The 71,691-nt window shown below is 44.7% G+C and overlaps 2 protein-coding genes and 1 pseudogene across 2 annotated transcripts; all 3 read right to left on the bottom strand.

Annotated features, from left to right (window-relative positions):
* Nucleotides 1–313: 313 nt before the first annotated feature.
* Nucleotides 314–1,814, bottom strand: LOC143410772 (heterogeneous nuclear ribonucleoprotein F-like; annotated as a pseudogene).
* An 8,057-nt stretch (nucleotides 1,815–9,871) lies between these two features.
* Nucleotides 9,872–21,662, bottom strand: LOC143410396 (protein Wnt-10a-like). The gene is made up of 4 exons (XM_076871236.1): nucleotides 21,550–21,662; nucleotides 20,322–20,584; nucleotides 12,653–13,032; nucleotides 9,872–10,369 (listed from the first exon to the last, which is right to left on the bottom strand). The coding sequence occupies exons 1-4, from the start codon at nucleotides 21,660–21,662 to the stop codon at nucleotides 9,872–9,874; spliced, it is 1,254 nt and encodes a 417-aa protein (XP_076727351.1).
* A 7,244-nt stretch (nucleotides 21,663–28,906) lies between these two features.
* Nucleotides 28,907–41,575, bottom strand: LOC143410405 (protein Wnt-6-like). Its single transcript, XM_076871257.1, has 4 exons — nucleotides 41,496–41,575; nucleotides 31,473–31,693; nucleotides 30,928–31,262; nucleotides 28,907–29,368 (listed from the first exon to the last, which is right to left on the bottom strand). The coding sequence occupies exons 1-4, from the start codon at nucleotides 41,573–41,575 to the stop codon at nucleotides 28,907–28,909; spliced, it is 1,098 nt and encodes a 365-aa protein (XP_076727372.1).
* Nucleotides 41,576–71,691: the final 30,116 nt, after the last annotated feature.

The raw sequence follows: 71,691 nt of genomic DNA on the forward strand, positions 1-71,691 counted from the left end.
CACTGTGGTGTTGTGTAAAAGATCCACATTTAACATACTTAAAACTACTTTAACTCAGATAACATCACTCTGAAGTATACTACCAAAATGTTAATCAAGAAAAGCAGAAGAAAATAGTTTTAGTTTACTCAGTATCACATGCTAGAAGAAAAGTTTGCATGAGAAAACACTGAAGAGGTAATTTTTTAATCCAGATTTCACAAACTCATGATGTAAAATGGGTCCCACAGCTTTCTCTAATTATAAACTGCTTTCACTGCTTGTTGGCTGCCTATGAAAATTTGATTGAAATAACTCAAATGTTACAACAAAACTAGTAATATCCACCCATGCTGTTCTGACCGCTATAGCCAGCCCCATAACAGCTACTCACTGACTGGCTCTCCAGGCCACTATAGGTGGCCTGGGCAGCTGACACCCCCATGCCCTGCATCACCTGGCTGCTATAAACCCCATTGCTGGCCCCTGTTGTTGAATTCAGGATGAGTTCTATGTATCTGTGCTACATGTTGGCCCTGTCTTTTGACGTAGCTGCCACAGCTTCTTCATGGGTGGCAAACTCAACATCTGCTTCGCCCGTCACTTTACCATCAGGGCCAATCTCAATATGGACTCTCACAGGGTTGAGTGGAGAGAAGAAGTTGTAAATGTCGTTCTCTGTTGCTTTGTAGGGCCGCCCCCTCATGTGGACACAGTGGCCAGTGGTGCTCTGCACTGTGAATTCACCATCTCCATATCTATGGTCATACATTCCTGAGAGACAGTAACTGAGGTCTCTCCCAAACAGGTCGGTGGTAAAGCCGTAGCCATCACTCAGGCCGCTGTACTCCTCATAGCCCCCATAGCCTGCACTGTAGGCACCAGACCTCATCCTCTCCAGGCCCGCCTGCTTCTCGATACCAATGTACCTCCCAGCTGTGCCTGGCCGGTCATAGGTCCCCGGCCGCTGCACAGACATGAACTTCAGATGCGGATCAGAATATGACCTAACTTCCTCCTGACTGCTCTTAAACTAAACACTTCGATATACCTATGCCCTATTCTCTCCTTGTGCTTCCCTAGAGCCTTTTCAGCTAATTCCTGTGAGTCAAACTGCACGAAGCCCTCCCCTGTAATCTTGCCCTCGGGGTCCACAGGCAATGTGATCCCGTTTGGCACAATTTCCAACCCTGAGAAGAACTGAACGATTTCTTCCTTTGTGCATCCAAACGGGAGTCCCCGAAGCTGCACGAAGCCGTCATTGGCAGTGTCGGCGCTGTTTGGATCACTGTGCTTCAACACCCAACCCATCTCAGTTCTGTGCGACTTGAACACCTCCATGTACCGGTGTCCCATGCTTTCCCTGTCTTTTTTCAGGGCCATTTTTACATCATCTTCTGATTCAAGTTCAACAAAAGCCTCACCACTCTGACTGCCTTCTCTAGTGTAAATGAAATGGACACCTGCAACCCCATTGTGAATTGTGCAGTTGGAGAAAAAGTTCTGCACGTCCCCAATTGAGCAGGACCAGGGCAGGCCACAGAGTTTGACCACAAAACCTTCACCTCCCTCAGGGCCCAGCATCATGGACACTTGACAAGGCAGATGTCAGACAAGCTTGGGCACAGGTTTCTGTGGCTCAAGAAAAGATGGATGCCTTCAGTGGGAGACACTTAAAGTAGGTAACAAATTGTCCACTGAGGAAGGCAGGGCTGATTTCTTTCATCAAGTAAGCGCAGCTCGCAGCCAGAGAACCTCAAATTCCACGGACGCTTAGAAACGTAGAAGGCTCTGGGGAAAGTCCAGGTGCATCTTTTTTGTTCTTAACCTCTAGGAGCAGGGGACAAACGCAGAGACCGGTGCTCTGGGAACACGCGCCGCCATGTGGAGGAAGAAAAGGCCCTCCTTTTATTTTTGAAGTTGGGACAGCATCTCATTAAGTTACCCAGGCTGACCTCAAACTTTTGATCCTCCAATTTAGATAACTCTTTTTAATCGTGTGTCTCGCAACTCATCTGAATTGGCTGAAACAGATGGGGACTGTCCAGACATTATTCTCTCTCCAAACAGTCTTTCCATGTGACTTGCTTAAATTTTCTCACAGCATGATGGTCTTAGGTAGATGGAACTCAGACATAGTGACTGGCTTCCCCCAAAGGAACATTCCAAGAGACTAAAGCAGAAACTGCAAGAATTCTTAATACCTCTTCTCAGAAGTCATGCAGGACCATTTCCACAGCCTATATCAATGAAAATGAATCACAGGACCAGCCCAGATCCAAGGGGAGGGGACAATACAGAGGTATGACACATGATTCATTGGGCTCATCTTTGAAGGCTAATTGTTACAGGGGCTAAGGCAGGAAGGGAACTGCATGCAGTCATGCTTCAGTGGAACATGGCATGCAAGGGAGAAAGACAGGGGTGATAATGGCAGATGGTGGAGGTCTCAGTGATGTTCTCAGGAACTTGTATGTGAATATGCACTGGGGTCTTTAGCTGACCAGCATCTGAGCCCCTGACCTATGTTGGTGAATCCTCCTTAGAATAAGTCTTAGTGGGAAGTCAAATATTTGCTCCCCTGATCCTGAGCAGAAAGGGCATAGCCAAATCAGTGTTCCCACTTAGAACTTTGAACCTTCAGTAAGTGAACCAGGAAGGCAGAGGACTATTTATAATTAAGGAGCTACAGCCCCTGGAGCCCATGGGTTGTAGCTCCCAAAGCAGAATGCTCCTGAGACAGGACTTGGCTGAACAGGAACTAAACTGGGAAATTTTAGCTCTAGATCCAATAATAAGGCAATGAGCAAAACACCCAAAATCTGTGATATTGTTGCCAAAGACACATGACCACATCAAATCAGGAAACAACAGATAAACCCAAAGTAAGGGACATCATCCCATATAACTGGTCTGTAATCTTCTAAACTGTCCTGGTCATGAACATAAAGGAAGGCTTAGAAAGTGTGTCAGATGGGAAGAGACAACAAAGACATAATAACCAAATGTAAAAAAATTCTGGACTAGAATTTTATTATAAAGGATATTATTGGGCTAACAGATGAACACGGAATAAGGTCTTAGAGGCATTAGATAGTACTAATGCATCAATGTTAATTTTCTGGTTTTGAGTATTGTATTAGGTTATAAAGGAGAATATCTATTTGTAGGAAACATGTATTAAAGCATTAAAGAGTAATGGGACATTGTGTAGGCAGCTCACTCTTATGTAGTTCAGGGACATGGGAAGTTCTTTGTACCACTGTAACTTTTCTGTACCTTCAAAATTATTTCAAAAGAAAAATACAAAAAATCCTCACACCTAGGCACATTGTGCTTGGTACAAATATTAAAGTCAAAGGTGAAAATATGGAAGGTAGTCAACCTAATTAAATTCATAAGAATACAAACAGTGCTCCATATCAATTATTGTCACCATCAAACTTATCTGTTTGCTTTTTATATTGTGTATTAGAGAAATGTCCATATTTTTAGATCATTGTGCAAATGTAGTTTTTATTTCTCCACATTCAGTTTAATATGTTATGTGGGTTATGAATAAAATTAAATGGAGCTAACCCACACACACAAAAAAAGACAAAGACAAAGAGTGAATGAAGTTTCTGAGGCAGTGGAGAATGAGGAGGACTAGGCAATACATCATTCAAGGTGGTGGATGGATTGCCTACACCCAAGGATAGAGTGGTTACAGATATGCAATGTTGCAAAGACATCGAAAAGGACTGGAACTGAGAAAAAGGTGTTAAAATTTTTATAAATTTTATGTATTATTAATCATGACAACATCTTCGTACATAAGCAGCACAATACAAAATAAATCAGTTATTATAACTACCCACAGTACTGGATGTGCATATGGGTTTGAGGATGCTTCTTGGCTTTCCTGGTGCAGGAATTCAGGACTTCTCACTATAAATCATTGTTATTTTTAAAAGAAAATTCCAATAGCATAATCATAGCTCTTATCAACCAGATCTTCCAAAACCTAGTTTTAAAAATATTCTAATAATTTGATTTTCCATTTTGGGTCAAAATGTTCTGCACATGGAACCATTGCTGTGCCCAAGTAATATGGGTTCGTTATAGACAAAGGAAAATGCAAATAGAGAACACATTTTAAATCACCTACAATCTCTCATCCAAAATAATTTATTAGCATTTGATGCCTATTTTAGACTTCTAAAATGGAAATCGCATCTATACATTTTTGTTGCAGTAAAAGAGGGATCCTGCCCCGTGCTATGTTATGTGCCTAGCATCCTCCTCCCCAATGTAGAGCAAACACTGTCTCAGTCACTAAATATACTTCAACCACCTTTTTTTTTTTTTTTTAAGAACGCTGCGAGGAATTCCATTGAGCAAACGGGCGGTGTCTTATGTAATCATGTTCCTATTTTAGGACTTTTACGTTGGGCGCGGAGCGAAGGTTCGCAGGATGTGCGGTCCGCGCTCCGACGTCTAGGGAAAGAAGCTGGGAGGTCTGGGAACTGTTAGGTCGCTGAACAGGGTTCAGTATGCAGGGACAAAGGAAAGAGGGTCAACAAAGCTGTGACGGGCGGAGAGCACAGGGCCTGGGATTTGGAAGCGAGGCAGAGAGCAGGTAGTTCCCAAGAGCAAAGACACTGAATGGTGGAATCCGAGACCCACCTGACTGGAGCTAGACCTCCAGCCCCCCCGCAGCTGGAGGGTGGTCCAGGCCCTGAAGTTGGTGCGCTGCAGCTCTGCACCAACAGAGGGCGCCGTGTCCTCATCCGTTTGTGGTGGGCGGCTCCCAGCTGTCGGCCAGATGTGGACAGCTGGACTGTGGTAGGCGCGAAGCTCTACCCGAGTCCCTGCAGAATAGCCGGCGGGGGCAGAACGAAGAAGGGACAGCAGTGGGCAAGGATGGTGGTAGAAAAATCCACTGTCGCTGCTCTGTAGACTCCCGGATTGTCTTCTGTAGAAATAGGAAGCTTCTTTCCCAAAGAGGGCGCCGTTTTTTTGATTCCCACAAAAGGCGCTGGCAGCAGCCCTGGGGCTGGCTCAGAAGACCTAATTGGGTCCAATGGGCGGGGCGCGGGACCAGGAGAGACCCACGCGGCAGTCGGCGGCGGGAAAGAAAGCTGGTCTTGAGGGCCTTGAACTTTTTTGAGTATGCAACCTGAGATTCCAGACGCTCCAACATACATGCACGCAGGCGTGAGCGCGCGCACCAGATCTTCCCAGAGCTCTGTCTGCCCTCGGTGCCGTGTGCATTCACGGAGTGAAAAATTGAGGCTCTGCAGGACCGAGCACTGAGAGACCCTTCCTCCCTATCCTCTAGAGTTGAGAAGTGGGGCTAGAGGGCCACAGCTAACAACCCTAGGACCAGTGATAACCCCAGGATCCCCACCCCTTAACTTGCCTGTTGTCCCCACTCCCAGGCACTCCTCAGGCTCCAGGGTAATCAGCTGCTGCGCTCTGCTGTAATTGCTGGTGCAGACCCGGCCTGGCGGAGGACAGGCGGGCGGGCGGTGCAGGGGCGGGCGAGGGGCTTAATTGCAGGGCTTCTGCAAGCAGTCTGGGCCGCAGCCCCACCTGGGGGGAGGGGACAGGCCCAGAAGCTCAGCAGGCCCGGCCTTGGAAGAAACCTTTTGGGTTGGTAGTTGGGGATCCCTTCTCTGAAACGGTGAATTGGGGCGTTGAACCCCAGCAAGGGTGTGGGGTGGGGGGCGGTGAGGGAGGGAGAATGCCTGGCAAGAGCTGCAGGACGGGGACCGATTGCAGACTTCCCACCCCAACCTCAGAAGCCCCATTCGTCTTGTCCGAGACTCCTCCCTTGTTCTGACCACCGCTGCTCCCCTTTCTGCCGCCCCCGTCACCCCCCTTCTCATATCCCCAGGGCGCTCCCACCCTAGGGAAGAATGTGCCCTTCTAGCGCACCCTTGCCATGGTAACGGCACACCCCCACCCCCGCGTACCACAGCGGCGGGGCCTGGCCCAGCGGGCTGCAAAGTGTACGTGTGGTGGGGCGGGGGCGCCTCCCAGAGCGGTGGACACACCTCGGCTGTCCTCGTTGCCACAGCAACCAGTGGCGTTTGGAAGTATGCAGCCGCAAAATGGACAGGGGCTCTCTTCACTACCCCTTACCCTTCTACCACACCAGCAGGGGACCCCAGCTCCAGGGAAAGACACCCCCTCCCCAATTTCAAGGAAAAGGTCCAGAGAGGGATAGTGGAGTGTCCAGGCCTCTAGGACTCCAGAGGCGAATCCAGGAGAAACAGGCAGCCTGAGGGTCCCAGAGAACCTGGAAAGAGAGCCCCTGTCACCAGCTCTGTCCCCCTCCCGCAGCAGAACCCAAGGGGGGCGCTGGCAGCAGGAAGCCAGGGAAGAGCCCGGAGGCACGCTGGCCCCACAGCAGAGCGGTGATTACAGGGACCTGTCCCTCCCGCCCCCGGCTCCCACTCTCATTAAGTCATTTTTTCCCCTGTTGGAAAGTCCCCGTGCAGGAGCTGGGGCGACCGCAGGCAGCTGCCGGCAACCACATGAGAAGGGGGGGTGAGAGGGGATGACTTGGGCCACGAGACTAGGGCCTAGGCACTCTCCAACGTGGAAGGCCCCCTGCGGGGGTGGCTAGTTGGGTATGCATTAATTCGGGGGAAGGAGGGAAGCCTGGATGACCCTGACCTTGCTTCTCATGGGGTATTCCCATGGCCCCCAAGTCTACCTTTGAATGCCTCTTCCCTCTTACCCCAGGTTCCTTGGGTGCCTGAAAAGCCAGAAGCCTAGGTTCTGATCCTACTCAGCCTGACTATCTCCACCTGACCCTTAACCTGGGCACTGCCTGCTGATCTGTCCAGCACACTCATTCCCTATTTGCTCCCTCACTCCTTTGGGGACAATCTAGATCCAGTAGGATCTACTACTACTTCTGCCCACAAGAGCGTGACCTAGTGTCCACCAGGTGAAATGTATTGGGGGTAAAAGAGGTTCTTTTCTCCTCTGAATGATCTCTGCTCACATTCTGTTCCTATTTCTAAGGCTCACCCTGATGTTCCCCAAGCTGTTGGTAAGTTCTCCTCATCTCAACTCTACCTTCCCACTTAATTTCAGCCTATTTCCCCTATTTCCAATATGTACATCAATACCCTTCAGCCAGTATGCATAAGCCCAGTGCCTCTCAGACCCCATTTCCCCATCCCCCATCACTTTCATGTCTCCCTTTAGGACCCTTGCAAAGTCCTACACACCCCTTTTCATTGTGACTCTAGCCTTGGTCCCAGGACTCAACTTCTGGCCCAGGGAGAGGATGGGAGGATGACCAACACCCTATACTGTCCCTTTCCAAACTTTTCCTCCCCTTCTTTATGGCTCAGGCTGACATAGATCACCATGACCTCACCCCTAGAACAGGTCCCCTCCCCTACAGCTCAGTATCCAGCCCCCGTCCCCCTTGCCACCCACCCTTGCCTCCAAGGCAGCATGTTCTACAGTGTTGGGGCTCCTACCTTATTCCCCCAACTTGATCCTAGAGTTCTCACTTCCAGTCCGTCCCCCCCATGCCCCACACCCAGGTCTGTCCTGCATAAGGCTGGGAGGCAGCAGAGGGTGAGGTCAAGGCCAATGCCCTACTGGACACTACTAGGGGTGGGGGTAAAACCCCCAGCCGGGCCCTAGGGACTCCAGTTCCCCCAGCCTGCTTCTCCTTCCTGGGATGGGAGGGAGGAAGGGGGCAGGGAACCCAGCCCCCACAGCCCTCTCCTGAATGAACAAGAGGAAAGGAATGAGGCAGGTGTGTCTGGCTGCTCCTGCCTACCCCTCCTCCCTGGGGACTCTCACAAGCCTGCCTGTCTTTGGGGGGATGGGGAGAGAAACCCTGTTCTCCACCGAGGCAATGGAATTGAGCCCTTGGAAGGGTCTCCTGCCTTGGGCATGCCTGGGAGCTGCTGGGGTGCCAGCAGAGGAAGCACAGGGAGCTGCGGCCAGCTAGGGAAGGCAAATCTCCCAGTTGGAGGGCCCACAATGGGCATCACCCTGATAACCTCCTTTTCTTTTTTACTCCACCCATGGGTAAGGAGACATGGAGCAGAGGTAGGGAAATGTGGGGGATTTTTGCAGGCTAACAATTGGGGAACAAGATTTTGTCCTTGTCTTATTTTATCAAGAGGGATGCCATTTGCGAAAAACAGGCAGCCAGCAGGGTCCTTAACTGTGAGCATAAGGAAGCCTGGCTGAAATAGTTAAATTGTTCTTTCCCTGACATCCTGAGGGTCTGTTCCAGAAAATCATCAGATCTACAACAAGGAGAATACAACCCTGTACCAAACTGCCAGATCAGCAGGTCCTGATGGGGGCATGACCTACTAAGAGGGATTATTGACCTGCCAAGGGGCACCCTGAGCTGGGGCTCTGAGGGCACCAAGGCCCAGGAAAGATGGTCCCCCAGATCCTTATTGACATACCCTGCCTCTCCTCCTGCGCACTCAGGAGCCCAGAGATCCAGACAATGAGTCTGCAGCCCTCCCCCACCACCCTCTTCCCAGCCGCACCTCCTGGCCCCACCTGCTCCCCGGGAGCTGGGCTGGGTTGAGCTGGGTCTTGCCCAGGATTATTCCTCTCAGAGTGCCTCCTGTCTCTGCCGACGGTTGCTGCTGGGCACAGCCACTCGCCCTGGCTTGTGGCAGAGGGCTCAGGCACAAAGTGGGCGGTTAGAACTCTGGCACAAAAGACCCTGCCTGGATCCAGTCCCTTTCCTACATATACACTGCCTCCATCCCGTCCAGGTCTCATCTCTGGTTTGGAAATGGCCTTCTAGCTGTCAGCTTGTCCCCCAGTTCTGCATAGAACAATCCATGTAGGAACCAGACCATGACACCCCCTGCTTAAGACTCTCTGCAGGTTCCCATTCCTCATAAATAAAATTCCAACTCCTTAACTAGGCCTAGAAAGATACATGATGTGACCTTTGCCCACCCTCTGAGCGCCTCTCTTGCCCATCAGTCCCTTGATTTCTTCACTCTAATTGCAGTGGACTCTTTGCTATTCCTCCAATAAGCAGAGGTCTTTTCCTCTTGGAACTTTTTCATTCCCCAGGCCTCTGCCTGGAAAGCCTTTCCCCTCAACCTCCATGAGGCCCTCTTTTCTACCTCACAGATCTCAGCATGAGTACCATGACTTCTGAGGCCTTCCCTGACCCCTGGTTTTATCAGAAGGGGTCCCCCTCTCCACATCCCTGTACACCCAGCACATAGCATTGTCTGAAATGACCTTGTTTGTGTGTTTCCTGGTTTATTGCGCATCTCCCTCAAGAAGAATGTAAACTCCTTTAGGGCAGGTGCTGTGTCTCTCTCTTATGCACACCTGTATCCCGGAACTCCCTCCCCATAGAGAGTGCCACAAAGAGAGTGCAAAATAAATATCTGTTAAATGAATGATGAGGGAAATGGTAAGGGGCAGAGGCCAGTGGGTGAGGATGACTGGGGCCTTTATATAGAATTACTTCAGCTCAGTCATGTCCAGTTTTTCTTTTTAATCTTCCTCCCCCTGCCCATCAGCTTCTATCCATTCCCTCCCACTCCAGGGGAAGGGGAGAAAGGATGGGCACAGACAGGCCTGAGGGGCTGGGCTGCCTGCTTGTGTGTCCTAAGGTATGGGGCAGTCTCCAGCCCAACTGAGCTGTGTGAGCTTAGGACAGGAAGGAGGGAGGCAAATCAATCCTAAAGCCCACAGAATTGAGCAGAGGGGTTGATTTGGAAGCCCTGGACTGTCCCTTGATTGCAGAACTGGGAGTCCGTCTGAGATCCTGTGGTCCAGTCTCTCCCAGGAAGCCAAGGTGCTCTGGGCCAAATCGCAAGCGCAGAGGCCAGGCTCCAGGAGGGGAGCCTTTCTTGGAGCCCAGGGAAACCTGTGCCGCTCACTTGCAAACGCTAACCCACTCGGTGATGCGGCACTCTTCGCACACCACGAAACAGCACCAGTGGAACCGGCAGTGGCAGCGCTCACTGCGAGTCTGGCGCAGGATGTTGTGGCCGCGGCCGCAGCACATGCTGCCGCAGCCATCCGGGCCCGCGCTGCTCTTGTTGCACAGGCGGCCCACGGTGCCTGCCGAGTCCAGGCGCGGCTCGCGCTCGCAGAAGTCGGGCGATTTCTCGAAGTAGACCAGGTCGGCGGGGCTGGCTCGCCGGCGCGGCACAGGAGTGCCCGGGGCGGGCGAGGGTGCTCCCGCGGCGCCTGGCTCCAGCTGGCCGCCGTTGGGGTTGTGCGGCCGGATGAGCGTGGCGCGGTGGAAGCGGTTGCGCAGCAGCGCCCCCACTGCTCTGAACTCGGGCGTCACCTGCCAGCAGGTCTTGAGTTGGCAGCTGCCTGACGTGCCGTGGCACTTGCACTTTCGCCGCATGTTCTCCATCACCGCCTGCGGAAGAAGGCACGGTGAGGAGTGACGCTGGCGGCCGGACCCCTGCCCTCCTCCCACTGCTGAGACTGGCCTTGGAAATCTCAGAGGCTTTTGAAACCAGCTCCCATTGTACAGAAGCAAAGACTGAGGCCCAAAGTAGGGGCCCTACAACTCCCGAGTTAAGCAATCAGAATTCCTCTGCCGGCTTCTCTGCTCTGCTCCCATCCACCTCCAACAGGCTAGGCCATGGGGAAATTTTGTCCTTCCTGCTCCCCACTGTTCCCCTCCTCTCCTGCCAGCCTTTCCTGCAGCTGCAGGGAGCCCTTGGGGGCAGGAGGCTTTTGCTTCCTGAGGAAGGGGATCCCAGATCTTCAGGGAAATTCCCTCTTCTTCCATTCCTGGGGTAGGGGCCAGGAGAAGGGGGGTGCCAGTCCCACTAAATGCCAGCCCCAAAGCCTCTGGGCTCACTCCAGACTGTGAGCTGGGCTGGCAGTGAGTTTGAGAAAGCCCCATTCCACTGCCACCATCCCCAGGTCTTTGGAGGATCCAAAGCAAGGGGACAGGAACCTGGGAGACCACCCCTCCCATTATGCTGACTGGGACTAATTCAGTCTTGTGCTGAGTGCCACTAGGGGTCAAAGTTCTATCTGAATACAGAAGGAACCCCAGAGAGGGCCAGGCTCTCAGTCCTGTGAAAGTGGAGAGAGGTTGCCAGGCCTCCAGGGGAGGTACTTAGAGGAACATACCTGCCCCCTGACTAACTCTTAACCAGTCTAGGATCCCCTCCCAAAGAACTCCTTGGCATTGTCCCCACAGGAAGGTGGCCCCCACTTCATCCCAAGACATATTCTCAGGCAGGGACAGCAAGGATCTGGGGTCCTATGGCTGGGCAGGAGGGCCAAAAGTGAGGGACCCTGCCCCTGGGGCCTTATAGGGCTGTGCAGCTTGCATATGGTGTCAGCACCACATGAGAACCAGCCCCATGCCTCCCCTCCCCAGGCCAACAACTCCAGAACATCTGCTTCCCACAGGCAGCAGCCATTAATTAAATAGTTTAACAAGGACGAGGAGGAGGCACTGTTGGTACAGGCTGGGATGGTATGGAAGCTTGGGGAAAGAGCCTCATGCACAGGGCAGGGTTGGGTGGGAGCTGGACAGGATCTGAGGGTGGGCGTGCCTCAGTTTACCCCACCTCTAAGTGAAGATGGGAACTGCTGGATCAGCTGGGAGTCTTTGTGGAGGAAGAAGATGAACTGGAGCAGGCTAAAAGTTAAAGGGAAAGGGAAGTGAAGTAGAGAATGCTCCCCAACAGAGTTAAGAAGAGGGCAGGAACAAGGATGGAGCAAACTGAGCAGAGTCCAGAGACGGAGTGGGGATAGAATGGCCAGGAGAGGAGTGTGCTGGGTCACCATGAGGGCCAAGGAGGCATCAGAGTGTAGACTTCACACTGAGTGTACAACATGTGCAGAATATAGAGTCCACACTGAGTGTACCATGTGTCCAGAGAGTAGACTCCACTCCACAGAACAAGCAAGCACAGGTTCAGAGCTCAACTGCCTGGGCATGGATCCTGCCTCTACCACTTTCTCACTAGTTACATCAACTCTAGCAAAGCTTCTTTGTCCATCTGTGCCTCAGTTCCCATATCTGAACATGAGGTTCATAATAGTGTTCACATCATAGGTGGTTGTAAAGATTAAATGGGCTAATATGTAATAAGATGCTCAGGACAGGGCCTAACACACAGTAACCACTCAATAAATGTAGGCTCCTATTCCTTTTTTTCCTTCCTTCTCCTTTTTATTTTTTCATGTATTTCTTTAATTTATTTTCAATGAATATTGGAGGGGAGAAAGGATGAAGGCAATCATAATACAGGTCCAAGGGGGCCCCTAGAAACCTCTTATCCCCTTCACTTTCCAGGAATCCCCCATTATGGACTGGGAGAGGAGGTCGGAGTCACATGGAACCATGAAACATTAGAGCTGGGGGACCTGACAATGATCTAGTCCAACCTTCTGACTCTACAGGGGAGTAGAAAGGGTGACAACCCAGGCCTAGATCCCTGAGGCCCTGACTGCCAGCTCAGTCCTGTCAGGTGATACTGGAGAAAATGGAGGAACAGACTGCTCAGCAGGGTGTGCTGATCCCAGGTAGGGGGCAGGGTCATTTCATCCCTGTATTTCCCAGGTCAAGTCCAGTGCCCGGCATAAAGTAGATCCTCAAGTCATGCTTGCTGACTGAATTAGGAGGGGGCAAAGAAAAGGGATTTGGAGCAGGTCTAGGGGTCAGAGCTCTCACCTGCCTCCCAACTCGGTTGTTGTGGAGCCTCATGCGCGCGTGGATGTCTCTGTGAGGTTCCCGGGAGTCCAGAAAGTCCTTAGAGAAGCGCTCCCCGAAGCCCACGTCAGGGCTGCAGCCGCCCCACTCCCAGGAGTCCTGCAGGCCAGGGATGGCAGGGGGCAGGGCGGGGTGTTCCGGGACCCCGTGGCTCAGCCCCTTACCCCTCTGCAGCGCGTCCAGCTGCAGACGATGCAGCTTGCGACGGAAGGCCTCCTCGTCTCCGCGCCGGGATGCGTCGCAGCCGCATGCCCGCAGTTTGCCCAGGGCGCACGCATTGGACACAGCGTGCACCACCCCAGCTGCTGCGATTGCGTAGGCAAAAGCGCTCTCTCTGAAACCTGCGAGAAAACAGATTCTGATGCGGCCTCGACATCCGATCCCCCTGCCCAGCCTGCCCAGCCTTAGCATCAAACAGAGAAACTGAGTCCCAGTTTGGAGGGTCTGATATAAAGACACAGAGGAAGGGAGGGAGGGAGGGAGGGCGAGCAGAAATTATAGCAGAAGCCAGGCCTTCTCCACACAGGATTCAAGGTGAAAGGGATAGTTCTCCTTGATAACACACTTGTTACACTGCCTTTCCCTTTTCATTAACATCACCCAAGCAAGTTCAGAATTCTTGTGCTTAAATCTCTCCTGTAGGGCAGAAAATACCTGGTAAACACATTCTTTTTAAGATCAGGGATTTCATCTATTACCTTTCATGGTGATATCTGCATAAACTACCCTGCAGTTTAACCTAAAGAATACATAACCAGTGATGGAATTCCAGTCCCCAGGGATGCCAGTGGGCAGGAGGATAAGTAAGAGAAGATGGTCTCCTCCTAAAGTGACCTCCCCCAGATTGCCTGCCAGTGTGCACCCCTGGTAGACCCAGCCCAGAATCCTCCCTGATAGTCCCCATCCTTGTCCACAGGACACACAGTCACTCAAGAATGGGTACCTCCCAGCTGCTCTGCCTATGGTAGAGCACTTGCCTAGGGTACATGAAGCCCTTGGGTTCTGTCCCCACTATCAACATAAAAAAACAAAATCCTTTAGATCAGTTAAAGATGTTTGACGGATGATAGAGGCAAGTCCAGCGTCTTAACTGGCGCCTGGCATATGGTACAGGGGAAGACACCTTCTGCTAGGTGCTCGGGAGATATCAAGGCCCTTCCTGACCCATGTATTCTCAGTGGCTCAGATCCAGGCCATTTACTTGTCTGCACTGCTTTCCCTCTCAGTGTTCCAGCCTGAGCCTTCCTCTTGGAGTGCCCGTGGCAGAGGGAGACCTACTAGATCTCCTATCTGCAGGCTACTTCTTGCTTATTCTGCATCTGAGAAAGGAGAAGATGGACCAGTCTCTGGACTTCAGAGAGAGGTTAGGAGTGAGAGAAGCCAAGAACAAGAATAGCCCCGACCCAGGGAGGAAAATGCACCAGTGCTACTATGATCCCCTAAGAACCCCCAACCTGGCAGGAGGCTGATGACCTCAGCAGAGGCCAGAGATTCAAAGGAAACAAAGACCCCGTCTGGGTTCTTCTACTCTGTGCAGCCTCACAGATACTGGAGAACCAATCAGGATGGACCACTCCTCTAACTCTTACCCCCTTATCACAGAGCACTTTCCTCCTCTTTCTACCTAGACAAATGATGATGATAAGATAAGATGGTTAGTAGTTAAGAACTGATTTCTGGAGTCAGATTGCCTGGGTTCAAGCTATGTGACCTTGACCAAGTGATTTAACCTCTTCAGTTTCCTCACTTGTAAAATAGAGTTGCCTCATCCAAGAATTAAGGGAGTTATTAAATTTAAAGGCTTAAAATAGTGCCTTATTCATATTAGGTACTACATAAACATTAGCTATTATTGAGAAGGTCTTCCTACAGTCTGACTTCACTCACTTCTGCATTTTAAGGTCTTTTTTTTTTTTTTTTTTTTTTTTTGGTACCAGGGATTGAAACCAGAGGTGTTTAACCACTGAATCACATCCCCAGTTCTTTTTGTAAATGTAATGCTTTGAGACAGAGCCTTACTAAGTTGCTGAGGCTGCCTTAAGCTTGCAATCCTCTTGTCTCGGCTTCCTGAGCCACTGGGATTTTAGGCATGTGCCACCCTACCCAGCAGGTAACTATTCTTTGTTTCCCCCTGTTCAAGGACAGAGCCCAGCAGTTCATAACCCATTCTAAAATAAATCATTTGGGCTACTAGCAGCTCATGAAGCTCCCTCTCTATAATCTATTTCCAGCTCATGGCATCTCAGTATGTTTTTTCATAAGGAGACTAGCTATGATCAGACAGAAAGGGATGGGGACTGGGTTGGAGACTTCAAAGGGGATGCTGGGAATTGGCAGGGGAGCAGAAACTGCTTTGGGTTGGAGGGACCTGGGGAAGAAGGATGGACCAAAGTCCCTGGGAAGCACACCCTGCATTTATCCCTTGCCTTTTATCTTTGGAACTTTGAGCACTTCTCTTATTACGGAGGAGTCATTGGCCCAGTCTAGGACACATGGCAATATTCAGGCCTCCAGAGCAACTTAGAAATCACCCTCCACACACCACAGCCACCACCAAATGCACATGCACTATGCAAAATGAAAAAGCCCAAGGTCACAGGGGTTATGAAGCTGGATCCAGTTCCAGTAGTGACAACTTTCTGCTGAAGGACACTAGCTCCAAGGAAGTTTTGACGCTTAGAAAGAAACCCAGGTAACCCAGTTTCCAGTTCCTAAGACCCTGTGCACATTTGGCACTAGGAAAGAGCACAAGGCTGATTTGGGATCATGTGCAGGGTCAACCACCATCCCCCAGGCTCTGCCACATTCAAGAGCAGACCCATAGGAATCTGGAGAACTGTAACCCATAGCCCTAAAAGAACATCCCTGTCCCATGCAGTTCAAGATGCCTTCCCCCACATGGCCTCTGACAGCTGTCACAGCCACGTGTAGAAGTGACCAAGCAGGGCCTGTATGGCCACCCTCTGCTGCAGGCATCCAAGCCTCATAGAAATCCATCCTACTTGAGTCTGCCCCCAGCTCCTGTTTAGGGCCCCAGTTTCGGTCCTGGCCCCGACTGTCTGGGGCAGACGCAGGCACTGTGCCATCTGGCCAGCTGAAGGGGGAAAGGGGTGGGGCCATGGCCAGCTGGGCTGCCCGAAGCAGAAGGGGGGGACTTGTTAAGATGCATAATTAGCCGCCCTGCCTTTGATCTGGGACAGGGACTGCCAGCATGTAAGTAGAGTCAGCTGCTGCTACAGGCTGCAGCCAAGGCCTGGGAAGGGGCTGGATGCAGGGAGTCTTAGAGGGCAAGGGGCAGTGAGAACTAGGAGGGGTTAGAGAAGCCCGAGCCCTGAACATCCAAGTCAAAAAAGGAGGAGAGGGGAAAGGTCTGGTTTGCATCCCCTCCATGCAAATAATCTGCGCTTGCTCTTGTGCCTGGGCAGAGTGAGACAGCGATAGAGCAAGAATGAATTGAGTGCATGTGGCAACACTTAGGCATGACACTCAATGGGGCTACACATTTGCACAAACATGGGTAGGTGTGTATGTGTGTGTATGTGCGTGCACATGACATTTTAATTTCTTAGAATACACTCTCATTGGGGTTGGGATTGTGGCTCAGTGGTAAAGTACTTGCCCAGCATGTGTGAGGCACTGGGTTTGATTCTCAGCACCACACATAAATAATAAATAAAGATCCATTGACAATAAAAAACTATTTAAAAATATTTTTTTAAAAAAGAATATACTCTCTTTGCACCAACTCATCTTTGGCCACAAGTGGGAATTCACATTGGCCTTGGAGCTTGGAAGACAGTATGGTAGGAGGCTGGGTGCACACTCTAAAGTCAGCTGGCTACATGGAGTCCTGGCTGTACTGCTTGCTTATAAGCTGTGTGACTAATGACAAGTTATCCAACTTCTCTTAGTTACATTTGTAAAATAAGGCTAATAGGATTTACCTCCTGGGGACTATTTGAGGACTCTTCAGCATGGATAAAGTGCTTTGAACAATGCCCATCACATGGCAAATACTTAGTACATGCTGGCTAATTTACTGGGTGTCATTAGAATAAAAGAATAATAATAGAATTAGAATAATAGTTAATCCTGTTGTGCCTCAGTTTCCCCCATCTGTGTGCCACTGCACACATGCTCCAAGCCCTGGAGGCCTGGATGTAAAACCATGATTCCCTGAGAGGATGAATATTAAAGGTAGGTGGGAAAAGAAAGTCAGACCTTGGAGATGAAAGGTTGGACACTTACATTTCTGGTTTCCCTGGGGCTGGAGCCTGGCTAGCTGCAGGGCCTCATGCCCCCTCTATGCATCCATTCCAAATGGGTATGGGCCTTAGGGAGGGCAGTGCCCAAACTGTGTGGGAGCTCCCAGGATCTTCTCTGTGAATCTACTACATTCTCTTCCATCTAGCCTCTCCCTGACCTCCCATCCTTGCCCATCCCTGTGCCTGAGCTCAGGAGCTCCCACCTCACATTTCCTTCCTCTCCCCATCTCCTGAGTGAGGAATGCCTCATGTAACAGGTATTATACTGGGGCTGGGGATGTGGCTCAAGTGGTAGCGCGCTCGCCTGGCATGTGTGCTGCCAGGGTTCGATCCTCAGCACCACATACAGACAAAGATGTTGTGTCCGCCAAAAACTAAAAAATATTAAAAAAAATTCTCTCTGTCTCTCTCTCTCTCATCTCTCTCTTTAAAAACAAACAAACAAACAAAAAAACAACAACAATAACAAAAAACAGGTATTATACTCAGCACCCCATCCAGGCACCAGCCTGTCTGGGTCCTCAGTACAAAAAGCTGGGGGTACCAGTGCCCTCATTACTTAGATCATTGGTGCCCTTGGGTTGGGCAAAGCTGCCAACATGGGCTTGCATCCTCCATACGTGCAGCTTTTTTCTGACCCTCTCTAGCCCCCTGGAGGCCTCTATTCCTGTCCCATCTTCCCACCAGGCTGCAGCACCTCTCTTTGGCTAGGTAAAGCCTGGGTATGTTCCCAGGCTTGTTGAACCCAGATGTATCTTTTCCCCTCCCTCCTTCATCAGTCCCATCCCACCAGCACAACCCATCTCAGGGAAGATGACAGAACCACAGGACAGTAGCAGCAGTAAAGAAGACCCAAGGAACCACCTACCCCAAGCAGTCTCTGAAACTGAAACTTGTCAAAATTTAAAAAAAAAAATCCACTTTAAAAGAAATCCTTTGGCAGCTTGGGTCAGAAAAGGGGTCAGCTCCCTTATATTCCACCTGGGGGAAACCGAAGTCACCTGACTCTCAATGGACCCTGAAAAGGAGACTCAGATAAGACCACCAGGGGCTGGTTGCCACCACAAGCGGCCTCCTAGGGTTCGAATTTAGCTAGTTCTGGAGGCGACAGATCAAGATGGACCAGGAAATAACGCTAGAGGAGGGTGGATCCAGATGTGAAGTGGAACAGGGGCTAGTGGAGGCCAAATGGAGGTGAGGTGGGGGAGTGGCAGTTTTCTTTCCGGAAGCTCAGATTCATTTCCTCCGGAGAGGGAGAGATAGAAATGAGCAACGACTGAGGGAGAGATAGAAATGAGCAACGACTGTGTGCGGGGCTGGGGGGGGGGACAGGGAGGGGGGACAGTGAGGGGTCAGGGGCGGGGGTGTTGCAGAAGCGACGAAGGTAGGTCTGCACAGGCAAGAAGCCCAGCCCCTCTGGCGGGGCCCAGAAGCCACCGTCCCGCCCCCTCCCCGCGCTGGGCGCCGCCCCGCCCGGCTAGCCCCGGCAAGTCTCCCCCCTCCACTCCTAACCTCTCCCCTCACCCGTCCCCCCAGCTCACCTCCTGCTTATTAAACTGTGGGTGAACCCAGGAGCGCCTGGCCCCGCGCCAACTCAGCGCGGTTCCACCACTCCCAACTCGCCCCCAGTTTCAGAGACCCCCAGTTTCTACATCAGGCCTCACAGGACTGATCGGAAAGCAACCAGGACGCCTGGGTTCACTCAGTCTAGAGGGCACGGGAGGACCAGAGGGGACCCGAGGCCGGGGAGAGGGCTGAAGAGCTTGCCCTGCCTCGCCTCGCCCAAAGCGTCAGGGTGAGAACCTCAGCGCCTGGCCAAGCCCCCAGTGAGCGGAAACCCAAGCATGGGATGCGGACCCTCTCCTCCAGGGCCGAGGGTTGGGGAGTACGCTGCTGCGGGAGCGCGGGGGACCTAGCAACCGGACTGCGGGAGCGGGCATGCCGGGCAGTGAGCGCCGGCCGGGCCTGGACTGGGCCGGGAAGACACTGACGCCCCCCACTCGGGGTCAGCGGCAGGGCCGGGCGGGGCGCGTGGTGGGAGCTGGGCCAGCTGTGGGCTGGGGGTCCCCAGCAGCCGCCCCTGGACGGTGGGAAAGGATCGGGCGCGGGACAGGAGGGAGGGCTTGCGGGGCAGGGGGGCGCCCTCTTGGAGAGCGGCGCGGCTGGGGCCGGGAGCCGTCTGCCGCGGCCCGCGGGGATTAGTTCGCGGCTGCATGCCGCCACACGTGCCGGGCTGGGCTCCGCCGGGGAGAAACAGCGCCCCGGGCGCGCGGGGGAGGGAAGAGGGAGCGCGCAGAGGGGGGGCGGGCAGCCGGGGTTGGGCTGGGGGAGGTTGGGGTGGCCCCTGACTTGGAGGCCCAGGGGACACATGCAGGAGTCCTGGTAAAAACCAAAGGTCCTAAGTTGGAGTACCTAGGGGCCTGACTCCTCCAGAAGCCCCAGGCTCCAGGTATAAGGGTACCCCTTCTCATCCACCATCAGCTAGAATTGGACAAGGCCCAAGGAACTAGGGTCACAGAGACCCCACACTGTCCTATGCAGGCTGCCGAGAGAAGAGACACATACCCAGCTAGGCAAATCCAGGAACCAGGGCCCCCATCTTGCCCCAACGACCTGATTCTGGCTCCAGATGCCAGGCCAGAGGTGAGAGGAATCAGAAATGAGTAATAAAACCACCTGCTGTCTTCAACCCAAGCTGAAGTGGTCTCTGAGCCACTCAGAAGTCAGGAGAGGACAGGGAATGGGCTGCCACTCGCCTGGGCTGTGAGGGGAACAGGGGTTGGCAGAGCTGTCAGGCTTGCTGGTCTGGAGCCACCGCGCGCACAAGTAAGCACACACCCAGAGCTCTGATTCAGAGAGGGTTTTTGGGGGTGGTGAGGATGACACAGAGGCTGGTGGTGTATCCGGCCAGCAGAGCTTCTGCATAAGTACAGACCATTGATTTACCTGCCCAGGCTCCCCGACTTGCACTATTTGGCAGAATGTCATCCTTCTTCATGCCACTGCTGAGAACCTTCTCACAGGCTCTCCATTCTAAGTGTAGTTTACTAAAGTAGAGGGTAAATTGAGGCAGGTGACAGTGCAATTTCCCAGACTTGAGGGATTTTGGTGTTAGTGACAAGGCCAGATAACCCAGGAGTCTAGTTCCCTATTATGAATGAAACCTGTCACCATTGGCCAGAGACAAATCTGTCCCATTTGTCCACCCCGTGACTTTTCTGAGGCTAGAAAGAGGCAGAAAAGTAGCATGGCTGGCAGATGTGAGGGGTCAGGGACTACCAGCTTGAGAGTGTAGATTTTGGATAGATTCTGGGATGGAGGTGCTGGATGGGACGGGAAGGGGAGCAGGGGTGAGTGGCAGCTACCTCTGCTGAAGATGGGACTCTCATAAGGGATCTTGTTTCGAGTCTCCAAGCTAGAGCAGTTCCAGCGCTGGTCCCAGAACTGGTGTTGGCACTCGTGGATGGCGATTTGGATGCCCTGGATGGCTGAGGCGGCCACGTCAGGGTGACGCACACACACCTCCATCTGCCGCCGGCTCAGGCCAGGCAATGTCAGGCAAACTGTGTTGGCGTTGAGCACAGGCTCCGGGGGAAGGTGGAGGCCCAGGATGTCGTTGGGTGCTGATCTGCAGGCATGTGGGGTGGGGTGGGTAAGCGTTTTGGGGAGACCTTAAGGACCCTATTTAATAATACACACTCTCTCCCAAAGGTCATAATCACTCTGTGCTCCAACTCCCACTTCTAAAGGCTGGGCCCCTCAGTACACTCCTAAACATTTTCCTTTCCTTGACCTCCTCACCATCATCCCTTCCAATGCAGCCCACCCAGCTGCACACCCACACAGGCAAACATGTGTAAATGCACACACATCCCCTATGCCTGGCTATGCCTGTGCACACAGTATTTTATGAGTACATCCTTAGGCACAGATGCCTGCATACACAGGGCACCCCAGAAGCCCACTCTTAGAGCATGTTCCAGATGGTCACAATTACACAGACACACTTTCTGCACACACTGTGGTGAACATACAGACCCAGGAACTCTTACACACATGCACACTTCATCAGACATAATTACATACACACATTCACACACGTTTGTCTTAACATACCCGTGAACTCACACTCACACACACATACACTACTGCTATTTACCAGCCCAGCTTGCTAGGATCACTCTATGACACAGTCTTTTCAGCTGTAGTCACTCACTGACCCCATCTGGGATACCTCCTCCCAGCCCCCCAACTCCTACGTGGAGGGAGGAAGTTTGAATTTTCTGCTGGGGTAGGGGTGGGGGTGAGCTCCCCCAGAGTGACGCTCCAGGCTGGCACTGCTCCCCTCACATACACCTCTCCCAGCTGCCATCACTCTCTGAGCACTGCCCTGTCTCCCTGCACTGCCCATATTCTATCACCAGTCCAATCCCTTCCTAGGAGAGAGCTCACTGTCTTCACTGGGGCACCCGCACTTTCCAGTGGCCTTGTCCCTCCCTCATTCCAGGGTCCCTGCCCCAGCAAGAGCACCAGAGGCCCCTGCCCCGGGGGTCCCAGCTCTCCAGGAGGGCGGAGCGTGAGGTGAGGGCTCACCTGGGCACAGCAGCAGCCAGCAGCAGTAGGAAGAACAGGAGCGCGCAGAGCGCGGGCCGCGGCTGGGGCCAGGGTCGGAGCCGCAGCCAGGGGCGAGGGTGGGCGCTGTCCATGGCGCGCGGGCCGGGCCGTGAAGGGCCGGGAGTGGGGGGCTCACAGCCCGGTGGGCCTGGCGAGCCAGGGGCGGCGGCGCATGATCAGCTGGGGTCGGGGCGTCTGCGACACGCGACACACAGCTCCGACAAGACTCGGGTCACGGCTCCGAGAGCAGACGGGGCCCGCCTCCCTGCTCCATGGGGTAGCACCCCCGGGCACCGCCCTCGGGGGTGGGTGGGGGAGCGGGCGAACCGGGCACCTCCTGGCACAGGGGTCCGGGGAATTTCCCAAGGCCCCCTTGCGACAACTCCTGGTGCCTGTCGAGAGTAAGGGGGGGTCCCGGAGGTACAGCGGGTGGGGACTCGAGGCCGGGGTGCCTGGGAGCACCCCAGCGCAGCGCCGCGAGCCTGTGCTTCCGAGGTGAGCGAGGCAGGTGGCGGGGGGCGGGGGGCGGCGCTGTGCCTGGCCCCACAGCCTGGAGAGTAAGTGACTGTCCCGGCTCAGGGAGCGCTGCCGCCTCCCTTTCTGCGCCCCCCCCCCCCCCCGCCCCGTGTAGTGTCTAAGGGCTCTACCCCACGTGACGTCACGACAGGGGTGGTGTGGAGGCGTGGACGAGTCCCGAGGCCACGGCGTCGGTTCAAGACTGGGCGGTGGGAGAGGGCGTGCTGAGGGCGGAGGAAGGAGAGGCGTCGGGGTCTGTGCGCCCTGCGCAGGGAGTTGCCTGTGCGCAGAGAGCGCTGGTTTGTGCGGGGTAGGTGTGTTGCCGCGAGGTGTGTGTGCCCGCAGAGACGCAGCTGCCGGGAGCGCCCCACCCCACCCCAGCACACACCTGCTGGGACGAGATGGGAGGGGCTGTCCTCTCCCGGGTTCACCCTCCCCTACTTCTGGAGGGACTTCCCGGAGCCTGCCCTGCGAGGCAGGCTGGGGTCCTGCGGAGGGGTTTGGCAGCCTTTGGCTCTTTCTCTCCTTTGCTGCCTGGCTTAAACAGGTGCCTCCGGCTCCTGGAGACACCCTTTGCCCCTTTACCAACTGAGGGTAAGCCAAGGAAAGGAGAAAATGCTTGTTTGGAAGCCTAGCACCTTGGGGGTGGCACTTGCTGGGAAAGGGGATTTTCTAAAATCTCTTAATCCAAGAAGTGGGTTTTGAGGTCCCCTTATTGTGTCATAAAAAAATGTTGAGGCTCAGAGAGGGTCATGACTTCCTTAAGGTAACACAGCATATTAGTGGAACAAGGAGAACTGAATTCAGTTCTCCTGACTCCCAGCACAGCAGCTGTGGCCCTTACACTGAGTGTTGCTTGCCTGTGCCTACTGATGCTCTGAGTGTGCCCTGGCCCTGTCCACACATGGTCCTCTGGGACCACTTTTTTTCCTCAGGGCTCTGGCTGAACACCAGGCCCCTCCTCATATGGGGCAAGTGTGTTTGGCCCAGGCAAGGGCCTGAAAACCAGAGAGCTCGGGGAAGAGGCTGTGGTTTCTGTTTCTGGTTCTCATCTGGGCCCTGATACTTCCTACTCCTGCTGTGGCCTCCACATCTTCCTCTGTAAAGTGGGCACAAGCTTCCCACTCTACACATACACACCCCTTCCACCCAGTGCCCCCTCTTTCTGGAGAGAGCCCCTCCTGGCTTAGGAACAGAACCGCTGGAGCCTCTGGGCTCAGAGACAAAAGGGGCCCATTCCTGGAATTGCCCATCCTTGGGGAATTGGAAGAGAGAGGAGGGGTGTTCCTGTCCCCACACTGTCAGGTGGTGGGGGTGGCTGAAGGCACACACTCCCTCCCCGCCCCCCAATCTCTGCCGGCAGCCACTGCAGCTGTCAGGAATTAAGGGCTTGAGGCTGCTGGGGGTGGGGGTGGGGCAATGGGGGAGCAGTCTGGCTGGACAGCAGGAAAACAGCCGGGGGCAGGAAGCAGACTGCGTCAGCCAGAGCCTGGTTTGACCCTAGCCACCCCCTGTCCTCCCCACTCTCCCCCACCATGCTGCTGGGGACAGGGACCGGACAGCTTGGGACTACAGTTTGGAAAGGAGTTAGGGGCTGGGTAAGACTACTCTCAACACAGGAAGGAACAGGAGCCCAGGGTGGGAGAGGGCATTTGCAGGTGGCAGGGGGTCAAGCTCCCATTAACTGTTGGGAAAACTGAGGCCCAGAAAGGTTTCAGAACAGGCCCAACACAATGCAGGTGACAAGACCACCCTTAGGCTACAGACCTCCTTGTTCCCTGCCCAGTGCTCACACTAGTGTTTCTCATGCTTGATGCATCCTGTCTCCTCTGAGGGGGGCCGCTGGGGCCAGTGAAGCACACCTGTAATCCCAGCAACTCAGGAGGCTGAGACAGGAAGATCTGGATCTCAAGTAAAGTCAATCCCACCAATTTAGTGAGGCAACTTAGTGAGGAGACCCTGTCTCTAAATAAAATATAAAAAAGGCTGGAGATGTGGCTCAGTGGAAAAGTGCCCCTGAGTTCATCCCTGGTACCAAAAAAAAGTACAGACTCCAGACCCCATGTGACGGAACCAGCCTTTCCAGGCCCAAGGGCTCTGGGTCTGCATGTCTAACCCTAACCCAAGTGTTTTGGTGGGGCACCTTTGGGGAATGCTGCTGACCTAGTTGAGCAGCTGATTTTTCCCCCTTTGGCCTGCCTCTGATGAGGGAGGGTCTCTTTGTGCCCTGCCACCTCCACTATCCATGAAATATGGAGGTACAAAGGAGAAAGACCTTTTATTTGAAAACCCCAGGAGGCAAATACTGATTCTCAAGATTTGTGCTCCTGGCATAGCTCAGGCCTGATGTCTAGGAGTGCCCAAATCTAGGGCACCCCTCCTCAGTCCAAGGATGTATGTGAGCACAAGGCCTTGACATGTATGTAGATGAGGCCCAGAGAGAGTGTGTAACTGAGGCCCAGCCCTGTATGATCCACGCCATGGCCAAGCCCCTATCAGCAGCCCCCAGTCCCCACCCTCGCCCTACCCTGAGCCCTGGCCCTCAGCCCAGCCCCAGCCCCCGCAGCCCGCTGCCTGAGACCACAATTACAGGGCCACTGGGGGTGGGGGGGGGCACGGAGGATCAAAGGCAGCTTGGAGAATGGTTCCAGCTGTGGCTGCTCTGGAGGAGGTTGAGGAAAGGAGGGCTGGGGGAGGCAGGAGGGTGAGAACAGGTGGGACCCTCACAGCCCCAGCCTGACCCAATCCAGTCCCCTTGATCAGTTGTAAAAGTTTGTCTTGGTGAAGAGAGGGAAGGAGCCCCAGATCGATAAGGGGGCTCTTTGTCCTGTTGCCCAGAACTCAGCTAGGCCAGGGGGAGTTTGCTGCTCCCATCTTCCCAAGCTCCTAAAGTTTGGCCATTGAAGGGAAAGGGAGATGTTTTCAGAGTCCTTGGCCTCAGGCTGATCCTGGGCCTTCTACCAGGCTTCTTTACTCATATGCCTGCATTCTGCCTTTTCCTGGTGTGGTCATGCAAACATCTGGGGTGCCTCTCTGATCTTCCCCCATCTCCCCAGTACCACATGTCCCCTGCCACTCAGCCAGCAGGGGACCTTGACTGTGCCTGGGGCTGAGCAGCTGGGTGAGCAAATGTGGTGTCGGGGGCACTTCCAAGTTCTGCTTCTGACCCCTTCCCAGGCAACAGTGCAGAACACAGAGCCATCTCTGGGCTTGAAGAGAACTAGACTAATTGTCCCAATGGTGCTTCCTGAGTCTTCACTGTCACCAGTCACAGAAAACAGCTTCCAGACCCCTGCTAGCTTGGTTGCAGAAAATGGGCCACTGACAGTTGACTAGCAGCTTACAGACTGCAGTGAACTCTCACAATGTGCTAGGAAGCCCTATTTTGTGATGGAAAGACTGAGGCTCAGATAGGTTAACTGACCAACCAAAGTTAAGCTTGTAAACTAGGCTTTTTTCACTATGTTGTACGAGTTCCTTGGAATTAGTTTCAACCTGCTTGTGATAGTATTGGTTCATGCCACTGTCCCCAATTGCCTTCTGTGGCATCATGGAGAAAGATACCCAGCATCACCCCATCCCATTTCACCACCAGGTCCAGGCAGCAGTAGAGACTGGGAGACTGGCATCCCAGCCCTAGGTCTGGCGAGCCCATAGGTCCCAGACAGTCTGGAACACTGGCAGCTTGACCTAAGCTGTCCATAGGTCTCCTACTTCCTTCCAGTTCTGCCAAGGGCTTTCAGTTCCTGCTCCTTGGGTCGGTCCTTGTTAATAGGGAAGCTGGGCTCTGCCTGCCCCCTGGTGGTCTCTGAGAGAAGTGCAGGAGATTAAAAAGTGCGGTGCAGAGCTCTGGAGAAGGCAGAGCTGTGAATTATAATCACTGCCACTCAGGAAGCCTCATTTCTCTTTGGTGTGGCCCGAATGCCAGTTCCACTCTTCCCCTGGGAAAGTTGACTGAGCCTAGTTTGGTTGAGAGGTTATGAGTCTAAATTCTCCATGACCTTTTCCCAAATCCCAGGCATTTGATCTGAGGAAGCTGGCAGGAAAGAATACCAGATGCCCCTTCCTTCCCACCACAGCCTGCTGCACACCCTCCTTCAACACCCTGTCACTGTAAAACTGGAAGCCTGAGCCTGGCTAGATCACAGAGTGGACGCAGAGGCACTTTGGGGGAATCGTGGATGTACTGGAAGCCATGGCTAGGGTTCTTCACATCCAGGATGAGGACCCCTTCCTTCTGTACCACTTGAAGAACTCTGCTGTCCTCTCAGTGGTCATAGGGGGCTGTCAACCCCAGTCATGGTACTACATCTCCATGGACACTGTTATTGGTTCAGAGACAGGCAAATGACCAGGCTCAACTAGTCAGGGTCTTCCTTGGGATTTCTCCTGGGGATAACCTGGAAGGCCATTCTTTTTTGGACCCCCAGCTTTAGGAGAGCTATGGTATTAGAGAAAGGGTGCAGGGGAGTATGAGGGCAGTAAGAAAAGAGAAGCAGAGATACGCAGAAACAGCAGATGCTGGAGGAAGGGGACTGATGATATGAGAGACCTATGACACCATTTGAGCCCCTGGCCTCAGCTGTGCTTAAATTCAGACTTGATGGATTTTCCATTCTTTAACTCCCTTTAGCCTAATCTAAAAGTTAGTTTACTCACTTGCAATCAGGGCCTGTACTTGATAGACTTTTCTTCCTCCCTTTTTCTCCTCCTCCTCCTCTTCCTCCTCCTCCTCCATTGGACGCAGGGTCTCTTGCATGATAGGCTAGGCAAGGGCTCAGCCACACCCCCAGCTCCAGGACCTGGCTAATATTTGCAAAGCATAAATTCTCTATCCCCATTTTCACAGTAGCTACCATTTCTTAAATGTAAGTTTCAAGGAAATTATTATGCATCAAATGCTGTATTAAGCTGGGTGCAGTGGAGCATGCCTGTAATCCCAGCAGCTTGGAAGGCTGAGACAGGAGGATTGCAAGTTCAAAGCCAGCCTCAGCAAAAAGCAAGACGCTAAGCAACTCAGTGAGACCCTGTTTCTAAATAAAATACAAAACAGGGCTGGGGATGTGGCTCAGTGGTCAAGTGCCCCTGAGTTCAATTCCTGGTACTACCCCCGCCCCACAAAAAAAGAAAAAGGAAAAAAGCTGCACTAAGTGTTTTTTTCTATCTAAAGAAAATAAATAAAAGCCTTCCAGGCAACAGTTTTGGATGTATTGTGATGGCTGCAAATTCTTTGCCTATTAAAAGGTGGAGTCTGTTTGCCCCCCCCCACACCGCCTTCAATTTTGGCTGGTTCTATGACTTACTGTGACCAATACAGAGTGCCAGTGATTCTGGACTTTAAGAAGACACAATTTCTGCTGCTAGTTTGACACCCTCTCTTAGAAAGCAAGCCTTATGTAAGAAATCTGAGTAACCCTAAGGCCACCATGCTGGGAGGAAGCCCAAGACAGTCACATCAAAAGAACACTAAAAGAAGCTCTGATGCCCTAGATATGGGAGGGAAGCCTCTTAGGCAGTCCAGCCCAGCTCACCCCCTCAACCTGAGGGCCTGCCATATGGAGCAGAACCACCCACCTGAGTTCCAGTGAATGTCTGACCTGAAGAATCCTGAGAAGTAATTTCTTTGGAATTGTTCACTATGCAGCAAGGGATAATTGAAATGGGGTGATATTCCCATTGTTTATAGGCACATAAACTGAGGCCAGGTTAGCCTATGTTATAAACTAAGCAGTAGCAGCTTCAAACTCAGAGCTCTTGAATGCAAAGCTCATCCTTTGTCCTACATTGCATTATTTGGACTGGGGAAAGTGAGGACGTCAAATACCCACAATTCCCTCAGGTTTCTCCAGAACTGCTCACATCCCTTTACCCTCAACTTTCAAAGGAGCCAGAAGAAAGGTGGTGTGGTTGGGTGCCAAGAAAAAACTCTTTTCCCCTCCAAGCGGGACTAGAGATGTGTGGGCAGTCTTTTCAGTGCTAATAGAGGTGAGGTTACTTTTGACCTTAGAAGAAGCTGGTGTTGCTAATCACCTAGTTTCATCATATTCTACAGTTGATAAACTGTTTTAATCTCATGGATTTGGCTGGCCCCAAAAGCCTACCCTTGAATTCCCTAGGGGCCACAGAAATAGACACAATGCCCTAAATATGATGGGCAGGGCTGGCCCCAGAGCAGAGCACACCAGAGGCTTCTTGTCTCCCTTTCCTGGACCTTTTCACCGTCCCTTTAAAGAGGAATCACTAGTTCTTCCTCACGTGCAGGCCCCCATTGTGAGACAAAAAGGGTAAAAGTGTGAAGGTACAGGATTTCCAGGAGAGTCCAATACGGTGGCAGAGGAGACAGGTACCCAGGTGACAACCTTTAAGATGCTAGTTCCATCAAACCATCTCCCTTTACACACTCCTTCTCCAGCCTTCTGGCAGCCCGAGGGAGACCAGTTCTCCTCCCAAACCATGCATCTAGTCCTATTGGTTTAAATATCTTTATTGATGCTAAACTCACCCATCCATCCCATGGCCAGTGGTTCTGAGGAGCCCCTCTCCAGAGGCCTAGAGACCACCTTTTTGGTTTCCACCTAGAGGGTTTGTATAGTCTCCCCCAGAAACTCCCAGAGCGCCTCTCCAGAATCGGTCCCGCGCACTTGGCCTTCGTGGGCGGATGCATACCCCAGGCCACTGTCTCCAATTTCCCCAAGCCTGGGAGGTGGAATTTCCCAAGGAAAGGCTGGGCTCAGGCAGTGCTCCCTACTGGAGCCCAGAGGTCCTGCTGGTGCCGAAAGGCGAAAGGCGGCTCTGTGTAAATGGTGAGCTGGTCAGCGGATCAGAGGCAGAGGCTGAGCTCCTTGCGCACGCGGCAGCGGTGGCACTGCACCACGCAGCACCAGTGGAAGCGGCACAGGCAGTTCTCCTCGAGCTGTACGCTCTCTTGGCGGTGCCCACGGCCGCAGCACAATAGATCGCAGCCACTGAGGTCCGGGGCACTGCTGTTGCAGGCACAGCCGCGAGTGCCTGGCGAGCCGGTGCGCCGGTTGGGGGCACAGAAGTCTGGCGAATCCGCTGCGTATAGGAGGTCGGCGCGGCCTGGCGGCTTGAGCGTGCGAACGGCGGGCAGTAGGGCCTTGCCGTCGTTGGTGCCCATGACTCGTGAGGCGCCGTGGAAGCGCTCCAGCAGCCGCGCTCCCACCTCGCGGAACGGGGGCAGCTTCTGCCAGCAGGTGCGCAGTGCGCACGAGCCCGACAGCCCATGGCACTTGCATTCAGTGCGCGTGTGGCTCCGCACGGCCTGAGGGGAGCAGGGGAGGGATGGGGACAAATGAGGGGCACGGGGTGGGGAAAGGCCCATAGGAAAGACAGAAAAAAGATTGGGGGCAGGAGGTGTGAACCGAATGGAGGATAAAAAACAATTTAAAAAGGGAGAATGCCAAGCGTGGAGGAAAAAATTAAGGAAGCGACAGTTCAGAGAGAAGCGAGAGGAAGAATGACAGGACGGAGAAGTAAGAGAAATGGAAATTGGGGGGACAGTAAGTTCCATAGAGATTCCAGCGTCCAAAGCCAGGGAGAAAGCAGAATGGATGGACGCCAAGGGTGAAATTGTCACTGGAAACGGGGAGAGGCGGGGAGAGGGGGCAGCTGTGGAAGCTTAGCCTTCCTGCCAACCTGGCCTTCTCATTCCATCCTCTCAGGGCCCCAGGCTGGGCTGAGCAGACACAGAGCCCGTCCCCACCACCCCTCCCAACCCTCCCGACAGGTATGCGGGCCTGTCTGGACATTCCTCTCCTGGCCCCCTCCTCCTTCCCTGCCCAATGCCTCAGCCTGGAACCCTAAGGGACTGCACAATGTGTGTGTGTGTGTGTGTGTGTGTGTGTGTTTGTTTCCCTAGAGCACTCTAGGATTGGGGCACAGGGCACAGGAGGGCCCCAGTGAATGCACTACTGAGAACAGAACCAAGGAGGCTTCCCTCTTCTTTGTTGTTTGGTCTGAGGCTGGGGTCTAAGAGCCATAATCCCACATGTATCAGTCAGATGGCCCATGAAAATCAACTGTAAAGCTCAGAGGTCAGGGACTAACTTGACCTACAGATTGGTGTGACCTCTCTCTCCCTGACCCTCACCTGCCCTACTTCTAGAACCATCTGGCCTAGGTAGGTTTCTTATCCCTCTACAATAGTCCTGGGACCCTCTTCACAGCAGAGGGGTAATAGTAGGGTAGGGCTGCCATGGCTCTGAGCATGTGAGACCTGATCTGGGGTTACTGGGCAACCTGTTGGAATGCCCGGAAACAGAGCTTTCCAGGCCTCCACCTGACCCCTTCCTCCCTCCGCCAGGTTGGGCCTCTGGCCCTTCACTCCTTTTCAAACCTATCATCCCTTCCAGCCTGCTCTGGGCCCTTTCTAGGCCTCCCTCACTTCCCTGTCTCCAGACCCCATACCTTTGTCCCTGCTTCGATTCTTGCTTCCATCCTCCGTCTTTGTCTCCTTCTCTTGCTCCTGACCTGGCATCCAGATCTCTACCCACCCCAGCTTTGCCTCACCTGTCTTGTGTCAGAGGTCCTCTCCCACCTTGGGTTCCTAAAGACCCTGACTGCTGTTCTCTGAGTTATCAGCCAGCATCATGCCCTCCGAAGTCTGTCCACTTATGGATTGGACACCTCTCCTCTCACCTTCCACAGGCATCCATGTCCCTCCCAACCTTCCCAAGTGCCTCCTCTGTCCCATTCACTCTCACCAACATACTCCTCACTCACGCCCACGCCCACACTTCCGTAAACATGCTGCCACCCACACTGTACTCGCCAGCACACCATTTCCACACTGACCCCGTGCACACCCCCGCCCATACGCACCAGCCGGCCTGCCTCATTGTTGTGTAGTTGCACCAACGCTCGGATGTCTCCTCGTCCCCGCTTGTGTTGGGCATCCATAAAGAGCCTGGACTTCTCATCCCCAAAGTCCACGTCGTCACCGCAGCCTCCCCACTCCCAGGCAGCGCTGGCGTCTGGGGAGCCTGTGGGTGCAGGGGGCCCTGGGGTGCCAGGCAGGCTGGAGGGCCGAGGCGGGGCCCGGCCCCGGGGGGCCTGGCAGCCACACTGCAGCAGCTCGCCCATCGAACAGGCCTGTGTGACCGCGTGGCTGGCGCCGGCAGCCGTAATTGCAAAAACAAAGGCGGTCTCCCTGATGTCTGTGGATGAAGGAGGGTCAGTCAAGTGGCAGGGAGAGGCCTGGGAGACAGGGTCTATGCAGGGTGTGGAGGGGCAAGGTGGGCCAGGGAGCCCAAGATCAGCGGGGAGGTCGGACTCAGGCATCCTCCCCCAAACTTCTCCCCTCTCCTCCAGCTTTCCAGCAGGGTGGAAGCAGCCCCCCTCCCACCAGGCCATCTCCCCACACTGACCCTGCTGCAGGATGCGCCCAAAGGCTTTGCTGTGACTGGAGCAGTTCCAGCGTCGGAAGCGGAACTGGAACTGGCACTCTCGCACCCCAAGCCGGGCGCCCCGGGCTAACTCTGCTACCACTTCTGGCTCAGCCTGGCACAACTCAGCCTGCCGCCCTGCCAGTCGCCGAGCCTTCCTGCAGATGCTGGTGGGGTCCATGACCAAGGGGCTGCCCATGGCCCTGGGGATCATAGAACAACAGGTCAGGGGTGTAACTCAGAAAAGAGCAGGCCTGGAAGAGAGTGAGACCCACCCCACTCAGCCTATAGCCAGGAGCTATGGTGTGCCTCCCTGTCAGCTGAGATGAAGGTTGTCCTAGCTGGTTCCCTTACCATGCCATGTCTGTGTCCCCTCTTGACTACATTCTAGACTGAAAATTGCTAAAGAGCAAGATGCAGTCTCACTTATCCTTCTGTGTACATCTTAATTAATAAATTCTTATGGGAATGTGACTCAAGATGAAGGCAGTTGGCACAAGGTAGGCCAAGGCTAAAATTCAACAGGCCTAGCCCAAAAGGGAGACAAGGAAGAAATTAGCAAAAGAAAGATCAAGAAGGCTGTCAAAGAAAGCATACATCAGAAAGAGACACCAAAGAGCCAGTATGGTGATACACACCTATAATCCCAGCTTCTTGGGAGGCTAAGGCAAGAGAATCACAAGTTCAAGCCCAGCCTGGGCAACTTAGCAAGACTCTTGTTTCAAAATTAACAATTTTAAAAAGGGCTGGGTATGTAGTTCAGAGGTAGAGCACACCTGGGTTCATCTCTATCACAGAGAGGGAGAGGGGAAGAGAGAGGAGAGGAGGGGGAGAGACAGCACACAAAGAAAAGTAAACAGCATCAAGGAAGGATCTGGTCTGAGTGGACCACAAGATGGATATGTTGGACAGACCAAATGAAAGGGAGGCACCATCCCAGGGCCATAGAGGGTCATGAGATGTTAGAATGGCTAGGGAAGGAACCTCTGGGGAAGGTCATATCCCCCTCTTTAATCCAGGCATCTCCTTTGTAGAACGGGAGAGGTATGCTTAGATCTCTAAGGTGGGAGCCTAGAACTACCCCCATATCCTCCATTTCCCTGAATTGAAGAGCAGAAGGAAAGAACTAGGGACCGAGTCTCTGCAGCATTTCTGCAGAGTAGGTAACACTGACTCTTCTTCAGCTCCAAGGTCTGTGGCTTTCCCAGAGCAGGATGGCAGCAAGCCAAGGCCTATGCCTGGGGTGACATATCCAATTGGGCAATGGGGGTGTGTTTGGCTTGGTGGGTAAAGACCTCATGGGAAGTTCCACACACTTTCAGAAATCCCTCCGCCCTTGCCTTCATTCCATCTGAGGAGAGAGCTGACATTTAGTTTCCATGGGTTGTCAGCCAAGAATTCACACCTGGGGGGAACCCGTTTAATCAAATGGCTCCTATTTGAACACTTAACTGGGATCCTTGTCTTAAAGAAATATGTGGACACAGCACTTGAAAGGGTAATCTGAGACCATCCCAAAACCCTCTGCAAAGGGCAGAAATAGACTGGTTGGGAAGAAGGGTCTCCAGAGAAAATGTAGAGGAGAATCATGGCAGATGGGTGAAAGGTCAAGGTGACCTACTTTTCAGCTTTGCTTGAGTACATATCTGCCCCACTGTCCCCATTTGCTCCACAAGTACAGGCTGCCCAGGCATGTTCTGAGATGTAATGATCTTAAATAGCAGCAAGAGGAATTTAGGTCTTAAGGTAGAACTCAGCACTAAGGATGAGGTGTTTGTAGGAAGATATGTAAGCTCAGTATTTTAAGGTTTCCTAATACTCTATCTATGATTTCTTGATCTATCTATCTATCCATCTATCTATCATCTATCTATCTATCATCTATCTCTGTCTCTCAGGTAGGATTAGGTTGCTGGCATCATCCCTACTCACATAGGGATAGTTCAGGAACTATCTTTTCAGTGGAAAGGTTTATACTCCAGACAACTCTTCCATTGGGCTTAGGACCGGCCCAACACCAGCCCCTCTCTTTCCCCAATCCCAGAGAAGGGACAGATGGAGCAGAAGGGAGTAGACAAAAGCTGGAGATCCCAAGCTGGTTCTTAATGCCAGTGACCCTGGAGATTTGATCAGTCTCTATGTATCTACCCATCTATCTATCCTCTCTCCATTCACCTATCTCACCTCGTTATAAAAAGAATCCGAGCAGCCTCCAGCATAGCTAATACAAGGTCAGCAGCTAAGACTATGAAAATTATGACAGTCTCATTTTCCTTTCTCTAGCAGATTTTCAGATGCCTAATTTCTATTTACCCCCCAATGTTAACTATGAAAATTTGCATATTATGAATCATGTTACATATGAATAACATATGTAGTATATAATACAATAATGAATACCATTTGATACATGTTTCTGAATACATGAATGACCATCTTCCCAAGGAGGAAATCCTCCCCTGAGCCCAGGCCACTGTCCATGTGTTATTTCATGGCTCCTGATTCACTTCCTGACATATTTTTTTTTCCCCTACTGGCTGGGTGAGGCTCTGTGAACTCTCCACAGCCCCTGCTGCTAAGTTTCCCAGCCCCCACCCCACCCCACTCTTGCCCTTTGCTGACTCCCATTCCCAAGGTTGACTGGACTTATCTTCCAAGGTCACTCTGCTGCCGCAGTCTTTTGCTGGGCACAAATCACGAGTCTCCACACAGCTTGTAGATTCAAACAGCAATTCTTTATTCCCGAACTCACACCGGCCGTCTACAAACACGTTCTGGGGGAATCCACGTTCTCTGCCAAAATCCACTCCTGCCCAAATCCACTTCTGCATGGGCTTCTGTCTCCCAAAATATACTGTTTGACCCTAAGCACTCAAGAGGAACTCAGCAGCAGGATACGCCCTATTCCAAAAGAGGAACACCCTAATCTCCTATTATACTAAACCGCCCTATTCTAAAGGGGAAACACCCTACTCTCCTATTATGCTAAACTGCCCTATTCTAAAGGGGGAACACCCTAAACACGGATCCTGCCCTGGTCCTTGAGCAAGGTCACCTTTCAGAAGTCCTTCCACTAGACAGCATGGGAGTAAGCTGGCAAGGAATTTGTCATACCTACTTGGCTGATGGCTCACAGCACTCTGCCCCATCCCTCTCCTCTCCCTCCTCCTCCTCCTAGGAAGGCAGGAAGGAGTGGGAACAAGCAAGGGAGAAAGGCAGAAACCTCTTGACCTTGTCTGCTTCCCAGGGGCTAGAGATAGGAGAGGAATCGTGGGGAGTCTTCAGGGCAGGGCCCTCCAGGAGATGGGGCTGGCCCTTCACAAGGTCCAGGGGCCGCCTCAGAGCCATTCCTGGCCTGGGTCTGGCTCCCGGGTTGGCTGGCTTCCTGGGAACTAGACTTGTTTACGAGCTGGTCAGGAGGCGGGATGGGCAGTGATAGCAGCTAGAATCCCAAGGGACCAACTTATTCCCTGCCTTCCCATCCTTGCTTCCATCCCAAAGACATAGGAAATGAAACAGAAGAGGCATGGCAGGGGCACTCTGGGCAAAACACTGTACAGAGCTTCTGAACCCTGGATTCTGCCAGCTCTGTGTGAGCTGAGCCACTCTGAACAGATCAGTTCCCACTTGGGGCTTTAGAAAAATGAATTAGAAGGAAAGCCTCATCCTCCCACCCCTAAATTTAACATTTGATTCCACATCCAGGACTAACTGCCTCTCTCCCCAGTGTCCCTTCTTCCTTCCTTCCTTCCTTCCCTTCTGCTTCCTCAATGATCCCATCAGGAGATTTGGATTAAACTCTGTTTTTTGGGCTTCTGGATCAGCCCAGAAAATATATGATTCTTTGGGGAATTTGCATATCTTAGAGTCTGGAGGGCAGTGGTGGTAGGAATATTCAATATATAGAATCTGCAGTTCTAATCAAACTACCATTACTAGGCATAGAAAAGAGCTTGTCCCTAAAATAATTCAGTATTCAGACAAGAAGGATCAAGGCCTAAGAGCTTGGCCACTTGGATCACACTAAGGTCTCTTTCCCATGGACCATGGTTGGTAGGATCAATGCCCAGGAAGATGCTATCAGAGGTCAGTCAGTTTCTACTGGTAGCCTCTGTAGACCTAAGCTCCAGAAGCCCCAGGGTTCTAGATCCCAACCTATCTTTTCACCTTTATTCAAAGGGTCAAAGAAACTAGTCCACCCCTAGCCACGTCACCCCTGTTACACAGATAAGTGTCAGGCCCTGGCCACTCATTGGAGGTTTCCCCACTGCAAGAAAAGTTAGATGACATAAAAATCTAAACAAGGTTGGAGGAAATGACTTTTGTCATTTTCCAGAAGTGAGGTGGCCTCTCACATCTTCCTCCCCATGCCTCTTCCTCCTAGCAGGGTTCTGAATCCATCCAGACCATACCACTTAATTTCTAGACTCAGAGCCAATATCTGTGTACCCCTAAGTCATCAAAATCCTTGCCAGCATCTCTCCAAACTCAACTCAGAACCCACTGGGCCCTGAGGAGCCTCCCTTGAGTCCCTGCCCCCTCCTCATCACCCCAGGTGTCCTAGTGGTCACTTACCTGGGGGTGTTAACTGGTTTGCAAGCAAATTTGCTTGTTTTATCTCTCAATTAGATAGAAAACTCATAAAAGACAAAAATCTCACAAAGGGCATGGCGTCATCAGCAGGGCCCATCAGGGCTTTGGGGATTGATCAGATTTGGGGTTGGTTCTGGGCTCTGCCATTTGCTTGTTCTATGAGGTTGAGTGAGTCCCCAACATGTGATGCTGGTACATAGTATTTGTTGAGTGGATGATAAAACTTACCCTTCTGCTCCTGTTTCCTCAATTGGAAAACACAAATAATAATGCCTACCTCCTTGCCTGGTTCCCTGTGCCAAAGACCTGTCCAGAGGATGGCTTGAGACAAGGACTTCTGGTCATCCATTCACTTCATCTAACTCTTGGGTCTGCATAGCGCAGGTGGTCTGTTTGGATTCCTGAGAACACCCTTTTCTCCAACTCCCTGCCTCACTTCTCAGCCTGGATCTGTATCACCTCCTCCTTCATCCAGTCCTGCCCAGGTATATGAAGTACCCTCTAGGGCCCCTCTTCTTCCTCAGCAAGCACTCCTGATGGGATCATTGAGGCCAAAAGGCTCACAGTCCATGTGGGTGCACAGCTTCCTCTGGAGTGTCTTACAGCAGGCCTTCCTGTATTTCCCTGTACCCCCCCCCCCCCCCGCCAGGTCCCTAGACTGACCCCACCTCCCAGGAGCCAGCAGAGGGAGCCCTGAGCCCTGGGGCTGTGGGTGGGGGCTGTATGGAGGTGGGAGGAGGTGGGTGGTGGAGAAGGGGCAGAAAAATGTTGCCTGACAGCTGCTGAGGCTGCCGGGCCTGTGCCCGCCCACCTGTCCCGTCCTGCTCTGTCTAACTCAGTAATTACTCTTCCCCCTCCCCCAGTCCCTACCCCCACCCCAACTACCACATCAAAGCCAATGATGCCCCAGCTCCATTAACCCCTGCCTCCCCACTGTCCACCAGTGACCCCCATTCCTTCCCTCCTCCACTCTGACCCAATTTGGTTCCCTCTGTCTGTCCTCAACGCCTCTCTCTTCACAGCTCCTGGAGAGGCCGGGGCTTTGCCTTCCCTGACAGACCTCACCATATAAAAGGGTTTCCTACTGGTCATGGCTCTGGGAGGCAAAGCAATGGACAGACTGGCTCTTCAGTAGATGCACGAGGAGTCTGTTGCACACCTGCTCTCCCCAGTAGGGTGGGGAGCACCTATCTGGGGGTGGATAGGGGAGCAAAGGGGCCTGTGAAAGGCCTTGTAGCCCTTTCCTGATGCCCACTTGCCACTGCACGCAAGGACGGAGCTGAGCAGAAGGCAAACTCTCAGCCCCAGCTCTCAGCTACCAGTATTCTGGGGCACTGGGCAAGTCACCTCCTGTCCCTGGGTGTCCTGCTCCCACCATGAATATTGGACCAGATGATCTCCGAGTTCCTTTTAGATCTACTTCTAGTTTAAACAGAGGAATCAGAGCTGATGGAACCAGGCAGAAAACCTCGTGGCAAAATTTTCTCCCTCAACTCTTCAGGTGGTTTCAGCTGGGGCATGGAGGTCCGGGGCCACTCTCACCAGTTGCAGAAGATAGGTCTTTTCCTAGTGTTCTGGCTCTACTGGCCCCCAGCCTGGCTGCCAGCCCTGCCCAGCTCTGCCTCATCCCTTCCACAGCTGCACTTCCCCATCAAAGTGTTCATTCTGGAATCCCCCTTGCTGGGCCCTGGTGAGCAGGCCTCCCACTGACCTCCCCCCACCAACTCCTCTCTTCTGATGAGAACAGAAGGGGCAGGAGGGCCGCACCCCCCAGGAAATGTCACAGTGCCAGGACTCTGGTGGGCCCAGGGCATGCTCTGGCCTGGATCAAGCCAGCCTCCTTCTGCCCCTGCCCTTTTCTGCTCACAGCCTCATTGTCTCCCTTGGGGAAGCTGCCAAGGCGGGAGGCCTGGAGTAGGGAATGGATAGCCACCCTACCCCCATCCCACCCGACCCTGGAGCTTGGCAGGGGCCAGCAACAGGACTGACCATGAAGGGTCAGGGGTCCCAGATTAAGACAGAATTGGAAAGGGTAGCCAGGTCCAGCCTGGGGTGGAGGTGACAGCTGGAAAACTTGGGTGTTAGGAAGAGGTCAAGGTCTTTCCCTGCTTCCCTGTGGAGCCAGAGATGAGGCTATACTAGGCCTCTGGTGCCTGTTTCCTTTCCATATGTGAAGTGGGGGTGGTGAAGGCAAGATGGGATGTGGGAAGGGATTGGGTGGTGTTTTTCCTAGAGTTAGAGTTAGTTTTCTCTTTCAGATAACAAATAAAACAGAAAAAAGAAAGGAAAAGAGAAGGGAGATTGATTTAGCACTTCCATAAGAGTGAGCTCTTTTCTACATTCACTGATTGAAGGTATAAATAAAGATGGGTCAGACATTGTGAAGAACTTCCTGGGGGAGAGCAAGAGAGGAGCAGGGTGAGAGGGGGGAGCTGGTGAGCCCGGATGCCAGAGCCTCTCCTTCTCTATCCCACTCTGGGGACTACTAGAGCATAGGGTGGATGGCCTGGAGGCAGTGAGCTGGACAAGATGACCTCAAGAAAGCCTGGCCAATGTCCTGGAATCTGGGATTCTGAGATTCACAAAGATAATGGTTACAAGATGGATAGAGAGACACAGAGAAAGAAGCTGGCAGCAGAGTCCAGAATACATGCATTGAGATGGGGGGAGGCAGAAAGGAAAGGAGAGCAGAAGGGAAACTTCTTTGGAACCTGAAGCCAGGACCCTGAGCCAATTTCAGAGCCTGAGTCACCCTCCGCCTAGACCCTCCTTTCTACTCAGAGGTCCTCAAGGCCCCTTTGATCCCAGCCTGGCCACTGCTGGTATGTCAGAGTGGCTGCTGTAGGTTCTGCTGCTTTCCTGGCTACCATTTGGAGCTCTGACCAGCATCCTGAGAAGTAAGGAGAAGAAGGCCAGCAGAGCGCGTCCTGGACACCGGAGAACAACCTGAAAGCTCCCAGCTAAAGTGAGATGGGAGGGACAGGAAGAGCCTCAGGCCAACTACTGAGCCAGATCCCACCCACCAGCCTAACCACCCACCAAACCTGACCTTGGAGGGCAGTGGTGAGGTGGGGTGGGGACTGGAGTAGGCAGAGTGAAAGATCATGTGAATGGGAGTCAGGGCTTAGACCAAAGGAATGAATCTTCAGAAATCCAGGAGAGGGAGGGGGCTGAGGCAGGTGGGAGGGTGAGGCTCTCTCTGAGGCACCTCTGAGTGAGGCATTCTCAGCCACCTTATCACCCAGGCCCCTCACTCTTCACCCGGCTCACCCTGCAGCTGTGCCATGAAGGCCTCTGTGTTCTCCCACACCTGCCCTCCTCAGCTCCTCCCCCACTCCCTGCATCCCAGCTTCAGGGTCAGTCTCTGAGGGACCAGGCTCCTCTTGGCTTCCACCCAGCAGTCCCTCTTGAACAAAGAAACCCCCACAGATACAAACCCCTGGAAAGACTAATCAACCAGTTTGACAATATTCCACAAACCTATCTTCAGCACCTACATTGTCTTGGGCCTGGGGGACCCTAAAGATATAAAGACTCTGACTTCCAGGAGCAGGATAAAGAGATCCCACAGCAGATGGTTGTCAGTAAAATGCAGTAATTGCCCAATGCTTGGAGCTCAGAGAAGGCAACTGAAGGAGGACAGAGGGACAGTTTCATGGAGGAAAGTGGAATTTTAACTGTAAGGATTAGAACGATTTGACAGATGAGAAGGGAGGAGAGGGAAGGCAACTGCCACCAGAGAACAACCCTGACCCCAGACCTCGAGAAAGGGCAGAGTTAGGATAGGTGTGTTTGAGAAAGGAGAGATCCCTTTACTAAGTTTTAATTGGGAGTCTAGATTTTGAATTTAAATTAATCACATTTTTTGCCCCCTGGGGACCTTGGCCTGGAGAAGCTGGGCTGTGAAGAGTATTTCTGAATGTCAGATCATTTCCCCAACTAAACCTCCCAGCAAGCCTACCAGGTAGAAAGATCGTTATCCCTACTTCATAATTAAGACCTTGCCGGGGCTGGGAGGGAAAGTGACTTGCCCAAGATCACTGATTTAATGGCTGAGATTAGATCTCAGGTCTGTCTGTGCTACTGCATTGTGCTAAACCAGGATCAAAGAGCACATGTTCCCAATTGAGACCATGATCATCCTCAGTTTGCCCCCTTATTGACACCCAGGAGGGATGTCTTTCCCGCATCACGGAAGAGATAACCGCTGGCAACTCGCTGTGTGGGCATCCTACTTTATCTCGCCAGAAGAGAGGATTTGCCTGCCTAACCCCTCCTTCCAAACCAGCGAGGTGGGCGAGGACTGGAGTGTGGGAATTCAACCAATGAATTGGTAATATGCAAATAGAGAACCTTCTGCTTTCTTAGGATTGGATGAGGCATTAGCACTATTGTCCAAATCCCTCCCCTCTAAACGCTGAGCTATTCCCGGCGGGTCTGAGGCTCCGTAGACTTAAGAAAAGGGGTAGTGGGGCGGGGAGGGGGGGAGAGACTTCAGGATTTCGATCTCTGAGCAGACCAGGCGGGCACCCACCTTCTTCGCCCTGCCCATCCCTCAAGGCTCAAAACTCCCGCAACCTTCGCTGGCTAGTGTCTGCTCTACCTAGGCCAAGGCTAGATGCCGAGACTTTGAAGATGTCCCCTGTCCCTTGGCAAACCAGGTCCCTCTCCCTTCCACCAGGATACTCCCTGTTCCCGCATCTCCTGGGCTGGCACTTTTATTATTTTTTTAATCAATGACCTTCATATCTGGAAGGGCCAGGGGCCTGGATCCCTTTCTTGCTTTTCTTTCTCTTCCTTGTTAGGGGGAGAAAGTAGAGAAAGTCAGGGTCCTGACTCAGTTTCCCCCTTTACATTCGTTTCCTCTATACTACTGCCCACGCTGAAGGAGGCACAGAGAGAAGCTGGTGGGCTGGTAGGCAAACAGGGGAGAGGGGCAGCTGTTTGACTCTCTGCCTTCCCACCTTTTTCCTCTGCCTGAGGAGGGAGCGCCCAATATCCAGCCCCCCTCCCCTAGTTCTGGGACCCTCCTCACTCATTCTTTTCTTCAAATCTCTGATTACAGATCTCGGTCTCAGAAGCTCTTTCCTACCTACCCGCCAATTCTTAGTGATCTGAACTGAGCTCAGTACTTGGGGGGAGGGGAGGACCGGGGAGGAGGAAACACAATTGAATGTGTCCAGGGGTTGGGAACCTCAAAGTGGTACTTAAAAAGCGCCCCCGGCGGAGACCGTGAGGAGAACTCCAGGCACCTTTGCCCAGGGTCCCCAGGCCACTGCCCTGCAGCAGGGTTCCGAGAGCAGATAAAGTCCATAAAGTCAGGAGTACAGTGCGGAGCCCTTCGACTGGTCCACGGATCCCCACCCTCCTGAGTTCGGAGCCGCACTGGGACAGCCCCAATGAAGCACTCACCACCACAGTCCGCCGACGTGCGCTGGACACAGAAGTAACAGCAACAGCAGCCCGAGGAGGGAGGACACGGAGGGCAGCATCGTGACTTGTCTACCGCCTGCAGGCGCGGGCAGCAGGCGAGGCTGCAGAACGAGTAGGTGCGCTGGGCCGCCAGGGCTTCAGGACGAGCTCAGCGACTAAGGCGGCGGTCTGGAGGCGATGGCTCCGCCGGCGGAGGCGGCGGCGGCGGCGGCGGCGGCGGCGGGGGGGCCCATCCCGGGCGAGGAGGGCGCGGCGGAGGCGGAGAGCGGACTGGGCAGCCAGTGCCTGAGTCTCCTGCCGAGCTCGCTCGGGAGAAGAAATCAGAGCCGGGGGCGGGGGTAGGAGGGGAACGGGGCCCGGGCGTGGGCGGGGGCGGGGGACAGGGGGGCCGTGGGGGTGGCAGTTGCAACAGTCAGGCGGCGGGACTCTCGGGAGGGAGCGTGAGCCCCGGGGCGGCGAGCGCAGAGCGCAGCAGAGGGCGGGAGCCGGGTGCCGGGGCGGGGCCGCAGCGCACTCCTAGCTGCGGGACCCGCCCGCCTCACCCCCTCATCCCGCCTCACCCCCTCATCCCGCCTCTCCGGGCTGCCGGAGTCGTGGGCAAGGAGGGGCGGGGAAGAAGAGTAGAGAGGGGTAAGAGGGGGAGGAAAGAAGAAGAGCTGAGGAAGGGGTGGGGGCTGGTTTGAAGGGAGACGTTTGACAGGTTTGTTGACTGTAAAGAGAGAAAACTTCCCAGGAATGAGGGAGTTTGGGGGGGAGGGAGAGCTGTGCAGAGGGAGATGCTGTGCTGGCGGGGACCAGGAGAGGAAGTCGGCCTGGGGCGCGGGATGCTCCGGGAGGGGTGTCAACTCCACTGGCAGACCAGCGGACCTTGGCCTGAAACAAAATGAGGATAAAAGATGCAGAGAGAAGAACAACAGAAAAAGAAAAGACTTGTTCTTTTTCAAATTTCACCATGGATGTGAGTCTCCTTTTCAGTAGACTCGAAAGGTTGGTTTATTAATTTATCTTCTTTTTAAAATAGGTAGATGCATTTTAGTCAATATAACTCTCAGTCCAGTTAGTTGAAATTTTCATGTAAATCCTAGAATTAGGTAGACTATTTGCAGATTCATTCGTATTCCTTTGGCAAGTAATTTGTATAAATTAGGCAAGGAATGCCTGCCTGGCAAGCTTCCATTTCATCTTCTTTTCAAAGCAGACACTGATAAAAGATCATGGTGTCTAACTATGTGCTCACATTATTTCTCACTATCCTGCTTTGGAAAGTCTTAGTTGGAACATGGGATGACATATGATTGCTAGGTATAGAAACATTTAAAAAAAAACTCCCATCTTCCCTTTTCAATGATTTCTAAGTCTATATCCTACATTTTATCAGCCAAAATTTATGTACTACATACCTCCCATTTCTAAAATATAGAATGATTAAGTCATTCATCAATTGAATAAGTAATGACTATTCAGAAAAATATTGTTTGTGAAGTATTACAAAAGCATGGACTAAAGGAAAATAAACAGTTATTCATGTTTGGTTACAATTTCAATAAATTATGAGAATACTTTTGACAAATCTCACTGAAGCACTAAATGACATTTCAGTTATTATTTAAGAGGAAATAAATGTTTTCAGGAGTTGAGTTTTGTTTAAGTTGGAAACAAGTTTTGATGTAAGTCCTATATTAGTTTTACAGCAGAGGTTATGAGAGATTTTTGAAGACTATAATGTATTCAGCAAACTTTTCAATATAGATAGACATACCGGTTTGTTAAGTAGGAGGTTGTATTAGAAGAAATTGTGGAACCCTATGGAATCTAGACCAGCAATGATGGGGCCATACAAGTCCCAAATTCAAAATTCATAAATCATTGTATTGAAGTATGAACCCTCTCGTGAACTTTGGCACATCTTCTTAAAAAAAAAATTCTGGAAACTAATATGTAATAAATGACATCAGTAAGATGGGATCATAAGAGATCCAAGGTTTCAATATCTTTATTTGCATTAAAGGTTTATTTCATAAAAATGTTTTAAGGAAACACATACATATATAAGACCATATGGTATTATATAATGCATTTGTCATAAGTATAGATATATATGTAAGTGTGTGTATTACATATACACATAGTATTTAATTATACAAATAACTTCAACTTCAGAACAACCTAGAAGCAGATATTATTATATCATGTTACAGAAGCATAACTAATGTGGAAAGAAAGTGACATGAATGAGCACATGTTGTACACAATGGAGTTTTACTGAGTTGAAAAAAAATGAAATTATAGCATTTGTTGGCCAATGAATGGAACTGTAGAACATTCTGTTAAGGGAAATAAGCCAGACTCCGAAAATCAAAGGTTGAGTGTTTTATCTCATATACTGAAGCTAGAGGAAGTGGTGGAATCTCATGGAAAAGAAAGGGAGATCAGTAGAGGACAGGAAGGGGACGGAGGGGGAAGGAGAAAGATAGAAAAAGGGAGGAACTTCAGATTGAAATGCTACATGCAATATGAGTATATCACAGTGAATTCACTTTAATGTATATCTTTAATTTAAACCACCAATTTAAAACAGACAATGAATAAATAGAATAAGAGAGTGGAGCAGAGAAAGAACAGGAGGATGTCCTGGGCACTGAAATGAAGCGAATTACATTCCATGTACATGATTATGACAAAATGTACCCCACTCTTATATATGACCATAATGCACTGATAAAAACATTTTTTCAAAAAATGCATGTTAGTGAGCAGTCATTAACACAGCTAGTAGGTTGAACCCAGAATTCAAACCTTGGCTTTCTGGCTCCAGAATTTACAAGCTTTACCACTATGTGTGTTTCTTTGCATATATCAAATATGTTAGTGTGCCTCAGAGAGCTTGAAAATAGACATGAGGATGGACAATATTATAAAACCAATTAATACCTTGAATGAACTGATGAGAATCCTATGATGCAATTAACTGAACTCTTCAAGCATAAAGAAGAAAGAGAGGAGGAAGAGGAGTAGAAGTGATGGGAGAAAGAATAAAAACATAAAATATCCTAATGAAAAGAATTCTGGCATGAATTCTGCTGGTAAAAAGAACAAAATCTATTTGTGTGTGTGTGTGTTTGTATGTGTGTGCATATCCTTATTACCCGCAAGAAAAGAGCTCCCAATGAGAAAATGAATAAATGTTTGCCATTTCTTAAAAAAAATGAAAAATAAAAAACAAAGACCAGACCCGAATCTAAATTATCTGCCTTTTATTCATGTCATCAACACTTGAAATAAATAAAAAATATTAAAACATTCAAATGTTTTTAACTTCAAGTTGTAGTTAAATTGCTGAGAACTTACTGCACACCCATTAAGCAATGCTAAGAGATTAAGCAAATGCTTTCTTATTTGTATGTGCTTTTGAACAAAATATTTAGCATACCTTCTAAATTTTTAAGACTAAAATGTACCAAGGTACCTTAATAGTTACTGTATTTGAAATAAAATGCCATATTTTAATTTGTAAATAGTGACTACATTTTTCCATTTACTAATTAGTGGGTATTGAATGCTTAATTTAATGTTTTGTTTTTTCACTCTCAGGTTGAGGAGTGAAGTACTCAGAATTGCCAAGAAGAGAGGAAGAACTCATATAAACAAATAAATAAGCCAATGAAAACTGGAGATCAAAGACAGGACAGATTTCCTCATCAAGTTTAATTTGTGTGGTTAAAGGATTATTATTTTGCTTTTTAATAGCATGGACCCGCTTAGTTAACTCTAAGAACAATCAACTAGTCCAATATCTATTTAATGACACAAAATCATGGACTTTGTGGTTACAAATTTTGTTTTATGAATAGAGAACAGAAACTAAATAATGACAATAAATCAAGAGTGAGTCCTACTTCTGAGAAAAGAATTTTAAACAATGCATTAAAAAAATGAACAGAAATATATAAGAACAAAAGCTTAATTAAACTATGTTAGCCTTGTGGTATCATTTAATAATAGAGAGCTTGCAATAATGATGTCAATTTTGTTATTGCTTTACTGATTCTGTGTACTTCTGTGAGCTTAAAATGCAAATGTAAAAATTATGCACTTTAAACAGCTTGATCTATCCTGTCTTGTGGCTCTATGCCATATTTTTATATTGAAATCACTGAGTTATGAGATTTTTTTTAAAAAAATAGTAAATCTAGAATATTACCTCCTCTAGGACTAGTCAGTAGCTCTTTGGCAGTATCAAATGCCTAAGGGAAATAATTTTCTATCTGAAAGACTAGGTGGGGATTAATGTTTTCCATTTCATAGCTCATTATCTTGAAATGGTTCCCTCCAAAGTCATGAAATATCCAGAGATTCATATGAATACTTTTCAAATAAGGTGCTTTCCCCAGAAAACATTAGTTATGCTGTGCTGTTTTACTTTGGAAGACTCCTTGATTTCCGAATAATATTTTTTGTCTTATGAAAATATAATTAGTTTATGTTGCTGGGAATAATTATCTTCCTATAATATTTTAACCAAAGTATCACTTTTTTTAAGGATGATAGACCCTATTATTATAATAGTAGCAACTAAAAAGACATATGTAGTGGCTAAACTGCTTTCCAGGGGTTAAATTTTTCATAAATAGAATTTTGTATTCCCACTTGCGGGCATGCACACACAGTTGAATTTCCCAATTCTGTTGAAATACTTTCAAAATATATTTTACACGGTATTCTTTAATACTTAAGTTGATACTTCAGGGAATAATCAAGTATTTTTGTCTGCCAGCTTTTAGAGTAAATGATCACATTATGCTTTATGCATTCTTGAGGATTATTTCCATGATTTTCCTTACTTTCCTCTGTCTGGATGCAGGCTATCAGAACTAGAACTAGTTAGTACATCTAGTTATATGAGCTACTGCACATTTTCTAAATATTTTTCTATTCTTGAATTCTAAAACAAATATGATACAATTTTATCCAAGATACTAGAGGCTATTAGAGAGTATGTTGTTAGTAAATTGCATGTTGATTGATGAATAAAGCTGGTTAACTTTCCAGAGAGCTCAGAAGTCTTTTTCACTCTTATCTCATTGACTATGGATGTTTGACAGTTTCACATAAGTGGATTCTGATTATTATTTGTCTGACTTTTATATTGAGAATGTTTTTTTTCCCTTAATGTGAGAGCAATAGTGAACGTGTTGAATATCTGAAGAAAAGCAATATATAACAAGTCACTCTATTGATGTGTTTATTCACTATTCTCCCTGAGGGAAACCAGCAACAATGATGTCAGCATGTGTGTAAGACGTGAAGGTCAATGGGATGAAATTGACATTTCGGAAGCCAAATCAGACATGTTCCCCACCCTTGAGGATATTGCACCAATTGGAGATGTCAGTGCAAACTTATTCACACTACAAAATGCTAAGAACTATAAGACCTTATATGTATGGCTCAGCATGAAACCACTGAAGAGAGATACTCAAACTGCCCGAGAAAGAAACCCTTCAAAGAGAAAATGACATTTGACTTTGGTGTCTCTGCACCACAGAAAGGAAAGCATGCAAGGCCAAACCAGAGTGGAGCAGGACCAGAGTGAAGAGTGAGGCTGCAGAGCACGTTGGAAGTAAACTTCAAAGGGCACTAACGTCTTTCTTTCTTTCTTTTAAATAATTCTTAGTTGTTTGATTGAAATATGGCACATATGATGTGTTGTCCTCAGTGTATTACATTTAAACACAACATTTTGCAATATTTGTCTATTTGTTTTGGTACCAAGTTTATCAAACAGTAAACAAAATTAAGCTTTTTATGTCACATTTTCAAAGTTTTTTTTCCGTGCAAATCTACTTTGTGTTCATTAGAATTACATTTAAAAGCGTAATTGATTTCATTTACAAATATTTCACTTAGAAGCTATTTATTTACAAACATTTTATTGACAAATATATATTTTTTAGTTATAGTTGGACACAATACCTTTATTGTATTTATTGATTTTTATGTGGTGCTGAGGATTGGACCCAGCGCCTGGCACATGCTAGGCGAGAGCCATAACCCCATCCCCTATTCACAAATATTCATAGTCCACTTATAAGCCAGTCATTGTTAGGGGCTGGAGATGGAGTACCCAAAAAACAACAACAACAACAACAAATAAATAAATAAATAAATAAATAAATAAATCTCTGTGCCCTGGAGTTTATATTTTATCTAGAAGAAGAGACAAATAAGTAAATAAGCAAATTAAAAATGAGCATGTATGATGATGTTGATAGGTAATAAGTGCTGTAAAGAAAAAGGAGGTTAAGAAATGGAAAACTAACCATGAAGCTAGAAAGAGTAGAAAATTCAGAAAAACCCTATAGGAGGAGATAAGATTCGAGCAGAAAGTTGAATACGTAGAACAAAAGCATTTTAGAATAAAGGGACAAATACAAAAATTCAGTAGAAAGTACATGCTTAATATCATGAATAACATGATCAGGGTAACAGTAAAGAAATGAGTAGGGAGAGAAGTGAAAGAAATGAAAAGGAGGAGGCAACTAGGGGCCATGTTGTGTAGGGACTTTATAGCCTATGGTGTGTTCTGGAAAGACATGGGAAGAATGTTTTTCTTGGTAAAATTCACTTTGAAATAAATTTAAACCTAAAAAGATAGAAGAGTATTATGGGAAATTCACATGCATCCTCTATATCAGAATTCATCAAATGTGTACAATTGGTCTCATTTGCTTTTTCTCTCTCTCTCCCTGTCTCTCAGGCTTTCATTCTCCTTCCTTACATCTGTTCTATCTACATATCTAGCTATATACATGTGATTGTATTTTCTTATAAAATTGAGAGTAGGTCAAAGATGTTCATCCAATTTAGTTCTCTCTCTTTTTTTCATGCAGTTTACGTCTAAATATTTCAGTGTGCTTTCCTAACAAATGAGAGAATTCGTTGACCTAATCAAATTTATCATCATGAGGAAACTTAGTTATAGATGCAATGTGATTATCTAATCCGTGGTTTATATTCAAATTTGGTCAGTTGTCATATAATGACCTTTAGAACTATTTTTTCCAGTGTAGGATCTAATCCACGATCATGTGTGGCACTTAGTTGTCCTGACTTTTTATTGTCCTTTCACTTAGAGAAGTTCTAAAGCTTTCTATCATCATTCTCACTCAGTTTTTAAAAACTGTAGGTCAGTCATTTAATAGAACATCCCCAATTTATTCTTACCTAATGTTTCCTCATGATCAGGTTCAAACTGCACATATTCTTGGCAAAAATACATGGCACATATGATGTGTTGTCCTCAGTGTATTACATCAAAACACATCCTTTTGCAATATTTGCCTATTTGTTTTGGTACCGAGGATTGAATCCAGGGGTCCTTAACCACTAGGTCACATCCCAAACCCTGTTTATTTATTTTGAGACAGGGTCCTGATAAGTTGTTTAGGGACTAGCTAAGGTTCTGAGGATGGCCTCAAACTTACAATCCTCTCGTCTCAGCCTCCAGACTCACTGGAATTACAGGTGTGTGCCACCACATGTAGCTATTTCAGTATTTCTTATATGAGCTTTTGTCAATTTGTTAGATGGTACTCACCTCTTTTCATGATTGCAGAAAATGTTTTCCCCATGAAGATTAGTCATTTATTAAAGATTCTTTGAGACCATATAAATATCTCATTTCCTGTCAAAATTTTACCACCAAGGTCAGGAATAAATGAATTTCTAACTTCATTATCCCTTCTATATTTATTGAGTCATAGTTTCCTGTGATATGGAAGATATTTTGCTTCTTCATTCATTAATTTGCATTAGTACTGAGTTGGGAATTCCTATTTTATTCAACAAGTTCTAACATTTGACTATCACTATTTAATTTGATGTTCAAAATATCTCACCCTTGGGCCAATGGGAACCACTTCAAGCTGGGTCAGTATCATTTATTCTTTATGCATTTCCTTTCTTTTCTTTTCACAATCTTTCTTTCTTTTGTTGTTTCTTTCCTTTCTTTTGTTGTTTCTATTTTATTAATAGACTGTATTTTTACAGTAATTTAAATTTTAGAGAAAAATTAACCAGAAAATATAGACAGTCCCCACATGTTCTCTAACTCCAGCTTCTCCTATTATTACCACCTCCCCACTGTGGAAGAATATATGTTGGTTTTTATTATTCACAATCTTCAAAAGCTCCTTCTATTTTATTTGTTCGAATTAGTTATACATGACAATAGAATGTATTTTGACACATCATAAGTAAATGAAGTATAACTTCTTATTTGATTGTATGTGATATAGAGTCACACGGTTCATGTAATTATATATGTACATAGTGTAATAAGGTCTGATGCATTCTTCTAACTTTCCTATCCCTATGTCCCCTCCCCTCCATTCACTCCTCTCTGTCTACTCCTAAGTATTGCTATTCTTCCCTAGCATCCTCCTTATTGTGAATTAGCATCCACATACCAGAGAAAACATTTGGTCTTTGTTTTTTTGTGTGTAATTAGCTTATTTCACTTAGGATGATATTCTCCAGTTCCATCCATTTACCTGAATATAATTTCTTTCTTCTTTAAGGCTGAGTATAATATTCTATTGTGTATATATTCCACAATTACTTCATCCATTCATCTGCTCAAGGGCATCTACATTGGTTCCATGGTTTGGCTACTGTGAATTGAGCTGCCATAAACATTAATGTGGCTACATCACTGTAGTATGCTGATTTTAAGTCCTTTGGATATAACCCAAGGAATGGGATAGCTGGGTCAGATGATGATTCCATTTCAAGTTTTCTGAGGATTCTCTATACTGCTTTCCATAATGGTTGCACCAATTTGCAGTCATACCAGCAATGTGTAAGTGTATATTTTTCCCATATCCACGTTGTTGCTCATATTCTTGATAATTACCATTCTTACTAGAGTGAGATGAAATCTTAGAGTGGTTTTAATTTGCGTTTCTCTAATTGATAGAGATGTTGAACATTTTATCATATATTTGTTGATTGATTGTGTATCATCTTCTGTGAAATGTCTGTTCAGTTCCTTAGCCCATTCATTGATTGGGTTATTTGGTTTTTGGTGTTTAGTTTTTGTTACATTTCCAGTTTTCCCAGTACCATTTGTTGAATAGGCTATCTTTTTTCCAATGTATATTTTCAATGCCTTTGTCTAGTATGAAATAACTGTATTTATGTGGGTTTGCCTCTGCCTTCTATTTTGTACAATTGGTCTACATTTCTATTTTTGTACCCATATTGTTCTGTAGTATAGTTTAAGGTTGGTATTGTGATGCCTCCTGCTTCATTTTTCTTGCTAGGAATTGCTTTGGCTATTCTATGTTTCTTATTTTTTCAAACAGATTTTGTGATTGCTTTTTCTAGTTCTGTGAAGAATGCCATTGGGATTTCAACAGAAATTACATTAAATCTATATAACACTTTTGGTAGTATGACCATTTTGACTATTAATTTTGCCTATCCAAGAACATGGGAGATCTTTCCATATTCTAAGGCCTACTTCAATTTCTTTCTTTAGTGTTCTGTAGTTTTCATTGTAGAGGGCTTTCACTTCTTGTTAGATTGATTCCCATGTGTTTTATTTTTTTTTTAAATATATTGTTAATGGGGTAGTTTTCCTGATTTCTTTTTCAGTGGATTCATCACTGATGTATAGGAACATGTTTGATTTATGGGTGTTGATTTTATATCTGGCTACTTTCCTGAATTCATTTATTAACTCTAGAAGTTTTTTGGTGAAATTTTTTGATCTTCTAAATATAGAATCATGTCACTGGCAAATAGTGATACTTTGAGTTATTCTTTTCTATTTATATTCCTTTAATTTCTTTCATCTGTCTAATTGCTCTGGCTAGAGTTTCCAGGACTATATTGAATAGCAGTAGTGATAGAGGGTGTCTTTGTGTTTTTCCAGTTTACAGAGGGAATGCTTTCAACTTTTGTCCATTTGGAATGAGATTGGTCTTGGGTTTAGCATATATAGCTTTTATGATGTTGAGGTATGTTCCTACTATCCCTAGTTTTCTAGTACTTTGAACATGAAGGGGTGCTGTATTTTGTCAAATGATTTTTCTACATCTATTGGGATTATCATGATTCTTATCTTAAAGTCTATTGACATGATGAATTACGTTTATTGATTTCCATATGTTGAACCACCCTTGCATCCCTGAGATGAACCCCACTTGATTGTGGTGCACTTTTTAATATGTTTTTGTATGTGATTTGCCAGAATTTTATTGAGAATTTATACATCTGAATTCATCAGGGATATTGGTATAAAGTTTTATTTCCTTGATTTTTCTTTGGTGTTGGAATTAGGGTGATACTAGCCTCATAGAATGAATTTGGAAGGCTTCTCTTCTTTTCTATTTTATGGAATAATTTGAGAAATATTAGTGTTAATTCTTCCTTGAATGTCTTGTAGAACATGACTGAGAATCTGTGTGGTCCTGGGCTTTTCTGGGTTGGTAGACTTTTGATGGCACTTTCTATTTTGTTACTTGATAATGATCTGTTTAAATCATGTATGACCTCTTCATTAAATTTGTGTAGGTTATATGTCTCTAGAAATTCGTTAATGTCTTCGAGATTTTCTATTTCATTGAAGTATAAATTTTCAAACTAGTTTCTAATTATCTTCTATATTTCAATAGTGTCCATTGAGATATTTCCGTTTACATCATAAATTTTAGTAATTTGAATTTTCTCTTTCTCTTCATTAGCATGGCTAAAAGTTTATCAATTTTATTTGTTTTTTCAAAGAATGAATTATTTCATTAAAAAGTTGTGTACATTTATGGTGTACAATATAATGTTTTCAAATATGTGTACATTGTGGAATAGCTAAATCAAGCTAATTAATAGGCATTATCTCACATGCTTATAATTTTTTGTTTGAATGTTTAAAACTTACTCTTAGCAATTGTCAAGTATGTAGTACATCTTTATTAACTATGGTCACCATATGACATATATTTTTTGAATTTTTTCTCCTGTTTAGTTGAAATTTTGAAGCCCTTGACTAACATCTCTTCAACTTCTTCCCACCTATCAGCCCCCAGTTACTACCATTCTGTTCTCTCTCCTTCTGTAAATCCAGCACTTTAGATTGCTTATGTAAGTGTGATCATATGACATTTGTCTTCCAATATCTAGTTTATGCAGTTAACATAAAGCCTTCCAGCCTTATCTGTGTTATTTCAAATGACATGATTTCAGTTTTTTTTAAAGATTAAGTAGCACAGGCAGTCCTTGATTTACATGCTTTTACTTAGCAAATGTCAAACTTGATGGTGTGAAATCAATATGAATTCAGATACACTTCATCTATGTCAAGACATATCTATATTCCAATGCACTACACATTTTGTCTATTCATCTGTTAATGGACATTTAATTTGATTCTGTATTGTGGCTATTGTGTAGTAAAGCAGTAAACACAAGTTTACTTCCTTCCTTTCTAATGCAAGTCCCAGACTTATCTCGAATTTTTCTAGTCTCAGCTCTAGAATAAGTCTCTTATCCAAGATTTCCTGGTTACACTTAGTGATGAACACTATTACAAATACAGACTGGCTTCTTGGTCAAGTGTCAACTAACTTTTTCTATGGAAGGCCAGGTATTTAGTGCCTTCAAATTGTTGAGTTAGAACAGTGACTATCTTAGCCCATTCAGGTTGGAATTTACAAAAACCATAACTGGAATGGTGAAGGCGTTCCTGCACCTGCTGTCTGACAGAGTCACAGCATGGGGGACACTGCGGCATGGCCGCACCATCTGAAAACCAGAACCATGGGGAATGTTAATGTTTTGTTTATGATATATGTCAATCAATAATAAAAGTACATATTGCCTGAGATTGCAGGAAAATTCCCAGAATGAGACTAAGTATACAATTAGACATGCCACAAGGTGTGTTTCAATATCTCTCAGGATACAAACAATTGTATTATTCCTCAAGAAATTCACGGGGAAAAGATTGTAAATCGAGGTTCCGGAGAAAGCTTAACAATTTCCACTAAGTACCCCCACCCCATTCTAAAGCCACAACCTGTACAACAGCCTAGCTACAGGAAAACAATTGCTGTGCCAACAGTACAAGGACCACCATATGTAACTTACTTAATTAAAGGAAGATTATGGTACCCCCCTTGAGGACAAGAGGCTAAGAAAAATACATTCTCCCCACTAACAGATCCTTCTTTGCCTTACACAGGAATTCATGATGATAATGGGAAAAACATAGTTAATATAAATGAAAAATGGGTTAAGGTGCAATGCCTGCCCTTTAGTTTAAGATTACAAAGATATAAGAATTGGTGTGCTTTGACCAAGGATCAAGGAAACGCTTTAAGAAAGCTGTTAAATAGGTCATATGAAAAAAGGAATTTACCTTGGAAATTAAAAACAAAATAATGTAAAATTAATATAGATATATTTTAGAGACACTTCAGAGTAGTAGGCTTTTAAGTAATAGACTTTCACTATTTTAAGTGTGTTTTCCTGGGCTCTTAGTTTAGAAGTAAGAAAGCTTACCAGCAATCATAGGTATGCTCTAAAGTTAAAGGTTAATGAAACAAGTAGAGATTTTCTTTAAAGTTAAAAATGAATAACAGGTCTGGGGACACATAGTCTAGTTGTGTTGCCTAGGACTTAGTGCTTGAGGTGAAAATGTAAAAGCTTAATCACGATAGACTAAGGTTGTAGAAAAATATTTTGAACAATGTACTCAATATCTTAGGTAATCAACATATGTCAGAAAAGATTGTAACTCTTGAAAATCATATAAATTAAAGAAGTTTTGGGCTTTGAGGCTATTCATTAACTACCTAAAAAAAAAAAAACCTGTAAAAAAGGTATAAAAATAAAGGCCTCTCGAGGGGCAGCAGATTTTTTCTGGAGGCTGCTCATAACTTGCAACCTGTCATCCCATCTCTTCTTCTTTCGCCAACACCACTTTTTCTTCAGGACACCTGGATCCCCGCAGGGGCTGGACCCCAGTGCTGGCTAGCATATAAACAATAGAAATTCATTTATCTCAGTTCTAGTGGTAGGCACAATCAAGGCACTAGCATATTTAGGATCTGGGAGGGTTTACTTTCTTAATAGATAAAACTCTTCCCACTTTTTCCTCACATGGCAAGAAGAGCTAAATTCCCCCTACATTCTATTTTATATACGTATTAACCCAATCAGGAAGGCTGCATCCTTTCTCCTAAAACCATCACTTGTGAATTTGGAGAGGATATAAGCATTCAGTTAATGGCAGAGATATTATGTCATTAATAATTTTAAAGATCTACACTATCTTTCCTCTAGAGTATAGATTACAGTAGGCATCAATATGAAAATATAAAGATTAGTTAGGAGATGATAGCAAAAGGTTAGGCCAGTAGTGATTGGAAAAGATAACAGCAAAAGTTTCTTTTTGGCACTGTCAGATAAAGCAGACTTTTGGACAGTGGAGCTGAAATCATCTACTCATTAATTGAATATATGTTATTAGAGATTTTGTAGAATCAAAGATGACTCCCAATTTTTGTTTATTGCATTTTTTTCATGAGGTATGCTGATGCCATAAACTATGATTTGAAGCACTGTGAGGAGAAAAGTAGAGTTTGAAGGTTGAATAATATTTCAGTTTAGATATAAGATTACGATGTGTATTAAATATTACAGCCTGAATATAGGGAAATTGTTGACACTGGTTATATGGAGGTCTCATCTTTTTAATAGATGTTGTTTTAACATGTATCTCTGAGATCACCTATTGTGGCTGAAAATAAAGTACAAATGAAACCTATGAGTGTTTCATTTCTATATTTTAGGAAGAGGAGAATGATCCAGATCATAAAAATGAAAAGGATCTGCCACTGAAGGAAGAAGAAAACCAGAAAAAGTTGTGTCTTTGACACCAAGGGGGAAAAAATGTTTTTTCAAGAAAGGACCGATGAAGTCTATTAAAGTTTAGAGTTACAGCAAGTATTCTACCAACCATAATAGATTAAACATATTTGGGTACATACATTAAATGTAAAATAACAAGCTTCCATACTGCTAAGTATAACCATTAAATTTTTTTCCCAATAAGGAGTATCATGCAGATATACTATTCCATGAAATGACCCCATGAAATTCTCATTTAGAGTCATAATGAGGCTTGTAGGCTTTCTGGAATATGGAAGTTTGGGGTCTATAAAGCCAATTTTATTTTTATTCAGTGCCTCTTCTTTATTAATATTAGGATTTTTAAATACATCCCAATGTGAAATAATGACTCTTTAAAAATATTTTACTCCTTTTTAACTTTTTAAAACTTTTTTGGAGCTGTACAACTTAGAATATTTGAAATTAGTAGAGTGATTTCAGAGTTGTAAATTTACTTTGGGCTGGGGGCCAATTCAATTAGCTTAGAACTTACTTTCAGATTGTTACCAATTGGATCAATGGAGTATGACAGCTTTTCCCCTTCATTTCCATGTTTCTAGGGACAAGATGTTGAAAGAAACATACTGCAAGACTAATTATGTTTGAGAAAGATAGGTTGTTCTCCTTTTTAAACGTTAGTAGGCAAAAGGGATTTATTTTTAATTTACAATGAAGGGGCTACTGATTGCATTAACCAGAGACACAATGTGAACTGTTCTTGTGCAAGCTGAGTTCTTTAGCACATGTTGATTCCAGCAAAGCTTTAATTTCTCTTTGGTTTTCAGGAAAAGAATATAGATAACAGACATGAGCTCAGGGTTGAAGCCTCCTAGTCACATCCATAGCAGAATCTCCTTAAATTGCCATGGTGCGCTTAGCATATATTAACATATTAACAGCACTGTCTACAAATGTCATTTCCATGCCTTCTTTTTAACATTAATCAAAAAAAAAAATACTTCAAAGACATTTGATCTTGTTTTTGACTATCCTTTTCTTTTCTTTTTTTTGTTTTGAGTTCTCAGCATGGCAGTTGACCACTGGGGAGAAGTACGTTTCCTTTCATTATAATATCAAGATCACTTTGGCAGATACAATATTCCCTACAATATTTGGAAGTGATTTGGAACTACAATCTGTCCCAGAAATACTTTGGGATGAAATATCATCTCTGGTAATATTTATCCAGGTAACTTCAAGAATCCCTAAATTCTATATTTATAGCTGGTAAAAGATTAATAGAAGGCACAATTTAAGATTAACACAACTTCAGATGTTAGCTCCAGTTTAGGAATTTTAGAGATTTTATAGGTCATGTGGGACCTATTATTTCTAATTACTTCTAGGAACAGTATGTGTAAAAATCCATCTAAACTTGGCAATCCTACGTAGTAAGAAAAGAATAGATGTCAAAAATGGAATTAGAACATCGAATTTGTTTTTCCCCACTTTCTGAAGACTAGTTGATCTGGTCTTTAGGATCCATATACTCTAGAAAAGAACCAGACACCATTTTGTCATTTTGGCCCCAAATTAGCCTGAGATAGGGAATGACTCAACAAAGAACCCCCTCCTCTGAGAGAAAATTATGAAAATCTGCCTAGATGCAGAAATTTATCACATGAGAACTGTTTTGTGATGTGAGAAATTTTTAGACTTTTAATTTTTTAGAACTCTAATTACAGAGTAATGAGTCTTGACAAAGACTTAATAATTTTGTGATTATTCCAGTAAACCACCTACTTTGGGAAAACATAAATTTCTTAATGTATTAAATATAACAACCCTTCATTGCTAAAAATATATCACAATTTAGTAACAGATTTGTATAAAAAGAAGTATTAAATTTAATGCATCCATTCCCAAAAATATTGACCTTGAGTTCAGAAATGGTAAATGTGGAAAAATGTGTATAATTTAGAGTTTAAGAACTACTATATTATATACAAGGGCTATTTTCAAGAGATTATTCAAAGATCTTATAGATTTGTAGACTCTTTTAAAATTGTGTTCATTTGTTTATATGTGTTTTTAATTTTAGTTTAAAATATTCCATTAATAGATACATAAATCTACTTAAATTATTCACTCCAAGAACATACCTACTTTACAAAGTAAGGATTCAAGTAGCCAGCCATTTATGTCTCAAAAGATTAAATTCAGAGGCATTACTAGTTTTGCAAAACTCCAGAAATGTCTTTTTTTTTGTACATGTTAACACTTTGTTTATATATAAAATTCCATTCTGTAATTATCTAAATGTTTTCTATGAGTATATTTGAATATTTGGAGGTTCCTGCTGTTTTTGAGTGTGTATCAGTAGGTAGTAAAGAAGCACAATGCATTTTAAAGTATTATCTCACTGACAATGTTATAGATGTTCTTTTTCTATCACTGACAAAAGATTAAAGATTTCTAGATTGCCATTTAAACTGTGATCAGTGTGTCTGCATAGCATTTATTTGCACTACTTCAACATGTTTGTGACATTTTATATATTTTCATTTGTTTATATCTTATTTGTCCAATGCAGTAGGCTTTATTTTGAATACGCATATACATTTGCTAAAATTCCTTCTTGATTGACAGATTTATAAAAATGAGTTTTGTGTGATTTGTTTGTTGATTAGGTATGAAGCAAAAGATTCATATTTGAGATGTGAAAATAAAGCATTTATGTAGTGTCACAATCAAATTTGAAATAGTATGTTGAACACTGTTTGTTCTACAGAGCAGAGCAAATTAATACCATAGTGAAGCAGTGATCATTTCTCCAGAAAATCTACCTTTTGATAAGATTTTCATGCCTAAGTTATACATACTCTTAATAAATATTTACCCAAATACCCAAGAAATGTTAATTTTTTTTTCATAAAATTAAATTTGATTCAGACAAATCCTCTAGTGCAGGAAATCCAATCCTGTTATCTTGAATAGTGGGGGAAAGATATTTGTAGAGAAGTAACTGGAAGATGTAACATGATTGTTGACATTATGTGTTACTTAATTGGGCCATGAGATGTCCAAATATAAGGGTAAACATTATTCTGGGTGTGTCTGTAAAGATTTTTCCTTACGAGATTAATATTAGAATTGGTAGACTAAGTAAAGCAGATTGCCCTTACCAAGGTAAGCAGGCCTCAGGCAATCCATTAGAGACCTGGAAGATAAGGGAAAATTTGCTTTTTCAGCTTTAAAGATTATTGGCTGGGATATTCATATTCTTCTATGCTCAGCCTTGATGGTTCTCAGATATTCAAAACTAGATTGGAATCTATACCATCTATGCCATTTAATTTGAAAAAAAAAATCAGTTTGACTTCTATTTGTTACACAATGATGAATGGTATAATTCAGAAGCTCTGGGCCTTTGAATTATACCATCAACTTTCCTGAGTCTCCAGTTTACCCATGCAGAGTGTAGGACTTCTTACCTGGCATTGTGACATAAACCAACCCTGCATAAAAAATTAATAAATTCTCTCTTTTTAAATATCCTGGTTGGTATATGTGGAGTTTCTTTCTTCTTCATTCAATAATAATCAAACTTTCTTTCCCAAGTTCATATGGCCTATTGGAGACAATTTTTTTGACAATAAGAACTTTTGACAAATTGTCAAGTTGCGGAAATCCATCCTACTTGTCTAGATCATGTGACCATTTTCCTCTGAAGACTTAGTAATGTACTTGAGTCTTCTAGAAAACAAAACAAAACAAAACAAAAAATTCAGCATTTCAAGTTTAATTGGAATTTCAGATAAATGGAACAAGTTTTAAAATATAATTGTGTTAAAATATATTAGAGTACATTGTGAAATTAAAAACACAATCATTTTTTATTTAAAAAAAAATTCAAACATCTGAATGTCTGGCATTTTGTGTCCTAAATCTGATAACTTTTCTGGGACAGTCAATGAGTGGTCCAGATTCTCCTTCTGCCCCAAAAATGCTGCCTTCCTCTGAGAGAGGAGAGACAACCTATCCCTCTCTATGTATGCCTTTCCTCCATGGTAAACATTTCCTACTGAAACACAGAAGTAATACTCTAGATTAAGTAAGGCCAGAACTGGGGCTGTAGCTCAGTGGCAGAGCACTTGCCTCACACATGTGAGGCACTGGGTTTAATCCTCAGCACCACATAAAAAATAAATGAATAAATAAAGATATTGTGTCCATCTACAACTAAAAAAAAAATTTAAAAAAGTAAGGCCAAAATCATAAACCTAAAATGTGTACAGATTTCACAATGTAATATATGTAAGTGCATTAGGCCTATAGGGGACTAGGGAAAATATTTTAAATCAGTTAATAGGAACAGCTGGTATTTAGCTACAGCCAGGTATGTCCTGTGAACATGTGCCTAGTGTTGCTGGGTGTTTTGAATTCCAAGTGCAGATATTTTAATGGAATTCTTCTAACAGTTAAATGTTGAAACAATTTTAAAAAGTAAAACAAATAATCAGCAAGTTACACTCAACCTAAATAATATCAGCTTTTGACATTCAGTGCAAAATTTTTCTGAAGACAGCAGTCAAGAATTGTCTCCAAGCTGCTGTGACTTCCAGTTCCCCAACAGAAGCCTTGTCTGAGTTATGAGAGGCCCGAGCTCTGTTACAAAACAAAACATAAATAAAAAAAACAACACATAACACTGTTAGAGTGCCTTGGTAGCGGCTTGATGAAGTATCTTATAAAGGATTCACTGACTTGAGAAGTTGATAGTGATTCATGGGGCATCAAAGTTTTACTTCCAAATTGGTTAGTACTTGCATTATACACCTGGAGGAAATCAATAGCATTGTGATGTTCAGGTAATGTCCCAGAACAGTCTACTTTAAAGGCATTTCAAGCTAATAAAATAAAAATAAAAATGAAAATAAGTTACCATAATCTTTAAACCATATATGTGTGGCCATTTTTTTGATTCAATAAAGTGTAATTTTCTGTTTCCAAATGTCTTATGACAGAATGAAACTGAAGTTCCTGATATTCATTAATGTGTTTTGAACACCTGTTTTTCTTATTAAAATTTGTTTGTTTATATAGGAATATTAGTTTTGAGTGAAACTCTACCTTTGTCACTCTTTCCTCTGATGTTATACCATTCATCATTGTGTGACAAATAGAAGTAAAACTGATTTTTTTTTGCAAAGTAAATGGTATGTCTACTTTTCTATGTAGGTGCTAATCACCATATTTAGCAATTGCGGGGAAAAAGTGAATGCTTTTAAAAGCATTTATCTTATTTTCCACTCAGAGTAAAGGGTATTTGATAACTGAGGTGAATTATTCTGAAGAAATGCAGGCTGGTTAAATATTTATGTGTATTTAGAATTCTGCTTTGAAATATCTCAACAGTTTTATCTAGCACCACAAACTAAACAAGTACCACATACATTTCGAAGATAATTGACTTTACTTAAGCATGAGGCAAAGATTTACTTGAAGAAAATCAATACCCAGCAAATAGGATAATAGTCCAGTAATCTGTATAACAAGGAGGTAAAAAGTTTAAGTGTGATTTATTTCATTCATGTTTTCATCAAATATCATTTGGTTCAGATTATATTGTAGAAAGAAAGTAAGTGAACACATTATCACAACCATCTGGTGATGTTAGAAAAGAGCTTTGGTATTATGGGGGCCCATAGGAGACATCAAATACAAATTATGTCCTGCATCTTTATGATTGGATCACATCTCTGGACACTCAGGAAAGAGGAAGAGGTTGTCACCCAGAACAGGTGAACAGGATATTTTATCCATGATGAGACACTTTTCTGAGAGGGGCACTATTAGTGTTTATGTTGGGACCTCAGAATTAACATGAAAGGCCACAGGAAAAATAGGACATACAACTGCCTGTGGATATTCCATTCTTGATGAGCTTCTGGAAAAGTAGCTAAATCATTTCCTACATGCCAGATTTATTCCCTATTTTACAAGAAAATGGTTAATTCGAAGTTTGACATTTAAACATATGCTGTTATTACCCATGGGATGTCACTTTCAGAAGTCTTTGATATTATTCAATCTCAGTCAGGATATGAAGCACTTGTAAGGTGACCAAGGGGTTACTTCTAGCTGAATAACAGGGCAAGGTTTTCTCATCTCTGCAGACACTGACATTTTTTGTCTCAGATGCTAGATCAAATCTCTACTTCTTGTTTCAGATGTGTCTAAAATGTAAACTTACTCTTGGAGTGCTCTCCATTTAAGCTTAAAGTGAGGGAAAATGTAAATGTAGCTCAAGATTGCAAGAGAAAATGAAATGGGCTGACCCTGAGTAACTAAAAGGGAAAAAATAACAGAAATGTTATCTTTGTAAGGAAAAGATTCTGCTAGCTGTTCAATGCACCTGAACAGCACAATAAAATTGTTTTATGCCTTTTTTTTATCTTTTGGAAATCTTGACAAGTGTATCTGAAACATTCACTGTCTACAAAGGAAAGAATCATGTACAGCAGTTTCCTTACACTGGTCATGTTTTTGTTGGTGGTATTTTCATTTTGTCCTGTGGTCAACTGCAGTCTGAAATGTTAAATGGAAAATTCCAAGAATAAATTGAGTTTACATATATTTTTGCAGTGTAGTGTTATAATTGTCTGTTCTATTACTGTTATTGTTAAAATAATTTATAAATTGAATTTTTTCATTGGTATGTATGTGTCAGAAAAAAAGTGGAATATATACATGGTTTGGTCCTATTCATGATTTCAGGCAACGCTGGGGGTCTTGGAATGTATCCCTGCCTGAAAAGGGTAACTGCAATGTTCCTTCCTTAGCCTCCCTAGCCACTGGAATTACAGGAGTTTGCCACTGCACCCAGCACAGTATGAATTTTGTAAGGGATAGATATTCAAACCATACCAGCACTCTTTATTCTATTCTATTGGTCTATATATCTGTCATTATACTGGCACCATGTTGTTATTATTATAGTTTTGTAGTAAGTTTTAAAATGAGGAAGTACTGAGTCCTCCATCTTTATTCTTTTTCAAGATTTTTTTTTAGCTATTTATGGTCCCTCAAAATTCCATATGAATTTTAGGATTGGTCTTACTATTTATACAAAACAGATTATCATTGGTATTTTGATAGTGGTAGCATTGAATTTGTAGATAACTTTGGGTGATATGGACACTTTAACAATGGTGTTTTCCAATTCATGAATGTGGGATATGTTTCCTTTCATGTGTGTTTTCTTTAATTAATATTTGACTTTTTATATTGTCCAAGTCTTTCACTTCCTTTCTGAAGTATTTTATTCTTTTCAATGCTATTATAAATGAAATTATTTTATTTTTTCAGTTTGTTAAACAGTATTGTATATAAGTGTAATTATTCTGTTGATTAAGTGTATCATTCTATTTTCCTGAATTTAATTATTATCAACAATGTGTTTTGCTGCATAGTTTTCAGCATAGAAAATCATGATTTTGTGAACATATCTAATTTTAATTCTTTTTCAATTTGGATGACTTTTATTTCTTTTTCTTGTTTAACATCTTTGGTTGAAATTTTTAATACTTTGTTGAATGGAAGTGGTTAAAGAAGGCATTGTTGCTTTGTTTCTGATCTTAGAGGAAAAGCTTTCAGTCTTTTACCTTTTAACATGTTTTTTACTATGAATTTTTTATCCAGCTTCTGTTATGATTTGGCAAATTGATGTAGTTTCTTTATCCTTAATTTGTTAGAGTTTTGATAATAAAATAATGTTATTTTTTTCAAATATTTTTACTGCATCAAATGAGATAACTGTGTTTTCCTTTTCATTCTTATAATGTGATAGATTATATTGATTTTTAAGTATTAAATCATCCTTGCATTCCTGTAATAAATCCCATTTGATCATGATGCATAATATGTTTAATATGCTATTAAGTTCAGTATTCTAGTATTTCATTGAGGATTATTATTTCAATAATGGTGTATACTTTTATTTTGTAATCAAAGTAATTCTGATCCTATACAATAAGTTTGGAATCATCCTATCTTCTTCAAATTTTTTGAAAAGTTTACAAGAGTTTGCATTAATTTTTCTTTACATGTTTGATGAAATTCAGATAGAAAAGTTATCAGATCCATGCTTTTCTTTGTCTGGAGATGTATGATTATTGATTCCATCTCTAGCTATTAGAGTTGTATTCACATTCCTATTTTCACATGATTTAATGTTGGTAAGTTTTGTGTTTCTATAAATTTGTCCATTGTATCTAGTTCATCCAATTTGTTAGTAGCCTATTAATTATAATCCCCACTTAAAATCTTGTTTGATTTTTGTGAAATCTGTAGTATTGTCCCCACTTTCAGTTATGATTTTGGTAATTGAGTCTTCTCTTTTTTATTTAGTGCATCTAGTTAAATATTAATCAGTTTTGTTGATATTTTCAAAGAATTAACTTTTGATTTCACTGCTTTTCTCTGTTTTTATTTTGTATTTCATTTTTCTCTGATCTAATCTTCATAATTTCCTTCTTTGAGCTACAATTAGCTTTAGTTTGTTCTTATTTTTTTAGTCCTTAAGTCATAAAGTCAGGCCACTGATTTGATATCTTTCTTGTTTATTATGCTAAGTTTTTATAGCTATGAAATTTTCTTTTAGCACTGCTTTCACTTTGTCCCCTTAGTTTTGGTACATAGTATTTTCTCTCTCATTCATCTCTAAGTACCTTCTGATTTCCCTGAAGATTTCTTCTTTGATCTATTTGTTCTTTTAGAGTGTATTGTTTCTGTGCCCATAACGCTCTTGCAAACATGGTGAATGTTCCTAAAACCCATCATATGTTCTGTGAGAAGGGTGGCAAGCACCAACCCCAGCAAGTGACACAGGATAAGAAGGGCAAGTGTTCTCTGTATGCACAAGGAAAGCAGCATTTTGACAGGAAACAGAGTAGTCAGAGTGGTCAGACTAAAATGATTTAAAGGAGATTGTGCTGAGACTTGAGTGTGTTGAGCCCAAATGAAGAATTAAGAGAATCCTGGCTATTTAGAGATACAAGCATTTTGAACTTGGCAGGGATAAGAAGAGAAAGGGGTCAAGTGATTCAGTTCTAAGCTTCACTCTTTTTGTCATCATTTTATTATGAAGAAAATAAAATCTTGAGGTTATATTCACTTATTTTGTGGCAGTTGGTCTTTTGTGAAGGAATAAATTAGAGCAACAAGGGAAGAGTATATTGTTTTATTTCTGCAGATATTGTGAATTTTCCGGATTTATTTCTGTTGTTGATTTCTAAACTCACCCCATTATTGTCAGAGAAGATACTTTTCATTATATCTTTTTTAAAAAACAAACAAACCCTGATGTGACGTAATTTATGGTCTAGCATGGAAAATGTCCCACACACATTCAGAAAGACTGTATATACTTACAGCAGATATCCAAAAGTGCTTTGAACATCTATTAGAAATATTTGGTCTATTGTGTTAAGTCCTTTATTTATGTACTTGGCTTCTGTATGATGCTTCTATCCATTATTGAAAAAGAATATGGGAGTTTCAACCTACTTATAAAACTCCCTCTTTTCAATTCTATTAGTTTTCATTTCATGTATTTTGATATTGTATCATTTGGGGCATAAATGTTTGTAATGGTTTACTTCTACTGTATTAAACTTTTTTTGAAATATAATATTTTTTTCTTTGTCATTCTTTGCCTCTCCTACCTTTTTAAACTATATTTTGTCCAAGGTTAACATTGTCACCCCTGCTTCATTTTGGTTCCTATTTGCAAGGAATAACTTTTCCCCTTCTGTGATTATTTTATAGGCAGAATATAGTCATACTATGTGGTTTTATACATTTTGCCAATTTCGGTCTTTTGGTTGCAAACCCTAGTTGTTCTGGTTTGGATGTGAGGTGTCCTCCAAAAGCTCATATGTGAGACAATGCAAAAAGGTTTAGAGGAGAAACGATTTGGTTATGAGAACCTTAACTCCATCAGTGAATTAATCCATTGGTGGGATTAACTGAATGGTAACTGAGGGTGAGTAGAGTGTGTCAGGAGGAAGGGGGTCATTGGCAACATTCCTTTGTGGGATATATTTTGTATCTGACAAGTGGAGTCTTTCTGCTATCTGATCATCATGTGGGCTGCTTCCCTCCACCACATTCTTCCACCCAGATGTTATGCCTCACCTTGAGCCCTAGGGGAATTGAGCTAGCCATCTATGGACTGAGACCTCTGAAAACCTGAGCCCCTAAATCAACTTTTCCTCCTCTAAGATTTTCCTTATCAGGTATTTTGGTTAAAACAACAATAGAGCTGAATAAAACATTAGTCCGTTTAAATTTAAAGTAATTACTGATAAAGAGAGATTAATTTCCAACTTTTTGCTATTTGTTTTCTATATACCTTTTTCTTGATTCTTGTTTTCTATGTTACTATTTTCTTTCCAGTTTATCTGATTTTTTTTTCATAGTGAAATGTTAGAATAATTCCTTATTTTTTGTGCATATTCTATAGATTTTTTATTATGATTACCTTGGGGATTACATTTAACATCCTAAAATTTAGCATTCTAATTCCAATTCATACCATCTTAATTTTAGTACCACATAAAACCTTCACTTCTTTATAACTCTGCCGTTACTTCTTTTTCTGTTATGGTTTAACAAAATTTCATCTTTCACATTGTAAACATAAACCAATAATTATTTTAAATGCCTAAACCTTTTAAATTATGTAGAAAACAAAACATTGAATCACAAATCAAAATTAGAATAATACCAGCTTTTATACTAATAATTGTTTTTTCAAATTGAATTAGTCTCTTAAACAATGTGAAAAACAAAAACCGAGGTAAGAAATCATTGTTTCAATAATGCCAGCTTTTATTTGCCCATGTATTTACTTTTATTGAGATCTTTATTTTTTCATATGGTTTCTAGTTACTATCTTGTGTCTTTTCATTCCCAATGATTTTGCTTTTTATTCAAAAGGACCATGTGTTCTTATTTATTCGTATGCTTGTGTTTTTGTTGAAAACTGGACATTTAGCTCTAATAATGCAGTAACTCTGGAAATCCGATTCTCCTCCTTCCCCAGGGTTTGCTTTTTGTTATTGCTTTTATTTATCATTTTAATTGTTGTAGCCTGTCTCCATGTCAAGGACAAGCCTGAAGTGTAAATTAAGGTCTTCCCAGCTCTTTTCTGAGACTTTACCTTCCCCTGGGCATGCATAGTCACTTTCTAATCTTCCTCATATATACAGTGGTTGGGGCAAATTCTAGTCATTAGTGTCTGGCTCCAAAAAGGCAAAATGGAAAAATAAAAGGTAGAGAAGGGTAGTAGCCCTTTAAATTCCCTGGAATTCACTTCAGCCTGGGGGGAGCCCACAACAATGAGAGATACCAATTGTAGCAACTAATTTGATCTGCACCTCCATAATCAGAAGCAACAGTTTCAGAACATGAAGTCTCAATATTTTGAGGAGAGGGCCGTTTTGACTTACTTTCACTCCCCCAAACCACAAGCAATTTGGTTCAGAAGCATGTGCACCCGTGTCTACCAATGGGTAGCTATCTGCTAAGAGTTCAAATATACTAAAAATAATCTGAATTTATTGTCTAAATTTTTCTGTGAAAAGTTGTAATTTTTCAGTTGATGCCAGAGTTCCCAAATAGTTACATCAGGCAGATTCTGTCAGAGTATCTGCATCTAATTAGAGAGACAGATTCTTGGTACTTCAACTCCATCATCTTCCCAGGGTCATTTTTCAGTTTCTATAATTTTATTTTATTTTTTTTGAGGGGAAGGTTGTCTTTGTTTTGTGGGGATTTTTGTTTGTTTTATTTTTTGAAATAAGACAACAAAACAACAGTGATGCTCAAGGTCCAACCTTATAATTTCTGATTAATTTTGTTTCCCCATCATTATTTGTTTCCCATATGATTATTGAGAACTGTTCCTGCTGTGAATAAAATGTTCAGTTAGTAAGAAGAACAAGATAGAAATATGTACCAGACGAAGTAGAGCTTTTGGGTATGACTCTATGGATTCTTCATTCCAGAGGTGATTAGTTAAGAAAAAAAATTCAATCTAGTCATGCATTCAAAATTCACTCACATATTTAGTAACACATATTTAACTGTAATATAACCTATAGAAAAATATTCTTTAAATATTCCCTAATGTAGGAAGATTTGTGAGGGTCATTAACTGAGTAATTTTGGGAGGTTCTTGCTTGAACTATGTAGTTCAGTTTCAATATTCTGCCTTAAAATGCCTTGAGTTATTGTAAATTAGAACCACTAACCCTGATTTTCTGTCATCACATCATTTGCAGGATGCTTATGGTACATTGCTTACAAACATGATCCATTTCTCCACCCTTGACAGTATCTACTCACTGTGGAACTGAAATCTGTTCAGTCAGAGAATGAAGCAAGCTTCTTCACTACCACTACCTTAAATATTTCTTGAAAATTGAGCCAGTCCAATGATTTACAAATGGGTGAGCCAGTTTCCAGACTAAGATTCTACAAGCTTAAGATCTTTTGATAACTCTCTGGAAATCTCTCTCCTCTGTGAAAGGATCTGTGCACATGGGTAGTGAAGACCCCCAAAAAACCAACATAAAATCAACATGGGGTAAATTTCCAAACTCCCTGAATTTTGAATGTACTCTTCAACTTGATAAAACAAATTAGAGAAGAATGTCCAAAAAGTCAATAGAAAAATGAGCCAAAGATATGAATATATAATTCATGAATTCCTTAAAGCCTATGAAAAGTTGTTTAACTTCACTTATAATTAGAAAAATGCAAATTAAAGCTATACTCAGATACCATTCTCATTTATACTGATGAAAACTTAAAAGTACAACACATTCTCTTTGTCAGACTGTACAGGCAGGTGATCATATTTATGGCTAGGATGAATGCCAATATATAAGTCATTCTAGAGGAAAATTGAAAATAACTAACAAAATTATTGAAGCAGTCAAGGTTGGTAAAGGAATACTGTTTGTAAAAATTGATTCTTAGGATACAAGCCCAAAATATAAAATGTATTTGCAAAAATGATTTACTACAGCAAGATCCATAGTTTTAAAAATAATGAAAGCAAGCAAAATGTTCAAATAAACAATAATAATTTTATCAAACTATGGTATGCCATTGTAATAGAACATTACTAAACTGAAAAAAATAAGGAAGGTCTTATGATTATATAGGGAGTGATTTCTAGTATTTGTTGTTAAGTGAAGAAAGTAAAGTAGAAAATATTATCCATAATATGCAAGCTTTGCTTTTCATAAAAATTAAATAGAGACTGAGCATAATCACACATTAAACTTATATTAAAACCTCTGTTAGTGAAAAACATAGAACTGGTATGTAACTAGACAGTCAAATAGTGGAATAGAATAGAAGGTCAAGAAATATATCAACTACATGTGGAAATGTGTAAGTGATGAAACTGTTATTTCCAAGATAGAAAATTTAATAACTTATGCTGAGATACAGATACACTCATTTGTACAATAAGAAACAGGCAAGATATGTAAAAAATATTGAGAGTGATTTTTTCCATAAAATACTAGGAAGAGAGTAAAAGAGATGGATTAATGGGAATGAAGTAAAAGTGATGGGAGAAATGACACATTTTTGAGTATACATTATTATAATAAAGTTCTGACTTTAGAAACATGCCAGTGTTTCATATCGTTAAAAAACAAAAATCTGAAAAGATCTGAAAATGAGGAAGAAAAAAATCAAATATGAATGTAAAACAAAATAAATTAATCTAAATGTTTTTCTAGTGAATAAGAGCCACACTGTGTGTCACATCCTGTGGGTGTGGTGCTCGGGAAAAAATCGCCTAAGATTCAGTGGGACTGTATGATTGATTGCATAAATTAAGACAAAATTGAAGACTATCATCAGTAATTGTTGTGCTGTAGTTAGTAGGGGGTTATCACAATAATATAAGTTAGCATTTCTGAAATAACATATGATTTCTAGGATTGAGCAACCACATAAATATATTATGGGTAGTAAGAATGGGTATTTCTCTTAGAAAATGGAGTAACATGAAAGGACAGGGTGAAAAATGTACCCTATTCCATTGGAGGTGTATGTATGAATTCATGCTTTAAAACCAGTGAACAAATTCAAAAATAAATATTGAAGTATACTTTAAACTTTTATTCAAGTTTGGATGGTACCAGTGATGACTCTATAGTCTAGTTACACACTGATGGGACTTGCCATAATGCTGTCTTAGAATCTCATCATGCAGGAAAATGAACTCATTTCATAAACGATGAGTAATTACTTATTCTTGATTAAAAACAAACTGGATTCAGAGTGTCACTTGAAGCCAGGGTTTCTCAGATGCATTCTCTACTACTTTGTCTACCCCAAGTGTGATACATGGATTTGGAGCATCATTTTCACCTTGAGTGAGTTAGTGACACAGAATCATGGGCTCTATCCAAGGTCTCCTAAATCACAATCTACATCCTAATAAGATGCCAGGAAGTCCCTGTACATGTTAAAGATCACAGGGCATTGCTCTAGAAGCAATGCAGATCCAAATCTATAGAAATATCCCTTTGTAGATATTATTGATCTTCTTTTTCCTATTAAAGAAAAATAATCATGTGGAAGTCTATCAATCAATCAATCTATCTATCAAGAAAAATATCATGTATATTTAATGGTAGGTAGCCATCTTAGAAGCATCCTGAAACAATCAAATTAATAAGTTAACAGCATTTAACAATAACCATATTGTTTTTTAAAAAATATTAACACAACTAATGAATAAAACCTGACTTTGCTTCTTAACTATCAGCAAACACAAAAGGTCATTATCTTCTATTCTCTCATCTATGTAAAGAGCTAAGTTGGAAACTATGACAAAATGTTTATAACATATATCCTAAGTCTTTTTTTTAATTACGTGACTTCATTTATATTCATATAATCATTTTGTTTTATTTTTTTCTAAGAAGAAGCACATATACTTGGGCAAACTATACAAATAAGTTAAAGATTTTGACAGAAAACAGTGTGCTCCTGAAGTCTATTGATATCTGTGGTAAAGGTTAGATTGGGGTGTAGCTGTTGATTCCTAAACTAGAACAGCATTCTTCTCATTATTCCTCTGAAGACATGGCCTCATATTGACCAACTGGTGCTGAGCTGAGCCTGAGCGGGCTTAAATTAGTTATTTTATATAATAACCTAAGTTGAATGCCCTGCTTCCAACTGTTTTCCTTGTCGTTATCTCCTTAGAGCAATAAACCAATTAGTGGAGCCCGTAATGAGGGTTAGAGCTTACTCTTCTTAATATGAATTAGTGACACAAAGCTCTTCACTTACCTTGAGTCAGCATTTCAGATGATTATTAAAGAAATAAATTTCCCTGCAAGAAAATTGTTATTATAAAAGTGTTGCTGCTTTTGATTTCACACATATATTTTTGATGATTTGTTAAGGTTTAGATCTGGGATGCAATTTTTAAAGAAATAGAAGATATTTGCTTCCTAATCTCATCTTTTATTATTATCATTAAAATAATTAACTGTCATTGAGCAGTTTTGTTACTTCCATTTTAAATATCTTCATTTCTACTTCAAATACATGTGCTAGACATTGTTTAGAGTATCCAGGCAAATGCTTCTTAACCCATTATGTGTAAAAGAAAAAAAAATGAATAGATATGTTCAGTTTTGTCATTTGACACTCAGATTTATACAGGCATATCAATCTGTGAGAGAGGTTATCAACTTCTACCAGTTGCTGTTTGTGGTTAACCTATGCAAATTTTTATTTGCACTTAGAAAGTAGAAAATAAAACTCAAAAGGGAAGTAGAAAAATAATGCTCAAAAAATTTAAAAATATATGCTAGTACTTAAGGAATAGGAAGTTAACATAAGTATAGTTTTGGAAGTTTTGGGTTTTTTTACACCATACTTTAAATGATAAATTTTTCAAGTTAGTAGGAATTGGGCTGAGGTTCCTTATGAATTAAAAATTTTGTTAGGACATGATTATGCATCAAATTTCAGTAATTTCAAAAATACTCAGTGTTTTGTTGGTTCAGGTATGTGTTTCCTGGGTTCACTTAAGGTAGGAAAAAGTATTATAAGACAAATACAGGCATCCTGGTATATAAAGCACTCCTTACACTCAAGCTTTTGGGCACTTCAGTGTCACCAATTACCATGTGTTTAGCCTGTCTCCTAGGACTTCTTCCCAAAGAGAATA

This window comes from Callospermophilus lateralis, chromosome 11 (genome assembly GCF_048772815.1).
Source record: "Callospermophilus lateralis isolate mCalLat2 chromosome 11, mCalLat2.hap1, whole genome shotgun sequence".
Lineage (NCBI taxonomy): Eukaryota > Metazoa > Chordata > Mammalia > Rodentia > Sciuridae > Callospermophilus > Callospermophilus lateralis.

Coding starts and splice junctions, on each gene's coding strand:
- LOC143410396 (XM_076871236.1), bottom strand. CDS start 21,662: ATGGACAGCGCCCACCCTCGCCCCTGGCTGCGGCTCCGACCCTGGCCC. Junction 20,585..21,549: donor CTGGCTGCTGCTGTGCCCAG/GTGAGCCCTCAC, acceptor ACATGCCTGCAG/ATCAGCACCCAACGACATCC. Junction 13,033..20,321: donor GAGTCCCATCTTCAGCAGAG/GTAGCTGCCACT, acceptor GTTTTCTCGCAG/GTTTCAGAGAGAGCGCTTTT.
- LOC143410405 (XM_076871257.1), bottom strand. CDS start 41,575: ATGCTGCCCTCCGTGTCCTCCCTCCTCGGGCTGCTGTTGCTGTTACTT. Junction 31,263..31,472: donor TGGGCGCATCCTGCAGCAGG/GTCAGTGTGGGG, acceptor CTTCATCCACAG/ACATCAGGGAGACCGCCTTT. Junction 29,369..30,927: donor ACAATGAGGCAGGCCGGCTG/GTGCGTATGGGC, acceptor TGCTCCCCTCAG/GCCGTGCGGAGCCACACGCG.